Source organism: Dermacentor albipictus, chromosome 2 (genome assembly GCF_038994185.2).
Source record: "Dermacentor albipictus isolate Rhodes 1998 colony chromosome 2, USDA_Dalb.pri_finalv2, whole genome shotgun sequence".
NCBI lineage: Eukaryota > Metazoa > Arthropoda > Arachnida > Ixodida > Ixodidae > Dermacentor > Dermacentor albipictus.
In genome coordinates this window covers 95,558,081-95,627,444 of record NC_091822.1, presented here as the reverse complement: position 1 = coordinate 95,627,444, position 69,364 = coordinate 95,558,081, and the positions used below count along the sequence as shown (strand labels likewise).

The following is a 69,364-nucleotide window of genomic DNA, read 5'->3' as shown; positions in this document are numbered from 1 at the left end:
ACTGGAGCTCCAAGAAGTGCATTTTGATATGTGTCTCTGGCGCATGTTTTGTGACCTGTACAAAGGATGTGTCACTCCCAGGGCGGTACTAGCTTAGCTGGAGGCATTAGGCGTTGTTCGAGAACTGGGACATCCATTTCCCTGCTAAGTTCCCTTGCACGCAGTGAGAAAGGAAGTCTCATAGAGGGTCTGTTATGAAAAAGTGTTTCACATGTCAAGTCGTTAACGGTTGTGAAACACGGATGTTCCTTATTAGAGCGCACTTGCAGGAAATAGTTGAAGCTGATGTAAGTTCTCCGAACATGGAGTGACCACTCATCGGACTCAACATATAGACTTTCAATAGGGCTTGTTTTAAATGCGCCAGTGGCCAGACGGATTCCCAGATGGTGTACGGGGTCTAACATCTTTAGCGCGCTCGGGGCAGCAGAGTGATATACTGCGGCTCCATAGTCTATTCGTGACCGAACTAGGCTCCTGTAAAGATTCAACAGGCACTTCCTGCCGCTACCCCATGATGTGTGGGATAGGATTTTAAGTAGGTTCATTGTTATTAGACATTTTTCTTTAAGATGTTTTATGTGAGGAATGAAAGTGAGCCTAGAGTCAAGAATAACACCAAGGAATTTGTGTTCTTTGCTGACAGGAATTTGTTGTCCGCCCAGTTCTACACAAGGATCTGGGAGCAGGCCTCTCTTTCTTGTGAAGAGAACACAAGAACTTTTATGGGGGTTGACCTTAAATCCGTTTTCGTCTGCCCACTTGGAAACCTTGTTCAAGCCCTGCTGTACCTGTCTTTCGCATACTGTGAAGTTGCCGGATTTGAAGCCTATTTGTATATCGTCTACGTATACGGAGTAAAAAATGGCAGGTGGTAGTGAAGCACGTAGCGTGTTCATCTTGACGATAAAGAGAGTGCAGCTGAGCACGCCTCCCTGGGGTACACCAGTTTCCTGCGTAAAGGGACGTGAGAGTTCATTGCCGACTTTTACCCGGAAGGTACGGTTTGACAAATAGCTTTCAATTGTGTTCAGCATATTTCCACGGATGCCAATTTCCGACAGGTCTCGCAAGATCCCGTAACGCCATGCCGTGTCATATGCCTTCTCCATATCGAGGAATATTGATAGAAAAAACTGTTTATGTATATAGGCATCACGGATATTTCCTTCCATGCGCACAAGATGATCGGTTGTGGACCGCCCTTCTCGGTATCCACACTGATAAGGATCGAGTATATTGTTGAGCTCAAGGAAATGTATAAGTCTGCGATTAATCATTTTTTCAAAAAGCTTACACAGACAATTAGTTAGAGCTATCGGACGGTAACTTGCCGCCAAGGAAGGGTATTTTCCCTGCTTTAGAACAGGAACCGCAATCGCTTCTTTCCATGTGGATGGGAGGTATCCCGAAGCCCAAATAGTATTGTATAGTGTAAGAAGTGTAACTTGTGCGTCTGTATGTAGGTGTCTGATCAAGTCATACATGACTCTGTCTGGTCCCGGTGCAGTGCTTTTACATGTGTTCAAGGCAGCTCTCAACTCGGCAATACCGAAAGGCCGATTATACGGTTCATTCTGCCTAGACTCTCGTATGATTGGCTTACGCTCCACTATTTCTTTATGTTTAAGAAAGGATTGGGAATAGTGCGTTGAGCTCGACACTCGCTCAAAGTGCTCCCCAAGTGAGTCTGCCTGGTCTTTTAGTGTATCACCTTGTGTGTTTATTAGAGGTAGTGAATATGTTTGTCGCCCTCTTATCCTAATTACCTTGTTCCAGACTTTGGCCTCATCTGTATAGGAATTTATACTCGATAAAAACTTCTCCCAACTTTCTCTTCTAGCCTGTCGGCGGGTTCTCCTGCCCTGGGACTTTATTTTCTTAAAGTTAATAAGATTCTCCGCAGTGGGAGACGCTCGTAGCAACCCCCACGCTTTGTTCTGTTTTTTACGAGCGATCCTACAATCGTCGTTCCACCACGGGACGCGCCGTTTGTATGCCAAGCCATTTATTTCTGATATGCATTTAGATGCAATATCTATAATGAAGGCTGTGAGATACTGCACAGCAGCATCAATTCCTAAACAAGACATGTCATTCCATGAGATACTAGTTAAGTTTCGGAACTTCTCCCAGTCGGCTGTATCGATCTTCCACCTAGGAGCCTGTGGTAGACATTCTTTTTCTTTATGTGTTTTTAGCAGTATGGGGAAGTGGTCGCTTCCGTAAAGATTGTTGGTAACTTTCCATTCGAGTTCGAGTAGTAGAGACGCGGAAACTATACTAAGATCTATTGACGAAAAGGTTCTGTTTGCAAGAGAGTAATATGTGGGTTCTTTCTTATTTAGTAGGCACGCACCAGACGAAAAAAGGAACTGTTCAACGAGACGGCCTCGCGCATCGATACGAGAGTCTCCCCACAGGCTGCTGTGCGCATTGAGATCGCCAAGAACAACATAGGGCTCTGGCAATTGATCTATCAAGGACTGAAATTCATGTTTGTTTAGTTGGTAATGCGGGGGTATGTAAAGCGAGCAAATAGTGTTGAGTTTGTTTAGCAGGACAGCTCGAACCGCCACGGCTTCAAGGGGCGTTGGTAGCTGTAAAGGTTGACATGCAATACTTCTATGAGTAAGAATCGCAACACCACCCGATGATGCGACAGCATCATCGCGATCTTTGCGAAACGTAACATACGTACGGAGAAAGTTTGTGTGTTTAGATTTTAAGTGTGTTTCCTGTAAACACAGCACTTTTGGATTTTGTTTGTGGATGAGTTCCTGCAAATCATCAAGGTTTCTAAGGAGACCTCTGATGTTCCATTGAATGATTTGTGTATCCATGTTTAAGGTAAATTGGTGCTGTGTTTACGGAAACGGAAGTGATGTCTTAGGTTACAGAACTCTTGCGAGGTCCTGTAACCGGGGTTCTGCCTTTTTTGGAGCGTTCGAGGGAGCCTCGCCGCTCCTTAGGCGCTTGGAGCGCCGTGGGGGTAGGTGTTGTGTCCATTGCCTCATGTGAGGCGCCGGACACGCGCTCTTGAGAGCGAGAAGTTTTTCGAGAGAGTGTCACCTCGGAAGGCGAGACCCCTGCGCCCACCAGCCCGGAGGCCGACGGGGCTCCCTGGGGGATTTGGCTGCGCCGGCTATTGCAAGCGCTGGAAGGGGCCTGGGAGGTTGGGGCAGCCTCGGCTGCACCCACCTTCGGGGTCGATGGCCCCGTCTGCTGTGTTGGCGCAGCAGCGTCAGCTGCAGCCGCCGGGGGGGGCGGATGGCGTCACTGCCGCCTCACTGGGCGTGGGTCGGCCAGCCGCCGGAGACCTTTGTGGCGCTGCCCTCTGACGCGCCACTTCGGCAAAGGTGTGCTTTGGCAGGAAGGATACACGCCTGCGTGCTTCTTTGAAACTTATATTTTCTTTTACTTTGATCGTTACAATCTCTTTCTCTTTTTTCCAAGATGGGCACGACCGCGAGTACGCGGCGTGCTCCCCATCACAGTTCACACAGTGGAGAGTGTTTTCACACGATTCAGCGGAGTGCTCATGAGCACTACATTTTACACAGGTTTGGCGGCCGCGGCAGTTCGATGAGCTGTGGCCAAATCGCTGGCATTTAAAACATCTCAGAGGGTTTGGGACATATGGTCTGACCCGTAGCTTCACGTATCCTGTCTCAATACTCTCAGGGAGCACACTTGTACCAAAGGTGAGAATTAGATGTTTTGTTTTGATTTCTTTTCCATCGCGCCTTAGCAGAATTCTCCTAACATTGATTACGTTTTGATCATTCCAGCCTTCTAATAGTTCAGCGTCCGCAAGTTCCATCAGGTCATCATCCGAAACTACACCACGGGTGGTGTTCATCGTGCGGTGCGGGGTAACTGTGACTGGGACATCTCCAAATGATAGAAGGTTAGGCAGTTTCTCGTGTTGTTTTTTGTCACGGAGCTCCAAAAGGAGATCACCGCTAGCCATCTTTGATGCTTTATATCCTGGTCCAAACGCCTGAGTTAGAGTTCTTGAGACAACAAAAGGTGAGATTGTTCGCGCTTGTTTTCCTTGTTTTTCAGAATGGATTACATGGAATCGCGGGAAAGTTTCTTTTTGGCGTCCAAAAAATTCAAAGATATCTTCGGTGCGCCCCCTTTTCAGGGAGCGATCAGATAGTGGAGGGAAAGAACTAGCCATAAGTGGGAGTGTATTTTTCGGCACTAGCGCCAGCCACCCACCATGGAGCCCAACAAGGGGACGCTGCAGGGCCTGTAAAACAGGGCCTACAAGCGCCAACTGTACGTTTCCGCTATAACCAAATATGTACAACCAAGGTTGATTGCAGCACACATGGTTAACCCTTGCTGCCAGGAAGCTCGGAAGTAATAAGGAAATAAGAAGAAGACAGGAAAGGTGGAAAGTAAGGAAAAGACGAAGGTTGTAGGGAGAGAGAGACAGGAAAAGGCAACTACCGATTTCCCCCGGATGGGTCAGTCCGGGGGTGCCGTCTATGCGAAGCAGAGGCCAAAGGGGTGTGTTGCCTCCGCCGGGGGGCCATACAGGTCCAATCACCCAGCATCAGCTCAACCCCCAGGATCCCCCTTTCCCCAGACACGGCTAAGCCGCGCACGGCTACACGCGGGAGGGTCCAACCCTCGTGTGCTCGGGTCCGTGGTGTCGCAACACACCAAACGCCTGCTTGCGCAGACGCCCCTGCGGGGTCTGACACTTCTTCAATGTAGAGACTGTCGCATGTGATGTGTACATAATGAAGTGTATGTTGAAGGCTGAAATACAGAAAGGTACAGTTTTCCTCTAGTACTTTTATTTACACATCGCAACCACATTTCTAGTGCTAGCTTGCACTGTACAAATATTACTGTATAACATTGCTGAGTTCTGCTATATACAAGTAAGGTCACTTTCTTGACATCTATCAACTGCTCGTGCGTGGACACACTTCGCGGGAGCCACAGCCTTTGACATGTCGGATGACCAGTTGGACGGCATTTTCGTCACTCGAAAGGAACTTTGCCGTTGTTGCGAGACAAAATGGTGGAGGGCCTAGACGCTGCGCCTGCAACAGCAGGTTCCATGGAACGGAAGGTGTGACGTGCACTGGACATCTTGGCTTTTGTGAGATTCTCTGTGCTAGTAGAAAGTGAGGAGACAGCCACTTATGTCCATCAATGCGTAAGGGGATACGAGTCAGAAGAAAAATTCTGCAGGCTACATGCATCTAGATGACGACAGCAGCAACAAGCAAATTGTGGCAGAAATTTTGAAAATGCACTTATCTTTAGCTTGGTTTCAATCTCATATGTCACCATTAAAGATACTGTTTCACTTGCTATAAATGCAGGCTTTACATAACCCTTCACTACACAGCTTTTATGTACCCACCATGGTTGCTCAGTGGCTATGGTGTTACGCTGCTGAGCACGAGGTCGCGGGATCGAATCCCGGCCACGGCGGCCGCATTTTGATAGGGGCGAAATGCGAAAACACCCGTGTACTTAGATGTAGGTGCACGTCAAAGAACCCCAGGTGGTCGAAATTTCCGGAGCCCGCCACTACGGCGTGCCTCATAATCAGAAAGTGGTTTTGGCACGTAAAACCTCATAATTTTAACTCCTCAGATAACGCATGTGCTGCGCACGGGTTGTGCCAAACATGCCAATCACATTGTCGCGAACAGCCCGCCCTCTCAAGTAGTGCATTCTAGACCCCGCGTTTCGGGGCAGACTGTGTGGCATGGGGTCGCCGTTATTGTCAAGCTCACTACTACTGCCGCTGCTGCGGTCGTCATCGCTGTCATCGCCTGATTCTATGTCGCCTTCAGAAAGGCGAAGGCTGTGCAACACAGCACATGCCGCGACATTGTTGGCTGCACGTTCCGGCTCGTAGAGGAGGGTGCGATATCGCTGAAGACAGCGGAAACGGCTCTTTAAGAGCCCAATGCACCTCTCCACTACGGAACGCATGGCGGCATGTGCTGTATTGTACTGCCCCTCGGCTGTGCGCACTGGAGGACAGCCAGGAACAGGGGTCAGGAGCCACGGCTCCAAGGGGTAGCCACTGTCACCTGCACGAAGATGGAAGTAGTACATTGAGTACTCCGCTGACGAGAGGCAAGTTGTCAACTAAGGAAAGCAACAGCATCATTCAACAAAGGTACACTTCAGGGTTGCAAGTCCCAAGTAAAAGCATGAGTTGAGCATGTCGATACCTGACACAAACTCTTAACCAATATACAAGTGCACTCTTCGGTGCCTGCCACAAACAAGAAATCAACACTTATTGGTGCTATCAATGACAGAAGTAGCAGTAGCACTAATATGTGTTCATTTCTTCTACTTATGGCAGGCACTGGGTGCAGTCAGCACTAATACGTGTTGCTTTCGTCAGCTCCTCGCAAGACACATAACGATGATGTGTGGTGTTTTGTGGCGCAAGGGCCAGGTTTGGCCAAAGAGCGCCATGACACGTGGTAATGTTGATGAATTATGGAAGATGTGGCTTGGCTGTAAAGTAGCCTAAAATAGTCGCTGTAAAGTGCGTAAAATCTACGTGCTATAAAATTATGGCGATGACTAATGGCGAATACTATTAACATTAAAATCCGTCGTAGAAGAATGATGCGAAATATAAAATATATAAGATGGTAAAATTACTCGGAGCACTGCTCCCTCGCCAGAGCCCTTGAAACACAAGGGCCTAGAGGCGCGTGCTATACGAAAGAGCTATCATAGCGGCATCCTCTGAAGGTAGGACCCGCTACGAACATGTAGGCCTAAAAACATGGAGGACAACGTCTTTCAGGAAACTTAGGACTGCGTTGGTGTCAAGTAAAGGTTCTGGGCCGAGTAGCATTGCGGGATAAAGGGGGATCTGCTGCCGGTATGCTAAGGGAAAATGCTTCTTTCTCTCAGATTCGGCTGCCCGACACCCCAGGAGGACGTGGAGGACGGTCAGCCTCTCCCCGCATCTACCGCAGGTTGGAGGGTCACTTCCAGTGAGTAAGAAGTTGTGTGTGCCAAATGTGTGTCCTATTCTGAGGCGACAGAATAGGACATCTGTTCGCCGTAATTTTGTTACGGAGGGCCAAGAACCTAACTGCGGCTTTATCACGTGCAGTTTGTTATTTACTTCTGCGTCGCACTTACGTTGCCAGTGGTTTCGCAGTTTCCTTCTTAAAAAAGGCTTCAGGTCCGTGACAGGGACCGAAGCAGCAGGACTGACTGTATGCAATGAAATTGATGTGGCCATCTGGTCTGCTAGAACGTTACCCTCGATGCCCCTATGTCCAGGCACCCAGCATATAATGACATGCTGATTAGACATATACAATCTACAGAGGACGGAAAAGAGCTCAGTAATTACGGGGTTTCTGTGTTTACAGTGTGACTTCAAAGCTTTTACGACGCTTAAGGAGTCTGTAAATAAAATTGTTTTTTGAATATTTGGTTTTCTGATATGTTTCACAGCCGACAATAGTGCGGGGGCCTCAGCCGTAAATATGCTTGTTTCAGGGTGCAGTACACCGGATTCCGAGAAGGATGGGCCAATGGCTGCGTAGGACACCCCAGCATGCGACTCAGGCACAGAGTTTTATACAGACGCTTCTGAGTACTTGTGCTGGAGCTCCAAGAAGTGCATTTTGATATGTGTCTCTGGCGCATGTTTAGTGACCTGTACAAAGGATGTGTCACACTCTATCAGCTGCTACTCCCAGGGCGGTACTAGCTTAGCTGGAGGCATTAGGCGTTGTTCGAGAACTGGGACATCCATTTCCGTACTAAGTTCTCTTGCACGCAGTGAGAAAGGAAGTCTCATAGAGGGTCTGTTATGAAAAAGTGTTTCACATGTCAAGTCGTTAACGGTTGTGAAACACGGATGTTCCTTATTAGAGCGCACTTTCAGAAAATAGTTGAAGCTGATGTAAGTTCTCCGAAAATGGAGTGACCACTCATCGGACTACACATACAAACTTTCAACAGGGCTTGCTCTAAATGCGCCAGTGGCCAGACAGATTCCCAGATGGTGTACGGGGTCTAACATCTTTAGCGCACTCGGGGCGGCAGAGTGATATACTGCGGCTCCATAGTCTATTCGTGACCGAACAAGGCTCCTGTAAAGATTCAACAGGCACTTCCTGTCGCTACCCCATGTTGTGTGGGATAGGATTTTAAGTAGGTTCATTGTTTTTAGACATTCTTCTTTAAGATGTTTTATGTGAGGGATAAAAGTGAGCCTAGAGTCAAGAATAACACCAAGGAATTTGTGTTCTTTGCTGACAGGAATTTGGTGTCCGCCCAGTCCTACACAAGGATCTGGGCGTCCTACACAAGTCAGCACTAATACGTGTTGCTTTCGTCAGCTCCTCGCAAGACACATAACGTGCTTGTAACTTAACACTTCGAAAATTGCCAATGGTGGCAGTCAATGTCTTCATTTTCTTTTTTTTTACTCCGGACCTACTCATGTTCTTGTGGTTTGGTTGAAAGTTTGGGTTGGAGCGGACACGGCGTTCTACGCTGCTGAAGCGTGACTGCGCAAAAAAAAAATGTTTTTTCTCACCGAGGAGGTATTCCCCGGGATTCACGATGCGCCAAGCTTGGAACCGCCGCCGCAACCATGCACTGTAAGCAAAAATTAGCCGAGATGGAAGTTTTATCGGCTTATCAGCCCCAATACCTCCCATGCCCCAAGCATTTACTTCGTCATAGCGGAGTGAAGACGGCATATGTCTTCAAATATACTCCGATAGGATAGTATAAACGGACATGACCAGATTATACTCCGCACGGAGTTTCAGGTCACGTGGTTGGAAACTCCCCACGGAGTTAATAATAGCAACGGGCGTGCGTGTGTCAGCGCGCGTCCGTGTGAAGCTTCCGAAGCTCCAGTGCCTTCGCTGGTTATTTCATATGATAATTTACTGAGAGAACGAATCATCAGTGCACCGAGCAGCTGCAACGACCGATTAGTGTTTTGTGTGAACGTGTCAAGGTTATTTGCACTCACTGCTCAAACGCGCTGGACGTCTTCCCTGGGTTGTATATATATGCTTGAAAATCCGCGATAATATTTTCAATGTCCGAGAAAACGCCAATGCGACAAGATCTCGTGCGCCTGTGCAAGGCATGTTTTGGCTGTGTACAGCCGCTCAATCTACGAAATCGCGCCGTTTGTGCATTGGACGCAAAACAAGTCGTGATATGCAACTGTCGGCAGCAGTTCACAAACTCACGGGCAAATCGACGGTTTGCAAAAATACTGCTGCGCATGCGTGAACACGGCTGTCACTAGCGCCCTCTGCATGGTTAGATGCGAAAAGCAGACGAACATCCAGCTCTGTGGAGGTGCGAATGTGTTCGTGCTCTTTTTGTGACCATGCCGGCTAGTTGTGTCGCGTATGGGTGCTCAAATTGCTTCAGTGGCAAAGGGAGCATCAGTTTATTTCGCTTTCCGTCTGAGAAGACGTATCCGGCGAGGAGAGCAGCATGGATACGAGCCGTAAGGCGAGTAAACCTCGATGGCTCAGCTTGGCAACCGAGCGAGTACTCCAGAATCTGCGGAGCTTATTTTGTTACAGGTAGGTTAAGCGTTCTGTTTACACGAGGTATTTTGACAATATAGCTAACTTCATCTCACCACAGGCCACCCGTCGAACTTCAGCAAGCACCCCGACTGTGTGCCCAGCGTATTCACCTACGCACGGTCTGTCGGCGCAGCGGCAGTGCGGAGGCATAGACGTTGGCTGAACAGACAGGACATAGAATGTGAGTCACCGAATATACTTCAACGCTAGTACACTGAAGCAATTGTCGATGCGTAAAAAATAATATCGCCTTCAAGCGCTGTGCTTAATGATTGATAAATTGGCCGCTGTAGAAAGCCGGGCAATCTTCGCTCGTTCTCGCGTGCGGTATGTAACCGATACGCATTTCGTTTCTCGTCTCCATTGTCGTTTGTTGCTCGAAGCAGCGCGTTCGTCCCACAAAAACGACTGCGTGTACATTTTGGTTAGCTGTTTTGCTTCTTTTTGTCAAAACTCTACATCAGTTCACTGGTCTCGCGCAGTTTGCGCGCCCCTGTGATCTTTCTGCCAACATTTCACAGTATGGACCTGCTGCGTTCTCGGACTGGGATTATATAGTGCACAAAGTTCCTGAGACGCAAGGAGCTTCATATTTCTGCAGTGTGTCTGAAGTAGAAGCCATGCTTCTGCGGCGTTTTAAGCGCAGTGAATATCAACTCCAGTGACGGCGATTACAAAAATAATGCACTTATCGTTTTAGCGAAGAATGTATGGAGTTTAGTGCGAGGGCGTGAGGTCAATGTTTTCATGCTTGCAGCACCTCATGCGATATTTCATGTGACATCTTTACTGCCTTTTTTTAAATATCTATGGCATGTGCTACCAGCTGCACATCTAGTAAACAAATCAAGTCTGATTCTGCAGCTGCACAGTGCCCCCAAACAACTCCTTCCAGCTCAAATGAGAATGGTAAGTGCTTGCCAACATTACTTGTTTCAACAAATGTTTACAAACCTGTTCTGCTAGGTCTTTGTATCTAAGTGTACACAATGGTATAATTTAAAAAAATGTTTTAGCAAAGAATGTGAATATCTTGAACAGGAAAGTAGTAGTGCTGGTCAGGTGGTGGATTAAAATTTCTTTTTTTGCTTGACGAATGGCAGATATCCCAGCACTGTAAAACATTCCTGTGTCTTTAGTGGCTCAATACACTGGATTGTGGGAAAGTAAATAGTTAGATTTACCCTCCAGTCATCTGTTCAATGAAATCTGTTGCCAGCAGTAAAAGTTAGGCCATACGAGCAAAAACAATTGCTCAAGCACCACACAAAGTTTTGTGGGGCTAGAAACTAAAAAAAAATTCGTTAACTTAATCTCTAAAGACCTCTCACCAGTTTTTAGCCATTGCAAATGGACAAGCATAGCACATAGAACACGCAGTGGCAATAATGTCAGCATAGTGCCAAGCAACTGCGCAGAGTGAAAATATTTGAAATTTCTAATGGAAGCCCACGCACCCTGCTTCTCGAGGGAGCGACAGTGATAGAGTTAAGGCCCCATGCACAAATGCCTAATAGGGCACACTGACAGAAAGAAAAAGGAAGTGGTACTAGCCAGGTAAATGTAGCACGGTCCCTTGGCTCCGGTTTGGGAGAACGCAGAGAAGAGCACTTGCGAACTCTAGTTGAGGCAGTAGGAGAAAGCACCTATGCTGGCAGTGAAGCATGCCTTTTGGCAGCATGGCAACATGCTCCTCTTAAAATGAACCGGTTCCAAAAATGTTTGCTGTAAAACACTCCCAGGAGGTGCCCCAAGTATAAACCTAATTTGCAGTGATGCCTAGGGCTCTGTTAACAGGATTCCATTTTTAAGAAAGTGTGCAGGCACTTGCTCTTACCAGACTACTTCTGTTACTTTTGACTCATAAAATATCTGTTTGATTTGCCTGCACCATTGTGAACCAGTTCATAGTGGGGGCACGAGGAGTTCAGAAATTTTTCAGCTCACTTTAACTGGTGCGGGCATGACTTGTTGCTTGAAGCAAATGCCGAGGTGCAGACACGGTGCTGGCGTTTTTCTGCCTAGAATGCATCAAATGTCTTGCTTTGAGAGGTCCCGAAATGCAGGTACGGTCAGTCGCTGAGGTATGATTACTCTGCATTGCATAAACGCAGCAGACATTCATACGAAGGGTTTCAGTAACTGCGCTGCTGCTTCACACCCGCACGTCTGCACAAAGTCGGCAGTCAGTAGGCATAGTTACAGCAATATCATGAACCAGTCCTGCACCATTTGAAATGAAAGGCATGGCTTAGAGGGTGCCATTGCTGCACCACCTGAACAAATGGCAGGCTCAACACCTTTTGAACTGGTTCAGGTGGTGCAGGCAAATTGAACAGAAATAAAAATTAGCTCTGTTATGTGCAGTCATACAGGCAAAGTGTTGCTTCTTTCTTTGGTTCCTGATATATGAAGCTGAGGCTCATCAACCAGGAGCCACCTGTTTATTTTAACTGAAGTATATTGAACTTGCAGAAGAGATTGTCACATCCGCAAACATCGAGGAGGCACCACAGTTGGAGGGTCTGTCAAATGGTAAATATCACTATGCATTTTTCGTGCACTTGTGACAAGTTTCTCTCCACCAAGTTACAATACGCACATGCTCACATTCCCAAGGGCATCTTGAAGAACCACTGCTCTTTCATAAGTTTGCAATGGATGGTTTAATGATTGAACTACCATTCTTAAAGGTATTGTAATGCAGTAATGACAGCAGAATTGCCTCTATTTTTGTTTGTAGCTGTAGAAAAGTTGTGGAATATGTGGTAGTTATAATTAACGAATAATGTATATAATATTTAGTCTCTGGTGATTAGGAGGTTATTGCTAAAACATTTTCCTTCGATAATCACATAGATTACACGGCGCAGAAGCTATCTTGCACAATGGGTTGTATGCACCGCCATTGCTCTTCCTTTCTTGTGTCTATAAATGTTCCACTCTTACCACACTGTTCTTTTCACATTACATTACCGAGCGAGTATTCGCAAAGACAGCTGTGGTCTTGTGCTAGCACCAGCACCTTGCATATGGTGTAACGCGCTACCATTGCCCTTGCTTTCCTGTCTCTATAAACGTTCCACTCTTACCACACGGTGTTTTTCACATTACATTACTGAGCTAGTATTTGTAAACACAGTTACACCACTGTGGTCTCGTGCGTACATTAGCACCTTGCATAGGATGTCAACTTGTATGCAAATGTTGCATTCTGCTGTACGTCACCGGGAGCACGGGCTTCCTCAAGCCATTCATCATAATGACTTTTTTCTGTGCTCCTGGCATCATATAGGGAGGTTAAACTAACTTGATTTAGTTGTAAGGCTGGCCAATAAGAATATGTTCACTTCCCGAGATGCAACTTTGTTCATGTGCCATTCTTGCAGAGGAACTTGCTTCACCTTCTGGCTCATCTGCTTCATCTCAAGAAACACCATTTGTGGATACTTCATGTAATGGTAAATATTGTTAGCATGTGCAGTTTGAAGGCAGTTATTTATATTAACTGCCACTTCACGGTCATGCCCTTCTAGAAATGGAATATCAGCAAGTACTTCGACTTAGTGGGAAGGCAACAGTAATATTTACTTAGATTTTTTCGAACCTGCTGCACACTATGGACTTCAGCATGTGTTCAGATTTCTCCTCATGGTTGACTGATATGCTGAACTTCCCACAGCGCTTTCCTTAGGGGGGAAACTACAGAAAAAAATTACGGCAATCTAGATTGAAATAATAGGCTTTTGAATAACAAATTCATCATTCATAGCTAGATTAGAGGTTTCATAAGTAAGACAATGACAAAAATTGGAGTGGCACCACTCCTTGTGACGTATGTTGCCTCTTGTGTAATGTCTGCATTGGCCGATTCACAGAGAGCGTCACAGAGGGAGGTCATGTGGAATTTTCGTCTTTTGTGGTGTAGACGGTTCAAATTGAAGAGCAGCAGCGGGACCTTCCATGACAAAGTTCTGTGCAATACTGTCAAACGAAAAGCAATGATACACAATGGAAAAATCTGTTGATGTAGCTGAACCTAACATTTTCCTTTAGTGTCCCTTTAAGAGTAGGTGGGAAAATCACCTTATTCACAACAGTTAAATCTTCCTCCTATTATTTTACAGACCGCATAATCTTGCTGGTGGAGCATATATTCTAAAAATTTTTTTTGTAGGCAATGCTAGTCAATGCTGCATGTAAACAGTGCTGGGTGCAACTTGCACTTGCCAAGCTTGTGTAGAAAAAAATGAAAATGTGCTTGATTTGTCAATATTTTTAGTACTGACCAGTCATGAAATATGATCTAATATGTTTTCACCACTATTACAGATTTGGAACAACAATTGGAAAACGAACATTGGAAATCAATTGCTCAAAACATGGAAAAACGGCTTGGAATTTTACACCAAACTGTTGCAACATTAGAGAAGAAGAATGCGTCCCTCGAGAGACAGTTGATGAAGCTCGCTCGCAGATGCTAACACTGAGTGTAATTGAAGCGTCACCAAAAGCATGTATGTATTACACAGGCCTTCCCACCTATGAAGTTTTTCAGTCATTGTTTGAATACCTGGAGCCACGTGCAAGTAACATGTCTTACTGGGGATGGACAAAGAAGAATTACTGCGAAGCACGTGGTCGACCTAAAGAAAGTGGCCTTGTGACTGAATTCTTCATGGTTTAGTGCGCCTCAGGACTGGTATGCCGGGAAAAGATATTGCGCGCAACTTCACGATGTCGGAAAGCCAAGTGAGCCGGACATTTGCTACTTGGATTAACTTCCTTGAGCGTGAGCTTGCAGCCATCACCTCAATTCCATCACTTGATGAAATTGGGCCTTATGTTCCGAGATGCTTCCGCTTCTTTGAAAACACGAGGCTTAGTTTGGATGCAACAGAAGTTAGAATTCAGCGTCCTTCGTCAATAGGTGCACAGCGCCAGACCTTTTCCTCATATAAGCACTTCAATACATACAAAGTGCTTGTTGGCTGTAACCCTGATGGCTACATAGCATTTGTGTCTCGTCTCTGGGGCGGATCTGTATCGGACAAGACAATCCTTGGAAGTTGTGGGCTTTTAGATTGTTTGGAAGTAGGGGATGCCATTATGGTCGATAAAGGCTTTACTTTCCCCTACTTACCTGCTGATGTGAAAGTGTACCATCCCCCATTCCGAGAATGCCATGAAACACAAATGCCTGCGCAGGATGTGGAGCAAACACGTCGTATTGCCGCTGCAAGGGTGCATGTTGAGAGAGCAATATCCCGCATAAAAGCTTTTCACATTTTGGATAAGCCATTTCCTATCTGCATGACTGACATAGCAGAGCAGGTATTTAAAGTGTGCAGTTACCTAAGCAACTTCCGAAACCTGTTAATTAAAGGTGATGACGAAATCAATTGAGCTATTTGTGTTGTGATAGAATGACGTCAAGGCCACACCCCCTCTTCGTACCTAGATAAACAGCGCACATTTTGGGAATAAAGCCGTTCCTATTCCTGCTATCTGAGTAGCGTCTGTATGCATGCTACAAGTGGCAACGAAGATGGGATCCGAAGCCTAGGCCGAGATTGCGCAGTACAAGAAGAATGGCGAAGTTTTTGGATTTTTAGCCTTTCGTCCATGATGGCGAAAAAGATTTCATGTCTTATGTTGAAAGATTTGACCACTACTGAAAAGTGACCCAAAACAAAGATGACAGCCTGAAGAAATCTGCCTTTATAACGGTCATTGGTAAACGCTCCTAGAAAACGCTGAAGGACCTGTTGTTACCAGCGAAGCCACAAGACAAATCATTCGATGAAATCGTTGCTGTCCTGAAAGAACACTACTCTCCGGGAAGCAAAGTTATCGCCGAAAGGTTAGTTTAATCCCCGCTACCAGATGGAACGCAAGACAATATGCACCTTTGCAGTGGAACTACGCAAGATGCGACTTTGGACCGTTCCTGGACGATGCTCTTCGAGACAGGTTCATGGCTGGCCTCAGCGGCGGTTCAATTCAAGCTAGCTTTCTGAAGAAAAAGGAGCTAAGCTTCAAAACTGCATGACCTAGATAGAAGCGCGGAACTGGCTGCGAAAGAATCCAAAGGCTTCCGCCCAACGTCTGACAAGACTTTTCTCGATGAAGGCGTCCACGTCATTCAGAAGGGTCAGCAAAGACAAAAGGCAAGGACTTCGGTGGGTCTTGCAGCCGGTAGTTTGTTATCAATCTGCGAAGTAACACGATGCTGGAGACTGTCCATATTGAAAGGCAAGGTGTCAACACCAGCGGTCGTTGTCCCCAAGGCAGACAAGAAGGTGAGGCTGTGTGCAGACATCGAAATTACCCACATCCTTGCGTAATGACGGAGCATTATCCATTACCCTTAGTAGAAGACATCTTTGAAGTAATTGCGGAGGGTAAGGTCTTCACGGTCTTAGACCTGACCACTGCGTATCAGCAAATAGAAGTGCACCCCGACTCTCAGAAGCTGTTGACGCTTACCACGCACATCGGCTTATTTCAGTGCCTCCGCATGCCATATGGAAATTCCAGTGCCCCAGCCATATTCCAGTCTGTGATGGATCAAGTATTAGAAGACGTGAAGGGCGTTGCCTGCTACCTCGATGATGTCCTCATCACTGGAGTGTCCGAAAGGGACTGTTTCGAACGCATTGAAGCCGTCCTTACTCAGTTTCGGGAGCACGGCGTTCGGCTCAAGCAAGAAAAATACAAATTCTTCAAAGACTCTGTCACCTATCTGGGGCATATTAGGGCTATTGTAATTAAGTCGTGCACGGAAATGGTTGAAGCTGTTAGGAATGCGCCAGCTCCAAGGAATGAATCGGAACTAAGAGCGTACCTTGGCATGCTATCTTTTTGCTCCAAGTTCATCCCTATATCAATTACTGAAGGGAACTCGGCAGTGGCAGTGACCCAAAGACGCAGAAAAGTGCTTCCAGAGGAGCGTGCGTTGGTTGACGAGTGACAGTGTCCTAACCTTCTTCTGGAGAAGTACATAGGCCTTTTAGCAGACGTGTCTGCATACGGAGTGGGGGCGGTACTCTTCCACAAAATCAAAGGAAATGAAAAACCGATAGCGTACGGTTCGCGAAGCCTCAGTAAAGCAGAGACTGGGTACTCCCAAATAGGAAAAGAAGTGCTTGCCGTGGTGTTCGCTATCAAACGATTTCATAAATATATTGACGCAGTGCTTTGACGATTCGCGGCCGCTTGTGTCACTCATTCAGTCGGTCATTCGCCAAGAACTTGCCAATGTAGGTCTTCCGTCCATCTGCTCCGCCAGCCGTCCTGACTTTGCTTCGTCTGCTGCCACTGCCCCTGTTCACCGGAACTAATACGGTCCATATCCGAGCTATCACAAGCCGGCCGAATGGCGCACCCGTGACGATAGACCCATCTGCTTTTACTGTAGAAGTGTGGGCCACATCTCTCGCCACTGTCGAAGTTCCTGGCCAGCCCACTCTCGACCAAGCTTTCCCGCCTACCGCCGCCCGCCGCTGAATCCTCGCCCGCCATCCCTCCCCGCCGAGATTGAAGACGCACCTGACAACACTCGACACACCGCGACCAGCCGATCGCCATCACCACATAGTCGCCGCTCCCGTTCGCCACAGCTGCGTCGCTCTCCATCCCCAGCTTACCGTCGCCGCTCTCCGACGGGAAACTAACTGGGGCAGCTCCTGAAGGTGACGCTGCTCTAGAACACCGGCCTGAAAGTCCTCTGCTGACCCTGCCTACTAATCGGAACCTTCTGGACGTGGACGGTTTGCCCGTTACAGCACTCATCGACACTGGAGCGCAAATTTCCATCATGAGTGCGGAGCTTCGAACGCGCTTGAAAAAGGTACTTACTCCTGCTCCAACTCGACTGCTCCAGGTCGCCGATGGTAAAACTCCGGCTGTGCTTGGAATGTGTACTGCTCGTGTCAGTGTCGCCGGTCGCCACACGTCCGTTTTGTTTAGTGTGCTTGAACGTTGCCCTCACAATGTGATCCTCGGACTCGACTTTTTGTCCGCCCATTCTGCTCTGATTGACAGTTCCGCCGGTGTTGTACAACTTGACTTACCCCTACCTGTTCCCCTTGACCTTCCTGCTCAAGCTCCAGCTCAGCTTTGCTCCACGGATTTTATACGCCTGCCATCTCTTGCAGCAACCTTCATCCCTGTTTTAGCCAGCCCACCTGTACCTGATGGAGACTGTCCTTACTCCCGCGACGTAAGTCCTGCTTTCTCACAATGTCTCCTTCCCACACACCATCGTTTCTGTTGCGGACAATCAGACATGTCTTCCGATCTTAAATTTCGGACAGTGCCCGCAAGTAGTTCCTCGAGGCATATCTCTTGCCACGTTGTCACCAATGCACGAGTGCCACATTTCTGCCCTATCTGTTGCGCCGTCTTCGACCACTGCTCATTCTGCGCCTTCTGCATCAGCCCCGACCGAGGACTTTACAAAGATGATTGCACCGGACCTCTCCACCCAAGAAGCCGACCCTACATATAGGGACGACCTACTTCGATCATATGCTACTAAACATAAACTTACTACCGCTTACCATCCTGAAACTAACGGTCTTACCGAACGCCTGAACCACACATTAACGGACTTGCTCGCAATGTATGTTTCCTCGGATCATCGCGACTGGGACATTGCTCTACCATTTGTCACGTTCGCCTACAATTCCTCGCGCCACGACACAGCTGGCTATTCACCCTTCTATCTCCTCTTCGGCCGTGAGCCGACTTTGCCTTTCGAGACACTCCTCTCGACCACGCTCGACTCGCCGACAGAGTGCACTCGGGATGTAATAGCCACAGCGAACCAAGCGCGCCAGATTGCCCGCATTCGTCTGTCTGCTTCCCAGACACGCCAGAAGTGCCGTTACGACAAGCGCCATCACGACGTGAACTACGAACCAGGCGCTCTTGTGCTAGTATGGTATCCAGCTCGGCATATTGGTCTTTCCGAGAAATTCCTCTCGCAATACTATGGCCCTTACCGCATCCTTCGCCAGGTGACCCCTGTCCCATATGAAGTGTCTCCGCTGAATGCCACGGTGCCTTCACCCCTCTCTGACATCATCCACGTCAGCCGTCTCAAACCTTACCTTTCTCCGACCGATGAGCCGCACCAATCAGGTGCTTTTTCCGACGGGGGTGATGTCACAGTCGGTAATGTGGAAAGAAGACGACGCTAATGGTGGTCTGGGAGACGACGAAGAAGTGTTTAGCAATATCGATGCTCTACGCTTGTTGGCTCAGCCATTAAAAGCTACCTGTAAATAGACGAATGCTTCTTCCTTCCCGTAACAATATTTATGGATGAGAGTTCACTGTATACTCTGATCACCTGCCATTAGATGGCTTACTCGGACACAGGCCCATTCCAGCACTATCAGCTGCCCGAATGCAGCTCTGGATGCTGCTACTTGCGGCATACCGATACAAATGGGTATACAGGAAAGGGAAGGCTCTCGCTAATGCAGTCGCATTATCGCGGCTTCCGCTAAAGAAAGAAGCTGACGTCAGTGACTATGTGCAGTTTTTCTCGGCAACAGATGAAATGCCGTTATCAGCTGAAGCTATTCGGAAAGCAACAAAAAAGGACCCAGTCCTTTTGAAGGTCCACTTCTTCACATTAAATGGATGGCCAGCAAAAGTTGCTGATGAAAATGTAGCACCATACTTTACTAGACGCCACGAACTATCGTTGGATCGAGACTGCGTGACCTGGGGCAATCGCATAATTGTGCCACGTGCGCTTGTTTTAAAATTGCTGTACGAAGGACATCAACGTGCGACTAGAATGAAAATGCTTGCGAGGAGCCATGTGTGGTGGCCCCAGCAAACTTCGGACATAGAAGACACTGTCCAGAGCTGTGCAGTCTGTCAATTTAGGCAAAACACGCCGTCCCAGGTAGACTTCACTCCTTGGGCCTGTGCACGCAAACGATGGGAAAGAGTGCACTTGGACTTCGCTTTTGCAAATTCATGCTGGTTACTAGTCCTGATAGATGCTTATTCCAAATGGGCAGAAGTTGTCTGCATGAAAATAACTACAGCGGAAGCAACTGTGCAAGAGCTGCAAAGAATATTTGCCAGTTTCGGTCTACCGCAAATGGTCGTCACAGACAATGGACCACAGTTCACGTCTGCTCAGTTCTCAACATTCCTTGCCTCTAATGCCATACACAACCTCACTTCTCCGCCTTATCATCCTGCTTCGAATGGGGCGGCGGAACTACTTGTGCAAACCATCAAAAAAGCCTACTAAAGCAAATTGGAGAACATAAAAAGCGTGGCAAGTCTATGCAGCATTGCGTCGATCAGTTTTTGCTCCTGTACAGGAACACGCCCTGCGCATCAACAGGGATTACACCAGCTCAGTTGTTTTTGACATGGGCCCCAAGAACACGTCTTAGCCTCCTGCACCCGGAGCTGATTAACCAGTTGAGGACTGAATCGGGTCAGCCCACTTTTGCCCGCTCAAGGTCAACATGGCGCGAGTTCACAGCAGGTGGCGAGGTGTGAGTGAAAGGAACTCGTCCGGGCGACCCTCTTTGGTTAGCAGGCACCATCACGCACCGTATTAGTGCTGTCACGTATACAGTGAGGGTGAATAATGAAGAACGTTTTGTGCATGCCGACCATATTGTTTCAGCTGAGCGCCCGGATTACCAGCCAGCCAGAAGCTCGTATTCAGTCCTACAACTTACAGGACGGCTCGATCAAGCACACCCCATGGCGGCCCGAGAAATGGCAGCCCTTCCAGACCGTCCATAGGGCGACGATCAGACACTGCAAGACCAATCTTCGCATGAGCCCCCAGCATCGGGGCGCCTTGAAGATTACCAAGTGATATATCATGTCTGATAAAAGCACATGCGCTATCTACACGCACGATTGCCACGTGCATGTACCTGCCCCTCACCGTTACTAACCCTTTCCACCTTTGACTATAGATAATGACGCAGAATAAAGGAGGTGTGATTTGTTTCTTGACAACCCAGTTGTCCAGTCTGTTCGTTGCACACGCGAATGAAACAGGCGATATCCGGCCCCGAGAGCTCGGAGCAGGTTCCAGTGCGGTCTACTCCTGAAACCTTAAGGTGCAGTACATGAACACACAAGCAACCAGAAAGATGGGGTTACAATTAAAAAGAAAATTAAAGCTGGCAGATTTAAGACTAGATTTAAGAGAAGGCTTTAGCTCAGCCCAGCTGTAGTGGCTGAGTGTATATGGTGTTGCGCTGCTAGGCACAATGTCACAAGACTAAATCCCAGCTACAGTGGCCACGTTTCAACTGGGGTGAAATGCAAAAAACGCTCGTGTACCATTCGTTTGATGAATGTTAAATAACCCCAAGAGGTCAAAATTATTCTGCAGTCCCCCACCACAAGCATGCCTCATAATTCCACTAAAACCCCAGAATTTAGGCTTTTCTTTACCTCGAGATGAACATTGATGCTGCCTATGGAAATGCATGCAAAACACAGAAGTGCCTTCATGAAAAAACTTAAGCCGATTACTACGAAAAGTGTTGCATTGGACAAAAATTCTAGCAAGTGCAGGGAGCAGAATTTAAATTGCGGGCCCATATTCTTTTCAGAAAGTTCAACAATGCAATGCTTTCAACTGCAAGTGCAAACAGAATGTTAATGCTAGTGATAATTTATACATGGCCCTGCTTCAGGTTGATAGCAAATACTCCAAGCCAACGCATGTGCGTTCTCCGATGAAGTGATACCCTATTGAATTTATCGTGACAGTGGTTGTGCGAGCAGTCTCTTGAGAATATTGTTTTCACTTGCTCTCAGATATCAGTTATTGTGAACATGCAAGCAGCCTCTGCACTTTGTCTTCAATTTGTTGTACACGACTCTTGTTCCATATGCTACTCGTCATTGGAAATAAACTTCAAATGTCTAAACACAGCGGCTCGTAATTGTGTGTTATCCTGAAATTGTTGCACTATCAATGCACATGTGTACTCATGTTTGTGACGGGAGCTGACTCGCATATATTCAGTGAGCCTAACATTGTATTCCAGAATGAGTTCTCGGTGGCAATAAGCATACCTCTAGCAATAAATGTCAAGCACTAATGCAGGAATAAGTTCCTTATACAGGCGCAGAAGCCTGACTACATTCTACAAATGCATACCATAAATGCCTCTGGTAAGCAGTAGCCCTTAAAGACCAAATGACACAACCTTACACAGGAAAATGCACCACTCTGCAGGAAAGCAGGTTTGCATAAATGACCAGAGTAACAGGCAATGCACTTTCTTTATTACAAACACGAAACTGGCTCCCATGAATAGAAAACCAGATAAATACAAGATGCAATGTAGATCTAACAAAGATTACAGTAAAAGGAGTCTTCAACATGTCTGAACATTAGTAGTGGGCCAATATCACATTCTTCGAATAATCGTATTGAGCATAAAATAATCAAATATGGATGCATGTGTGTATAGCAGGAGTACTCGCACCATGCTTGTATGTTGACTATGTTAAGTACAAATTGCCTTGGAAACATCGGTGCTCGTAGCTTAAAAATAAAACTTCTACTACACTGACATAATACAAGCAAAAATCACAGATTGTCATGTAGGCTACTGCGACAAAACCTAAAACATGTATTGCATTATTTACTTTGTTTCTGCATTGCTACAAAAAAATTTTTCAGAACAGCAGCAACACTAACAGAAGGTTTGGTTAATTTTCAAGTACTTGAACAGGAATAGTTCGCATGAAATAGTCGTATTCCACAGCCCACCTCTTCGGTATATATTCCTGCCTAGTGGTACAAAAGCGAATCACCATGCCTTGCGAGTGAAAGTGCACTACTCTGCAGGCAAGCAGCATTGTATAGATGACCAGATGAAGAGGAAGTGAACACACAAAGCCATTAGTATCGCTAAATTGACACAAATACACACCAAGACTAGAAGCATAAAATAATAGAACAACTATCTATAGGTAGCATACTATGACACAGCAGTGTGCAAGGGGTGATTGTTATGAAGAAATGAAAGGACAGTATTGCAATTTCAAGGGCTGTTCTTAAGAAGCAAAGGTAAAGGAACAGTTACACATATTGCACATTATAGTTAAAAGAAGACGGCATGTTAAGGAGTACCAGTAATGGGCACACTTCATTCATGTACAGAGGATATATTGCACACTTATAGTAAATATGGCACAACAGAGGAACACACTAAATCTTAATGTTACATTAGATTAAATGACATGTAGCCATACCTTTTCATTCATATGCGAACCACTTTTTCGTCATGAATGCAAACAGTGAGAGAAGTCGCTCTAGCCTTTTTAGAGTTGCCTGCTATGTATGAAACAATGTGTGCACATTCAAAGCAATAAATAACTCTCGAATTAACATTTGAGATTACTTAGGCACATTTGCAACCTTCAGATGGAATGCTGCGGCACTGGTGTCATGTTGATGTGGTGGCATGCTACACAACCACCTGCCCCGCATACATTCCTTCCACCATGTTCCATTTGAATGCCATTGGCATAGCGCAAAAAAAGGTGAATAGGCACAGAAAAACATAACACATGCAGCACTAACTTTCAACAATAGATTTATTTCCAAGAGGAGCAGTACATATGTCGTCCACTGCGTGCGTCGCTGGGCACATGCTCCGGAAATGTCAGCAAACGAAAAAAGCACAAAACATGAGACTAGAGCAGGCTTGTGGTAAGCTATTATGACATGAGCAACAATTCTAATTGTTTTGTTGATAATATTATGAAAGGTTTGCTGATGCATGCGTCAGCACACATGGCCATGTATTATCAACAAAACATTTAGAACTTTGGCGCACATGATAATAGCCTACCATGCGCCTGCTGTTGTCGTGCATGTTTTGTGTTTTTTGCATTTGCTGACATTTCCGGAGTACGACATATGTACTGCTCATCTTGGAAATAAATCTATTGTTCAAAGTTAGCGCTGCATGTGTTATGTTTTTCTGCGCCTCTTATCCCCATCTTTTTTGCGCAATGCCAATGGCATTCAATATGATGCATGAACAAGCCAAACGTGCAACTTTATTCCCCTATGTCCTCCCCCCAAGAAGTTAAGCTAAACTATTTACATATCTGCCGTGGTTGCTTAGTGGCTACTGGCTATAGTTTTGGGCTGCTAAGCACATGGTCGCGGTATCTAATCCCGACCACAGTGGCCGCATTTCGATGGAAGCAAAATGTGAAAACACCCATGTAATTAGATTTAGGTGCACATTAACAAACCCCAGGTGGACCAAATTTCTGGTGTCCCCCACTACGGTGTGCCTCATAATCAGATTGTGGTTTTTGCACGTAAAACCCCATAATTTCAAACTACCACACATCCTGGCACTACAGCTTCATTCACTTCAGCCTCCGTAATGTCACTGCAAGACCATTTCCAGGCTTGCAAACATAAAAACCTTGTTGCAATTTCTTGTATGAAACATTCTGTCCATTTAAATAAAGGGTGCCCAGTCGTTTCACACGCTTTGTTATTAGCTCTGGCACAAATGCCCACTTAGCAAAATGCAGCAGGGCTGGCAGCATTTCACTTTCCCAAAATTTACTGTTAAAATATATTCTCTGTATGTGAATGCAGTTTGGCTCACCTGCTTGCTCATTTTCTGTCCAAATTACAAAGTCACACCCTGCATGGCCAGTGATGGCCATTTGCCCTTGCACTTGAAAGTAATACGGGTGATCTTTGTTGAGTACTACTTCATTATCTTCCTCAAGGACACAGCAAAACTTTCTGTCCTTACTTGCCTCTTCAATTGTAAGGCCCTTCTTCGAGAGGGGACACTTAACTTCCAAGAGACCTTCTTCTCCATCTAAAACAATAATTCTGTCAGGTGAAGCTGCCAGAAAAGGATACTGCGAATGAATGTGCAGCCCAGTTTCATGGTTTTGCACATTTGTGCCTCTCATTTACTGGAGCTGCACATACAAATCAACATCATCCTTTTCGTGCTTCCGTCCATATGCTATTGCCTCTGACATTGCTTTACCACTTGGATAGAATACTGTCCTTAGCAAGCCTTCAGGCTTGACACAGCGGCAAAACCGTTTAAACATGGATGCAGTTAGGCGACCACTGCGTGCAGCATGCCACAGTTTGTTATCTGCCTGTCCTAAAGTCTGAAGGCGTAAAGCTTCAGGCTCGGCACCATCTAAGGCTGGCAGAGATTGCAGACGAGCATTTATTACGCCCTGTACATGCGTGTCTGAGAGGTTATCTTCATCTGCAATCTTGGGCTTTGCTGTGTCCATTTCTCTCTTAGGAGCGCATTCTGCTGTGCCGAGGTAGCGCACTACCTGCAGAGTAGTGAAACAAGTGCGTAGCTTTTTTCCCAGAGCAGTCACATCGCCACATGGCAGCAAGTTGCTGGTGGGGCTATAATCCCTCCTTCGTTTCGTGCGAGCCGCTTGATTTACTAAGTGTTGCTGGAAGGGAATTCCTTTGAGGGACACCCTTGGAGCTGGCTTCTTGGCTGGAATAAAACATATGCAGTACATTACCAATGTAACTTTATGTACTCATTTCTATTATATGTGCTCAGTATTGTGTTGTGTCTCTGCAGGAAGGTACCTTGTAATTTCAGTGAGTTCAGCTGTCAGCATGGTGCATTATGAAACACGAGTTCAAGAAATGGTGCGTTATAACTGCAACACGACTTCACTGTTTGCCCTGTTGTAGTTTCCAGTGAAATAAATTGGTTTTTTAAGGCTGGAGAGCATGAGTGATTTGAAACACCCAGGTCTAAGCATACACTCAATGTTGAAGCGAGTTCAAACTACAAAACACCATGCTTGTTTGGAATAAAACAATACATTGCACACCTTCTGAAGGCACAATCCATCTGCAGGGTACGTCGGTGCAGGTTGTCTTGTGAGCTGCCTTCTCCGCAACTGCGAGCAACGCCGCAGCCACATGCTGGCAGGTTTCACTCAGGCTGCAAGCCAAACATAGATGAATATATGTGATAATGATAAAAGATACAGGCAAAGATATGATGTCTGATGTAAAGCATAAATACTATGATCACAAACACATATACAGGTATGGCCATTTCGTGTTGCGTTGAATATTTGGAGTGCATGCATTTGGAAGCCCTCTACAAATAGGTGCAAAGGTGGCATGCAACAGATGTCTGCCAAGGGTGCTCATGACACCTGCCACGCAGAGATGCCACGACGGCACACAAGCTGCGCTACCTCGCTGCTCTTGGTACAAACTCTCAACGTCCTACTTGCTGCTTGTTTCGATCTGCAAGTTTCGGGACACCCTTAAATGCAACCGCGTTTGCCGGAAAAGTGATAAACTCAATACAGACGAACACCGACAGAGCGTGCGACTGCGCACTGGTGTTGCTCGCGTTATTTCGCGATCTTCACACTACCGGACGAAATCAATCTGCCTGTCCAAGCGTTCACATTTGCGTATTTGCCCTCCGTACAGAACTGTCAATATTCTAAAATATATGGCACACTTTTTAAGCGTACGCCTGTAGCAGATACGTACACGTCCCAAAACCTACACGATTCTCGAAGCCGGCTACTCGTGGGGCAAGATGGCCTCCCGTACTCGTGTGGGCTGCGGCTGCTTCGACAGCTCGTTCAACGCTGTGCAAGAGCTTGCAGATCGACAAAGAACAGCACAGCACGCGGATGAAAGAATCAATTTTAATACAGAGCTTTAGATTAGGGGACGCAAGCCACACCGAAGCGTTGGGGAAGGCAAACTCTATTGTTGGCCTTTTGTGCTTTTTGGTACTCGCTTTGGGTTCTTTTATACGGCCGGAGGTTAGCGTCTCCGATAGGTTTCGTGCGGCTTACATCCCCTAATATTCAAGTCTGTAATGCCCCCCATGTCTTGCACAACAAACCGATATAGAAACAAGTGTGCTCACCCGGCGACACATTGACAGTGGGCTCCAACGACGTTGCCTGTTGCTATTTCAAACCACGCGGAAACTACGTAAAATCCACTCTTCATCGACGGAAGACACATCGCTCTGATCAGACCGATAGTGGTATCGCCAGTGTCTCAATTCACTCTGATATTCTTGACATATTTTTCTTCTTTCAGTGCCCAGCCTCGATACGCCTGACGAACGGTCGAAGTTTTTGAGTTTAGATAGCGCCACACACAGTCAGTTTGTTACACTTGGTCAAGTCGGAAGTCCATGCAGCGTCCGAAAACTGGCACGGAAAGACGTCGTCTTCAATCATTTTTTTTTACAGCAGCCGCTGGATGTAAGATCGCACGGAAAGTCACTGTCGCATGGGCGCAAGCCTACAAACGAAACACGCTGTCTAACCATCCACCCTCGCACCCAGAGCGCTGAAGCTTCGTTTGTTGTACGATAGACAACAAACCGTCCATTGCAGCAGAAAGTGCGACTTCTCCGTCACAGCGACGCTTACTAATCGAAACAGACGACGAAATGTATCACGCTGCCTCCTCGTTGCGTCGTCTGCAGCCGTCGCTGCCGCTTCCCTGGCAATCCTATTGCAAAACCCGGAACCCCGGCCCAGCGTCGCGCGCTGCATGCTGGGGCGTTGGTCAAGCGAGGCGTACCGGTGCGAAAAAGAGCTCTAGCGCGTTAAATACGTGGTGCCCGGAAACGTATATATGTTTTTGATTACAGAAAGAAATAGAAAGCGTATTAGTGAAAAAAAAGGGTGGGGGGGCACAAATTAGGATTCGATTGTCGGACCTAGCGAACCTGAGCCCGGTGGTTTACCACTACGCCACGCCTACAGATGGGGGGTGGGGCGTGGGGGCTTAGGCATAATTTAATATATTTTAGTTTAGCAGAGAAAGGTCTCGCACAGACAGTAGATGCGCTATCGCCCAGCAACTAAAACTCGCGCCTGTACCAGAGAAATAAAGTTATTGTCCTTATTGAGTAGTGTGCTTGGAAGTGTCACAACATCGATTTTCACTTGCGAGAGGTACTTTACTTCGAAAAAAGTCCTAAATTAACCGCCGACCCGGGACGCTGTATGGGCTGTTACTACCGATTTCGATAGCCGTTTCTTGTTCTTCAGACATGGGATATGCAACGTTTTCTTAGTTCAGTGATGCGATTCAATCGATACGTCCGTTTAGTCATATATCTTCGTCAGAGAAGCGCACGCTAGTGCTGGCAGCCTTCGGCGACAGCACGTATGCTTGTGTTTATGACGCGTCACATCGGCGCGCATCGCTTCTTGTACTGGCACCGTAGACACGAAAAAAAGCGGTTTATTTAAGAACACCGATGCGAAAGTTGAAATATGGAGTGATTTGTCCTTGTTTGGACATGATTACTGAGCCAGACACGCCGATAGCGCGCAGACGGACATGGCGGATACACCTGAGCTTCGGTGGGGACCGATCTCGGCGCGGGTAGCTGGCGAAAGCTTAAATGCGTGTATTTGAGCTCCAGAACCTTCCTTTAGTACAACATGGAAACTGGAAGCGCACGAATCACCTCAGAGTTGTCATCGGTGCGATAATATAAATCAGCCGCAGGCTTCGAACTCGGGGTCCGTTGAGCGCGTCTGAACAATTTCTGATGTCCACTCCACAACACGGCGACAACGGCGACAAATCCCAGTCATATGTTCGCGCAAACTACTAAAAAACGCGGCGTCCTCTGCGCCTGCGTGATTTCGTTCAAGAATTTAGCTATCCGCCCAGTCACAAGGGAAAATGCAAAAAAAAAACTAGAGTGATCTTCAGTGTGAAATGCGCATGTATAAACAAGGCAGCTTACGCACCTTTATTCCAAGGTGCGACACGATATAGAGTGTCATGACCCCAAGATGTAACGTTATTTAGGACAAGAGACTAGTATCAAGCGATGAAATTGTAAAAGCATTTAATATTCAGCAGCGATCGTCCTCGCGCACTGGAACCAGCGCGGCACAAACACAACCAGCGCAGCTTCCAGTGCGAACCAGCGAACTGCAGCGACAACCAGCGCCTGTACAGCACAAACCAGTGCGCCCCAGCGTCATGCCAGTGGAACCAGCGTCTCGTCCAGTGGGACCCAGCGTTCTCACTGGTGCCCCAGTCAGTCCCAGCGAGCGCCAGCGTCCCCAGTGCGATCCAGTGTCAAAAAAACCGCTGGTTTCACACTGGAAGACGCTGGTTTTTGCAATAGGGCAAACAACATGTAGACTTGTGCGGCGGTGCTCTCCATCGCGTTCGGGAAACACCTGCATTGCGCGCGATCCGCCGTGCAACGCGTCGGAGTGGTTTCCGCGGTGATTCGTGTGGTATACGAACAAGCCCCTGCAAGGACGACCAGAATACTTCGCAGCCAAGAACCTGCAAACAAACGTCTATGCTCAGCACTCCTTCGTTTTACACAAACGATGTTAATAAAAGTATATCAATGCGAGTGTCGCTGCAGCGGATTGCCGTCTATTTAGGCTCCCCTTGCAGCCGCTGATATCGCTGGGAGCCACTAGGCTTAGAACCTATATTCGTCAGGACAATAACGTCTCTACAATTTTGTCGTTTCTAATGAAAATGCAGCTGGCTGTCTTGACATTGTTGGCAGCGATGAGCAAACACATATGCAAGCCATGCAAACCATTGCGAGTCACGATCGCTGTGCTGCCAGCCTATATACGAGTCAACTTGTATCGCGGATCTCGAGTTGTGACTAAAATAATTAACGTTGTTCCTCAGGGACGGGCGGGCCACTTTTAAAACGCCGAGCCCTTTCAGAAATGGCTGCTTATAAAAGTCGAGGTGGTCTTTAGGCGCAGTAGCAGAATCAATGAACCAAGAAAAATTGCCGTCAACTGACATTGTCTGGCCATGACATAAATAAACTCTGCCAACATATTTAACCAGAACACGCATTCACGTAACTGTAACCGGAGATGAGGAATAGATTAACCTAGTACATCATGTTAACAAAGTTATATTTGCTATGCTGAAGGAAATCTCTATAAACCTATGCCAAGATAAACTGCCCTAATCTAACTAAACATAGAAGATTAAGGCTAAGCTTTAATAACATCAGCTTTACACGTGTGACAGGTGGGTCAGTACGTATTGATTCACCCTAGCTTATGGAACACGCTAACCTACCGAAACTCCTTCAAAATGTAAGCTGCTATACCATATCTAATACCCGTCACTCTGGCCATTTTAATGTCATTAGATGCAAATTACATTCAGTGCAATGAATGCCATTCGACCCGCGGTGGTGGTACACAGCAAAAATTGATGTCATTCGGTCATGATATTTATGGCAATCATTGCAAAAAAAAAGTTGAGGAAACAAGCGCAAAGTATATGTAGAATGTGTGAAAATCAATTTATTTTAATATAAATATTGGGTGTCACTTCACCAAAATGGCACGCATACAAAACGTCTAATTTCAGAATTTCTGGCCACTATAAGCAAAAACAAGGGTTGACCAGATTAGTAGCCATAGCCAATAAATTGAAGACAATACGACCGACATGGCAGTGCTGGACGACACTCGGTTGCAGTAGCTGAAGCAGTTGATATGTGCTTTGCATTGTGAACAAAGCATACTAATTAGAGGAATAGGCTAGACTTAGAATGTCAAATAGATGCATACAGGCACCCAATTGTCTGCAGTATGAGTGACTACTAAACCGACAGCCGCCAGACGCAATTGAGGTGAAGAGTAAAAACATTTTGTGAAAGACTGCCGTACAGCTTTTCTCTAGTAAAAATAACCGATGCCTTAAACCACCGAAAATTAATGACCTCTTTACGTCACTGCTTCTGATGTTATGAACACTTAATATCATATTTAGTCATTCGCCATGAGTGCAAAGCCGAATGATTTTCTCGAATTGATTTGATTGCAGAAGTCATTAGATTCTAATGGCATTAAATTTTGCTGTGTAGCAACTGAACAATGCTATTCAATCCTAATGCCATTCGATTAAAATGACATTAAAATGTCCAGGGTGACAGGGCTATAACACAACCACTTGTGAGCCACTGGCCATGTTACCACTATCCATTCATCTTTAGAAAACTGAATAATTATATTCCAGAATGATTTCATTAAATATGCCAGTCATATTCCCAAGCCTGTGCGAATCAGTCACTTGTGAAGAAACTTTCAATTTATCTGTGAAGTATGGGTGAGGTTACTGCATCAGCCCAGATAGCCCAATTGGAAAATCCTATTTAAATTCAAACTGGATTATACAGGTTTAAACTGGGTTTAACAGGGACCTGTTTAGCAACAAACAGGTATGAACAGGACCAGTTTACACAGGAACAGGTTTGAACGGGGTCCCGTTTGGCATGCAAACAGGTATAAACAGGACCAATTTACACACGAACAGGTCTGAACGGAGTCCCGTTTGGCATGCAAACAGGTATAAACAGGACCAGTTTACACACGAACAGGTCTGAACGGGGTCCCGTATGGCATGCAAAGTGGTATAAACAGGACCGGTTTACACACGAACAGGTCTGAGCAGGGTCCCGTTTGGCATGCAAGCAGGTTTAGGCACGAGCAGTTTACGCAGAAATAGGTCTTAACAGGGGCCGGCCCTGTTTGCAAATAAACTGGCTTATACTGGACGTACTGGCACCATACAGGGCGCCTATTTGGCACGAAAGCTGGTTTAATCTGGAGCTTTGTGGCAACCCTACTGGGTGGTATCATGTATACCAGTTTTGCATGCATAACAGGTTTAAACTTGACCCTCTGACATATATAAACAGGTCTAAACAGGTGCCCTGTTTGGTAAATAAACTGGTATGTACTGGACACTGGCAACAAACAGGTCTAAACAAGGACCCGTTTAGCCTGCAAACCAGTTTAAACAGGCCTCAGATCCGACACAGAAATGGGCCTAAACAGGGGTCCTGTTTGGTAATTAAACTGACTCATACTGTTCCCTCTGGCACCATACAGGTGCCTGTATGGCACAAAACCTTAATCAAACTTCACCTATGTAGCAGCCATACTGGATGAAATCATGCCATGCAATTTAATGCTCGAACAGGTTTAGAAACTTTTAAATTCTTTGGCTGTCCAGACAATTTTAGCACCTAGTAAATAAGGTATATGCACAGGGGCCATTTTTTTAGCTGTATAGAAATTGTGACCAATATCTAGCATTATGGCTTTTAATAAAGCTGCATGCGTGCTAGCTTTCACAGAGACATACACACAAAACACTTGCAAGCAATGACCTTTATTAACCTGTGTATATTTTATATACATCATCAATGCAGAAATGTTCCATTGCACTTATAAACAGTGGAACCTCGTCAAACCATATCCGATTAAGCTGTACAGCTCCATGCACAAACAGTAGCCGTGCAACCTGAAACTGTGACAGCAAATGCTACCATTGAACTTGATGCATTTTGTGACCACCTAAATCACGATTTATTTCGTACCTAGCTGTAGGTTACCATACACATTATAGTGTATGGTGTAGTATGGTATATAACCTTCTTATAGTGCAAGATTTTTCAGGATATACTGCAGATTCAACTAGAATTACCATTCTTCTTAAAAGCACGATGTAAAGCTAGCATCTAAAATGGCGACAACGAATTTGCAGACACGACCAGGGCCAGTTCCATCTTGGCTCAGTGCAGCTTTGGTATGCAATTTCGAAAGGTGTCGTTTATGGGGATCGATGTACTTGGATGTCGAAGAGGCATTATAGTGCTTGGACACAAAACGTTTCTGTCAGCAGACCCCTCGTGCTAGAATAAAGCTATTTGCCTTGCAGCTCACACACGATTCTTGTTTGTAGCAATGGGTGGCTGTCAAGAATTAAGGACCGCTACTGCATCAAGGTGAGAGTCATGTCCAGAGAAGGCGCAGCAGCAGACACACATGCTGTACAGGATTGGAAGCACTAGCAACTTCACGAGTTCTTGGAAATCTATCCCCCCAAGGACATATCTAATGTGGACAGATCTGCCCTGTAGCACAAGCTGCTGCCTGAAAGGACTATTGCGTTTAAAGGGGAAAGTTGTATAGGCTGCAAGCAAGCGAGACAGAATTTGTGTTGCTTTGGTTGCGAACATGACTGGAAGTGACCACACGCCTCTCTTGGTAATTGGAAAGGGTGGCAAGCCTAGATGCTCTAAGGGTAGCCGACTGCCATCGGCATGCTGCATTGCAAGAAGAAAGCATGGATGATGACCAAGCTATTTGAAGAATATGTGAGGAACCTGGATAGCATCAGTGCTGGGAAGAAACATCCTTTTCGTTTTAGGTAATTTGTCATCACACGTTGAAGTGCAAAGCCTCTCGGCGATAGACTCTCTGCCTTCCAACACAGCCACTGTTGCACTACCTTTGATCCAGGGTGTCATCCGCGGTGTGAAGAAAAACTACAAGAACCTGCTGTGTAGCATTCTGCTTGCGATGGAACAAGGGAAATTCTACTCCACTGCCTTTCTCGGAGCCCTGCATGCACTTGCTCACTTACTCGCGGTAGCAAGGAGGGCAACCAGCTGTGCAGCCCTACTTTAGCTATGCCAAGTTTGACTCATGAACGGGTGATACTTGCAAGGTGGGACACGAAGTGATATTGAGGACGATCAATGCTTGCGACAGCCTCCTAGTGGAGGTTTTGAAGCAGCAATGTGCAGCAAGTAGCATCCCATTCTGTACCTTCCGTGACATTGACAGCAATATTGCAACGCGTCCAGACTTAACTGACGACAGTGTTGGTATTGTTGCACCCCAACCATCGCTGGGAGCATGCGACAATGACGAGCAAGATGCAATGTCATATGTGCCATGCCCAGCAGTTGTGTATGTTGCAAAGGCATTGGATATTATGTGCCTCTTTGCGATTCAAAAAGAGCTGTTGAAGAAGCTGACACCAGTAATAAACAGATTTGAGGCTGCAGTTGTCTCGTTCAGGCTGCTGAAGTGTCACATTTTTTTCGCTGCACTTGAGAACAAAAGCATCTTCAGACGCTTTTTTCATTGAGCAATGTATCTGAACTTTTTTCTAGGTACGTGGCTGCAAATATTTTGTCACCTGTTAAGCTGTACAAACAGTTTGTGCATACTTTTCCTGCATCCCTGCCAGGTATGGTTTAACGAGGTTCCACTGTATAAGCTTGTATATATATATATATATATATATATATATATATATATATATATATATATATATATAAGCTCTGATAAACATGTACAGGGGCATCAGCTATCAAAGGCAACATGCGAGTGCCCGTACAATTACGGTGCGCCACATGTGGCCACTAGAACTAATTATGCAGGTGCATTGAGCCAGAGAGAGCACGTCTAGCGTGCCACCTGCTATTCTGCCAGCATGTGCACAGCCTCACCTGATACTGGCATCAAAGATTTTGCTTGCATTGCAGCACACAAACACCAGTCTTTCATATTGCCCTACATAAAGCACCAAGTGTTTTATGGAAAGTAGCACAACAAACTGCTAGAAATGGTGAACAAGTTGTGCCGGACTCATTTTTAATAGAAGTGTGCTGTCAAGCATCCAGGAAATCGCTTCAATGCTTCAGTTTTGCAGGTGCCAGAACAGTAGCAGATGACAAGCCACATGCCCCACCTTTGGCTCTCAACATGCATATGCAAGCAGCTTGTCCAATGGCCGCATCTGACGCTCCTTGGAGCACGGCTACTTGCGTTTTCTTTAAAGTAGATGACTGTGTGCATCATTTACAGTGAATCTTTCTCCCACATTGACAACACCTTACAATCCTGAAATGTTTATGCATTCTTAACTTCTTCCACAAAACAGTGCGTAACAATCTACAGTCACATCATACATATTTCATTATCTAGAAACTAAAGATCTTATAACCGCATTTACTTGTGATGCAAATTATGTGTACAAATCAAAACAGCAGAATGCACTGACTTTTCAGAAAAAGCATGAATGAACTCTTTCATTGCACACCTCTAGGTTGAACAATTTTACAAGAATCAGTATGTATTTTTAGCACAATTTGATCATGATTGAATCCATAGCCGTAAAGGCTAATAGGAATCTAGGATATAAACAAAACAATGTGATAAGTAGCAGTTTCATATTCCAACAAGAAAACAACACAAAAAAGAATGTTAAAATTGCAAACATTGATAAAGCGCCTGCGATACTGTTTTGCAAACAAAGTTTTTTTTGTGAATCTAACAAATGTATTAAAACAAAAATTTAAATTACTTCTAATGTTTAGAACGAGAAGGGGGTTAACCGAGGGGCCCGATTTTTATTAGTCATATCATGAGAAGCCAACAAACACTGAAACCAAGGACAAGGTAGGGGAAATTACTTGTGCTTAGTAAATAAAAATAAAGAAACGATGAATTAATGGAAATTAACGTGGATGAAAAAACAACTTGCCGCAGGTGGGAACCGAACCCACAACCTTCGCATTTCGCATACGATGCTCTACTAATTCAGCTACCGTGACGCCGGTTTTTCATCCACCTTCTTGGGTATTTATGTGTCGCAGTAGAACCCTGGGAGTGTTAGCCAGCGCCACCACTCACAGACCATGGCGGCGGACGTGGAATGTCCTTTTTGCCGCAGGCGTCACGAGAATGTGATCTTTTTAGGTGAAGGCTTTTAACTGATTTTTTTGGGTGAAACAAGCCTATGTCACAGATCACTCAACTCTGCAACTCAAGAATCAGTATTCTCAATTTACACAATAGACAACATGAGGAAAAATTGACACTTAACTATGCATTTATATAACTGGAAATGGCCAAGATTAATTGTATGGTTGCAGGAAATACAGAATGGGGCACATATTACACATCACATGACATAAATCTGCAAGCTTCAATGTTCATGACGGCTAAATTGCATTTGCAAAAAAGCAACGTACCAAACAAGAAAATTTGCATAGCATCTTGCATGGTACAAATATAATACAAAGAATATAGCAACATCTTTCTTTCCTGGTAGGAACAGAAGCACCCTGATGAACTTAAGCTATACTGCCTAAAAGTGAGGATAGCTTGCAACGGTCAAATGTCCTTGTAAATTTGCCTGTATTTCGAGCCAGTTTGAGACCTTGGGTCTAGAGCAGTAATGAATACAACATAGAAATACATGCATTCCCGAAGTTTTAGGACTTCCAAGATTTTAATGTCTCCTTCATGGTTTACTATTTCTGGCAATACAATATATTAGTATCCAAGCAAAATAACTCCCCCTGCATGGGTATTGGTTAAGCGATGGCGCACAGATTGGCTGCATTGTTTACCTATCGAGCAACACTCCATGTTATTTGTGCATCACATCCAGAGCCAAATTAAAGATTTATTATTCGTAGAATACAAGCATGCCAGTTTCCTTCAATGTAGCGCGCGATTCTGACCAAGGTCTCTTTTAGTGCTATTTACAGCTCTCCTCTATCACACTCTCATGTGAAACACTTGAGCTAGCTTTTCATTGCTTTGGAAAAACAAGTAGAAGACACTACAGATTTTAGGTAACATTTACTGCAGTGTTGCACGCTTTGTTTCTGACAGTGGACATGAAAGAAAACACAAATCTGCAATTGCTGGTTACTGTCTAATATTGCTTAGTGTGTACTTATGTCACATTGCTGCCTGGTAAGAAATACTACCAAGGTTCCACTGTGCAGGATGAATTTTTCTTCAAGTGTGAGGTTTTCTTTCTGAGAAACCTGTATGGGTTTCCTTTCTAGCTTTGTGTTACCATTAAGATGGATGACAATTTTTCTCGTTAATGTACTTTCCACCACCTTGCAGGCTGCGGAACTGATTTGCTATATTCTGTGTTTCAGTCCCATGAGTTGTAAATTCACCCTCGCGCTATGATCTGCTAGCCTCCTGGTTAGCTCAGATGGTACAGTGATTGCCCTGGAAAGGCACTGGTCTTGGGTTCATACCCTGGACAAGGACAAATTTTTCTTCAACTGTGAGGCTTTTTTTCTGGGAAAGCCATATGGGTTTCCATTGCAGATTCATGCTGTACATTTTAAGTGGATGACAATTTTTCTTTCACGTGCTTCTACATTCTTTATCATAGCAAATACAATAAACATTACATTTAATGGACATGTGCACTAAAGAGAAAGACAACGCGAGCTGTAGTAGTAAATTATCCTTCGACAATACAAAAAAAAACTCTTACTGCAAGAAGCTTGGCAAACCAGAAGGAGCAAAGACGAAAGACGGGTGGCAATGCCACCTCAAGTTTTTTGCATCAGCCAGCCATGATGTCAGGAATTTTGATGGTGCCTGCTCAGGCCTAGTTAAGTTTGTCAGTAAAGATTGACTGCATTGTACTTTGAAAGGATCAAAGACTGAACTTAGCAAGTTTAGAGCACTTGTACTCTGCCAAAATGGCTGAAACATACAAAATTCTTTAAAACTAGTGATGCCACAATTTAAAATTAGTATGTCATTTGTGCCGATGCTTGGATTTCTGCTCAAGTTCATGCCATGGCGCACTGACTTTCATTCGCTTTGAATATTCAACCTATTAGTGTGAAATTAAGTAAAATATTGCTTTGAACAAATGCGCTATCAGTTTAAACTTTTCAGCTCTTTCTCTTTAGTGTCCGTTTCATCGCGTTCTACCAGATTTGGGACAGCACAAACGTACTGCTTTTGTTCATCCCGGAAATCAATGAAAACAGAAGGCTTCACTATGTCTGACAAGGGTACCACAGTGATGGGAGTTTCTAATGAAATGAAGCATTCATTAATGTGGCAAGGGAAACTGACAGAGCTGTCTGTGGCAACTAGCTTTTTGCACAAAAGTAAAAGTGAGGGAGTGTCATGAAATCCCGAAATTTCTAAAATGCGGTCAATTATGTATGTCTTGCCATCCTTGCTCTCAAAAACACTGCAGTCTTTCTTTTTTCCTTTTGAATACTGACTACTCCAAAAAACAGTGCCAAGATGGGCAAAGCGAAAGTATTACACCACATCTTTCCACCCTGGGCAAAATGCATTAAGTGCAAGATTTTCAGCATTTGACAACAATACGGACAGCCTAGGATTGCCAATGATGCGTGCTCCGTCAATAACCCTTGATTTGATCATTTTCTTGTAGCCTAGCATACCCTGACACAGTTCCAAAATGCTTGGAGAAAGTGGATGTATGAATAGATGTTCAGTCAGTTGTTGCGACATGGCTATTCGCTCAATAATTTGACTTGGCACACCTTTCCCTGCTGTCACGTGCTTCAAAAGTGTACCATTCCCACTTTCAAAAACAAAAGCCGAATGGGACCATAAAGGTCCAAGATTCTTCACACTGCTTGTGATGTGTTGTAGGAGATAGACATTGAAGGTCAAGGACTTTACACCATATAACCCTGCTGTTCGGCCTACAAACCTTTGGAGCAGGTTTCCTGGAAGAAAAAGAATGAAAAGAAATGCAAGGTTGCCTTAACATTCACATAGCTGCGCAATAGCCATACAAGGATTAATTATAATTAGATGCTCCTCATATCAGCAAAGCTAAGCAACTTTTAACTCAATATACCATGTAGTTTAATGCAAGTATTACCGTATTACTCGAATCTAACGCACACATTTTTCCAATAAAATGGGTCCGAAAATTGCTGTGTGTTACAATCAAGTACGACCCTAAATCCACGTTATCATATCACCATCGGCATTCGAAAAATGGCCGCCTCGTATGCACTTCTAGCCTAGCTGCCGTAGCTTTTTCCATGTGCATACTTGTGTGTTGTACGTGAACCGAGACGCTAGTGTAACCTAGTCTACCACCTTTCTTCCCGTTTTCTGCGTTTATTCAATGGGGCTCTTGCATTGCCCAGGGGGCGCTGCGAAAAAGGTGCTAAAAAGCGCCCTCTGTGCAAAAATGGGTCGTACCAAGCTCGGTCGTCTGCTTCGGAAAGCACGTTTACAATATGGACCCGCCGCTTTCGGTTGTGTTGTTTCACGGCCTGCAGCGAATATCGGGCGCCGAAGATTTTTTCAGGGGTGGCACGCTGCGTAAAGGCAAGAAATTATGCAGTGCCGAATACGTGTACGCCGTTCAAGAATTAGGCGGCGAAGTTTTAGCACCGTGTCAATCGCAAGTGAAGCGAGTCGCGTACGAAGTGGAACTTCAGGTAAGGTTTGCACGCCAGCTGCTAGTTTCAGGCGCTCAAACGCGAGGAAATGCTTGTTATAAATGAATCCACAGCAGCGATAAGCAGGCATCATGTGTACAGAACTGCTCGAGCACACGACGGTACGTGCCGCGATGTACGAACTGCTCGAGCGCACGATCGTACGCGCCGCGACGGCAGTGGTCTTTCGACATGCCGCGAAACGGTGGGCCTCCTGCATTCTTTGTTGACTGCATGCCGCTAAAGAAGTAGTTATGCCTGCGTTGTAGTAGCGGCCATCTGTTCCTTTTAGTAACTGGTAATAACTGATGCAATGCATATGAGCTCGCACGTAGTACGTACGTGCGAATCGCGCTGCAGCGCGAGCTCGTACGCCGCTCGCTTGATGTAGGTTTTAATGACAGCGCTCGAACATCGATGTGCTGCAATCAATACTGCCTTGCTGCGTTGCCTCAACGTGCTGGCTTGAGATCAAGGATGAGCGCATTTAACTCTCTTAACCTGTGCTGTTCGTAGTGGAGTAGTGAATTGTCATCGAATGAGCCCGACCATTTGTGCTCATTTGCACACACCTGGTCACTTCACCACTTCGCATCGGTCGAATTGTTAATTGTCGCTGTGGCCGGGTCTCGAATCGTGAATTACCAGCCATGCCTGCTGCTATGTCGGTCTGCTGTCGGGACTGTAGGTGCAAAATACCGAACATTAGAACGCAGATAATCAAGCAAGCTTCAAGACAGGCGAAGCAGTCAGCATGGCGCGAAGTTTCGCTTACTCAGCGCGACGAACTGCAGCTATGCAGCGCGCCCGACGCTCCACTTCGTGAGGCCTTGAAGGAAAACGGCAGAATATGATGTTGGGATTCAGGCCTTCTTGTTCATGGCATCCCACGACGCAGAAGTAATGACGGTGACGCCTTCTCGAGGCTGGGCTAGGTCTCCGGATCGGCGCTACCGATTCCGTCTGCTCCCAGCATTGCGTCCCACGGCACACAGAGAGCCCGTTTTCGTTAAACTATAGGCTGCGGCGAGCTCGCAGCGTGGTTGACATGGTCTGCGAGAAGTGACGAGCCTTTTCGCACTCGCAACAGGGCAGAAATAAGTGCGAATCGACGCAAAACTCGGCCTAGAAACGTCCTTCGCCACAGCCAGGGCTCAATACAACCCAAGCTGGTACGACCCAGTAGCGCCGCCACCAGGCGCCGCTACTATACCTCAAACTCCAGCGCAAGACGCCCATCAGCATGGAAGCACCGACTGCAAAGACATGCCGAGGCCACCATGATGCCGCATTAGAAAGAAAATTATGTGCATGGAGACGGACGGAAATTGGTCCACATCACGGCCGTTCGGAGTTCCCGAAGCTTGTGTGCTGGACTGGCGCAAACAGAAAAATCATATTTTCGCCAGAAAAGCAACAAGGAAGGGTTTCAGTGGACCGAAGCAGGGCCACTTTGCCAAAACATAAGAGCTGCTCGCAGCATACATGCAAGAGCAGCGAGCGACACAGCGGCCTGTGACGACCAATCTGCTCAAAGTACGGGCGATGCAGTTAGCCCTACAGAAAGGGCTAATGCAGAGTGACTTCAAAGCGAGCAGGGGCTGGCTATCAAATTTTAGGAAAAGAAAAAACTTTTCTCTTCGAAGGCAGACAGGGATATGCCAAAAATTGCCCGGAGAATATGAGGAGAAATTGCACAGTTTTCAGCGGTACGCTTTCAAGTTGCACCATAGGAATGGCTACCACTTCGGAAAAATCGGAAATGCTGATCAGACGCCGCTGTACTTTGATGTGTCTGCTACCACAACCGTTGGAAAGAAGGGGGCGAAGCAAGAGCGTCTTTTGTCTTCCGGCCACGAAAAAAACTAGTCACCGCATTGCTTTGTTGCACTGCAGATGGGCACAAGCTGCCCCTGTATCTTATCTTCAGATGGAAGACGCTCTCGAAAGGAATCGTGTTTCCGAGTGGCGTGATTGTGCGTGCAAAAAGGAAACGGTTGGATGACCATGGACTTGGTCCCTGACTGGATTGATAACGTTTGGTGGAAGAGACCCGGCGGCAGTTTCGGTCCGCGTGGGATGCTTGTGCTTGACACATTCAGGTGCCACCTTGACCAGCGCATCAAGGACAAGCTGGCTGCATGCAACACCGACCTTGTAATACCTGGTGGCCTAACATCGCAGCTCCAGCCGCTCGATGTCTTATCAAGCCAGTGAAAGATAGAATTCAGGCGCTGTACACCAAATGGCTTGTCAGTGGCTGCGACGAATTCAAGCCCGCCAATAAAATGAAGCGTGCCTCGCTGCAGGACTTTGCTGGATGGGTATAAGATTCATGGTGCACGATCCCGTCTGCCATGGTTAACAGGGCCTTTAAAAAGTGCGGGATTTCGAATGCCATGGACGGCACCGAGGATGAAATGCTTTGGTCTGTTGATAGCAATAAGGAGTTGTCTGATAGCAATGACGAGCGATATCTATTGCCCCACGTGGCTCGTACCGGCGCAGTGAGAATCTTGGCGGCAAGGTAGGCCACTCCTATTTGTGTTTTCATTCATCGCAACTTTAGAGTATTGAGAATAAATATGTTCTTTCCTAATGAGAAAAAATAGTATTTCTGAATGAAAGCACGAGGTGCTTTTGTTTTTTGTACTCCTGTTTTTTTTTCGGTCATGGAAAATGGGTGTGCATTACAATCGAGGTTTAAATTTTTTTTTAATTTTTTGGTCAAGAAAAACGGGTGCGCGTTACAATCGAGGGCACGTTAGAATCAAGTAAATTCGTTAATTGATATTCTTGCTCCAATGTCTTGCACAAGAACACTGATCAAGTGTAGTCAATGATACCTTTGAAGCTTTTTTTAAAAAGTTATCCAGTGAGTCATTCATGCAACTGTTCAAATTGAAAGGAGAATCATACAATATACCTGATTGTGTAAATGAATTAAAGCGTCTGCAGCAGCTTTTTAGGCTGATTGCACTGAATTTTGTACTGTGTACCAACAGCAGTTTCCAAGCAACATTTCACATTTGAAATACAGTTGTATGAATCGTGAAAAGCTTACAAAAGTAAACTTTTTTGACACTGCAACTGAACGCATTGCCTAGAATACATGGCTGCTTTGTGTGACCAATTTAGGTACTACCTGCTGTGTGCTGAAAAATATTGGAGGCAATTTACTGTAATTTACATTCCTTCTGCTAACCACAAGCTATACGTGTCATTTCTTTAGGTGCTATTTAAAAGGTCCCGCACTGGTTTGGCCATTGAAAACACACATGTGTCATGTGCAGGTGACTTGGTGGCACTCTTGCGTGAAAAGTATCAAACTTCAGGTGCAAGAACAGCGCCATTCTTTTTGAGGGAGACCAGTGTGGAGATTAGGGCTTGTTGGTACATCGTCCTGGAGGCTTTTTGGTGTAGCGCAATTAATACCCAGACACACAGAACAACAAGATGCACTGTGTGTGTGTGTCCTGTTCCTTCTCTGTATCTATGCACCCAATGCACTACATGAAAACGTTTTCAAGATCTCGACGTAGCTTCACTTCGATTCAGAGTCATGGTCTCTACATAAAACCCACCGCTTGAATCATCGATTATCGCACGACTTTGGCAAGTCAGTACAGAACAGGCAATATCACCACTGAATATGTACCATGCATCAAAAAAAGAAAAATCAGAAAAAAAGTGGACGTATGGCAGTCAAATGTTGCATGGCCTTATCATTACATGAAACAAATGAACCATTGAAGTATGAGGATATAAAATAAGTGTGTCTTGTTCTAACTGCTGTTAAGCATCTTAAGTGATTATATAGCAAACAAAAACAAGTATATCACAACAAGGTAAACAGACCTACCAGCATGAGTAAGGTCTCCAGGAGACAGCTCCTCTGTCAGCAAAGTGAAGATGGCTTCAACTAAGAGGGTGAAATGACTCCAGTACCGGGAATGAAGAACACCAAGGCAGCATGGCAGGCTGTAGTATAAGAGCCAATTCCTCCACTCTGCTGCCTTCCAAAAAGCTCTTTCTCTAAGTGACCTTGCCAGCCGTGTGATCAAATCAGGTGGGTAGATTGTTGTTAACCGTGCGTCCACTTTTGCCACCAGGGAAGGACTACCTGCAGGCAGTTTGCAAAATTATGCATACATGAAATTATATTCTTTATATGTATAGCTAAATCATGTGTACTCCTCATACCTGTAGATGCTCAAATTTACTGCAAAGAATTCTCAGCAAAAAAAATACCTTGGGTTAATACAGTCGTACATGATAGCATCATTCATACCATTTGTAACCACAGGGAAATTCGTAAAGGGCAATTCATAGCAAAGAACTGAGAAAAGGACACAACAAAGCACCCTTTTGTACACCATAATATTCATCTCACTCATACAAGCATTCATGACACGTTGTTTGAGTCTCTCATGAGCCATTAAGGCAAAATGAATTATGACAGCAGACCCCCTGTAGATATCAGTGATGAACGCATCCCTTAGCCACGATGGCGAATCTTCCTAAGAAAGCGGAACATTTACGCAGCATTTAAAATGTTGAATCAAAAGAAGATTTGCTCAACCCTGTAGAAATTTACCAAAGCACAACAGTACATTGAGAGACGTGCAATGAACTTCAGCAACAAACACGGCCTGTAACTGCTACTTTCAGTGTTAGCTAGATGATGCACACACTCAGTTTATATAAGTTGTTCCTATGCAACATGGGTAACATGAAATGTGTCTCAAAGCACTGGCTAGCATGTCCGAAATTCTTAAGGATGTAATATCCCAACTTTTCCAGCGTGCGTTCTAATTGTGTCGGGCTTCTGTGCTGGAATTTCAGCAACACTTCATTTGGGCCTAGTTGGTACATACTTCTGAACTAAACGTAACAGCGCAAACATATAAGACGAGCCACAAAATGAAAGACACGACACACACTGGCGCTGACTAACAACTTCTTTTTTCCTTCCATCGTCGATGCATTTTTTATATACCTAGGCCACATAATCGCGCAGGCGCACAGAATGCATTACTGACGTCAGCCATCTTATCATATACGCAAACGTATGAAATCAAATTCTGATTGGTGCAGGGACAACGATGTGTCACTAATGCAGTTATTTCCTTGACTTTTTATGTGATAGGCCTCTAAGGCAAGCCGCGCGTGTTCATTCTTGCTTTTTCCAAGGATAATTGTCCGATCAAGTCGCGCCTCACAATTGCTGCAAGAGTTTATATGCGCAACCAGGTGCGCTCCTTTATCTACATTTTTGTTTACTTTTTGCGCATGTTCCCTGAGTCGCTCATTGACGCAACGCCCTGTCTGGCCAACGTATGTCTTACCACAAGAGAGTGGAATCCCATAGACCACGCCGACAGCGCACGACACGTATGAGGCATCATGCCGGATTTGGCATCCTCCTCTGTTCTCTCCGCAGGTGCGGGAACATAGCTTAGAAAGCTTGTTTGGCGCAGAAATTGCCAAAGGTACGCCATGCCTGCAAGCAACTTTCTTGAGTTGATGGGTCACCTTATGTATATAAGGGACCACCGCAGGCCTACGCGTTTCACGTTCGGCGGCCGGCCATCTTGTGGTTTCATTTCTCTGGATCAGAGTTTCAACCACTGCAGTCAAGAGCGACATAGGGAACCCAGCTGTCAAAAGTCGGCTGATCTGATTGTCAAAACTTTCTTGCATCTTGTGTAAGCACGACCTTTTAAGTGCCAATTCTATACTTGACGATGCAATACCTCTTTTCACAATTTTCGAGTGCGCAGACCTGAAGGACAACAGTTCCTTTTTCGCACGGGGTTGATAGGCCCAACACACATGGCGTTCACAGAATTCAAGCTTCAGTTCCAAGAACTGCAATACACTGTTTTGTGGGCTCTCGTGGGTAAACGTAAGACCTTGTCCATGTATCTTAAAATCTTCTAAAACATTATTGATCGTATCCTGGTAGGACGAGTCAAGCGATAAAAATACCAAAAAATCATCGACATATCTAAAAACTTTTAAAACTTTCTGCTCAATAAAAGCATGGTCTAAAGAATGATCGACACTAGACAAAAAAATATCCACAAGGACGGGAGCAACACATGATCCAATACAAATACCATTCCGTTGTAAATACGGTTGGTCATTAAAAACAATAAAAGTAGCTCTAAGGTAATATTCTAAAAGACTTAAAAAATTCCCCACTGAAAGTCCGACATGATTCTGGAACGAGATCGTACCATTATACTCAATACATTCTTGTACCGAAGACAGGAGTTGACGCTGTGGAACTGAATAAAATAAATCTTCAACATCAACAGAAAAACCATAACCTACATCCTTATTCCCAAGCAAGAACTGCACCACGTCATTCGAATTCTTTGTTCGGAAAGGGTCTTTCACTGTTAGAAACTTTAAGTTCTTTTGCAGGAATTGGCTCACATTCTTCTGATTTGACCTGATGACGTTAACCGTTTGCTAGTGAAAGGCCCTAAGTTCTGTGTTCCTTCTATTGTCCATGCTCATGAACTCATAGCTATTAATAGAAATGTTGCTTCCAAGGCGAATCAAGACGACCGCGATCGCTGCCTTCTTGAAGGTGTCGAGCGTTTGGAAAAGGTAGTACCTGAAGGACCTTCGCGCTGTTCCGATGTCTGTGTTCGACGAACGTTATCTTTCTTAAAAGATAACGAACTGAGGCTTTTGGAAGCAGACAAAAAAAGGTGGGTTTGTTGTTGTTGAGAAGGGCATCTTTAACGAGAAAGCGTTGCAGGCTGTGCTAAAAAACTTTGCTCCTATTAAGAAAAGTGCAGTTAGGATAAAAACAAAGTTTGTTGACTTTTGTAACAAACTGGAATTGATGCCGCTTGCAAAAAGCATAGAGAAAAGTAGAGGCCGGTGCCTATCGGTATTTTTCAAGGCTAAGACCCACAAGGCAGATTCACCATTTAGGACCATTATTAGTGAATCTGGTTGTTGGCAGAAGAAGGTGAGCCAATTCCTGCAAAAGAACTTAAAGTTTCTAACAGTGAAAGACCCTTTCCGAACAAAGAATTCGAATGACGTGGTGCAGTTCTTGCTTGGGAATAAGGATGTAGGTTATGGTTTTTCTGTTGATGTTGAAGATTTATTTTATTCAGTTCCACAGCGTCAACTCCTGTCTTCGGTACAAGAATGTATTGAGTATAATGGTACGATCTCGTTCCAGAATCATGTCGGACTTTCAGTGGGGAATTTTTTAAGTCTTTTAGAATATTACCTTAGAGCTACTTTTATTGTTTTTAATGACCAACCGTATTTACAACGGAATGGTATTTGTATTGGATCATGTGTTGCTCCCGTCCTTGTGGATATTTTTTTGTCTAGTGTCGATCATACTTTAGACCATGCTTTTGAACGACAGAAAGCTGAGCTAGTTGGTAAGGATTCATTATGCAAACTAGAAGTGAGGCGTGCAAACAGGACACAAGAGTAGAGAAGTGGACAACACGAACGCCGACTATCAACTGAAGGCAGCACTGAGGCGAAAAATGAAAGAAGACACAAAACTTATCTGCGCATGCTCAGGAATGGTAACACCACGTGTCAATCGGGTACACGTGCTGATCTACGTGAGAGATAACTGTTAAGACACTTAATCTCTTCCTTATGTAAAGTAATCGAAGGCTGACTCACGCACGCACTTCCACCATTATATCTATAATGGTGGAAGTGCGTGCGTGAGTCAGCCTTCGATTACTTTACATAAGGAAGAGATCAAGTGTCTTAACAGTTATCTCTCACGTAGATCAGCACGTGTACCCGATTGACACGTGGTGTTACCATTCCTGAGCATGCGCAGATAAGTTTTGTGTCTTCTTTCATTTTTCGCCTCAGTGCTCCCTTCAGTTGATAGTCGGCGTTCGTGTTGTCCACTTCTCTACTCTTGTGTCCTGTTTGCACGCCTCACTTCTAGTTTGCACCATGCTTTTATTGAGCGGAAAGTTTTAAAAGTTTTTAGATATGTCGATGATTTTTTGGTATTTTTATCGCTTGATTCGTCCTACCAGGATACGATCAATAATGTTTTAGAAGATTTTAAGATACATGGACAAGGTCTTACGTTTACCCATGAGAGCCCACAAAACAGTGTATTGCAGTTCTTGGAACTGAAGCTTGAATTCTGTGAACGCCATGTGTGTTGGGCCTATCAACCCCGTGCGAAAAAGGAACTGTTGTCCTTCAGGTCTGCGCACTCGAAAATTGTGAAAAGAGGTATTGCATCGTCAAGTATAGAATTGGCACTTAAAAGGTCGTGTGTACACAAGATGCAAGAAAGTTTTGACAATCAGATCAGCCGACTTTTGACAGCTGGGTTCCCTATGTCGCTCTTGACTGCAGTGGTTGAAACTCTGATCCAGAGAAATAAAACCACAAGAAGGCCGGCCGCCGAACGTGAAACGCGTAGGCCTGCGGTGGTCCCTTATATACATAAGGTGACCCATCAACTCAAGAAAGTTGCTTGCAGGCATGGCGTACCTTTGGCAATTTCTGCGCCAAACAAGCTTTCTAAGCTATGTTCCCGCACCTGCGGAGAGAACAGAGGAGGATGCCAAATCCGGCATGATGCCTCATACGTGTCGTGCGCTGTCGGCGTGGTCTATGGGATTCCACTCTCTTGTGGTAAGACATACGTTGGCCAGACAGGGCGTTGCGTCAATGAGCGACTCAGGGAACATGCGCAAAAAGTAAACAAAAATGTAGATAAAGGAGCGCACCTGGTTGCGCATATAAACTCTTGCAGCAATTGTGAGGCGCGACTTGATCGGACAATTATCCTTGGAAAAAGCAAGAATGAACACGCGCGGCTTGCCTTAGAGGCCTATCACATAAAAAGTCAAGGAAATAACTGCATTAGTGACACATCGTTGTCCCTGCACCAATCAGAATTTGATTTCATACGTTTGCGTATATGATAAGATGGCTGACGTCAGTAATGCATTCTGTGCGCCTGCGCGATTATGTGGCCTAGGTATATAAATGCATCGACGATGGAAGGAAAAAAGAAGTTGTTAGTCAGCGCCAGTGTGTGTCGTGTCTTTCATTTTGTGGCTCGTCTTATATGTTTGCGCTGTTACGTTTAGTTCAGAAGTTCTGTGCTGGAACTACTTGGTCCGAAACCAAGCATTGGACATATTTTAAATTTATTACCAGGTGCCAAGTTGAGGGATCTAGAGACGCGAACATTCACGTTGACGGTAGCTTACATTGTACTTGTATTTTGATAGTTCGAATTTTCTACAACTAATAACTTATCTTTGTGAGCATGAATTATTATAATTCCTCTCGCTCTGAGTTCTTCCGACATGCTGAGCATAGGTCTAGAGCAAAAAATTAAGAACTTAAAAATGGCGGCCCCATTAAGTTATGACACCGTTGCTTGGGCATCCTTAAAAAGTCCTTAAATTACAGCTGATCATAAACTTTGCCTGCACCCAAGCTTTTATACCAGTATTTTTACAGATGTAAATGTGTGGCCATTGGCAAGTCAGAAAGTGAAAGCAAGCATGTGACCCTTGAGGGCAACGTGCCTGACTACACACATAGAATATATATATATATATATATATATATATATATATATATATATATATATATATATATATATATATATATATATCGAGTAAAAACTTCTTGGTCTTGCACTTTGTGTATAATGCCATGAGTTCATATACCAGGTTATAGTATGCATTTCGCACAATACAGTAATTTAGTGAATTAGTCACGCGTAAGACCAACACATGCTGTTTTAGAAGGCTCAGAATTAATTTTCACCCCCAGGACCTTTTTACCAGCTGCACAAAGACTGGTACATTAGCATATTTTAGTTTATATGCCATAAAATGCTACTCTTGGTGCCATGCCAATGAAAATTCTTGAAAATGAGGTTTATGCATGCCAAAGCACATAGAAGCTTGAAAACAAAACCAGTTTCTCCAAACTATTGCCATGATATACTGCATGATGAAAACAGTTCCTACTTTCATCTCGTGTGTTCCTCCTGGAAGAATTGCATCAAGAAAGTACATACAAATGGGGAAGCCTATACTGAAAGCAATAAATGTACTCTTATGAGTAAACAGCCAGATCTTAGCAACACTCGTGGCTTACATTTGGCTCTCACAGAAGAATTACTGTAGCAAGTAAAGCACATGAAATGTTACCTTCATTAGAGTGCAGTATGTGGCTCACTATGTAAAATAAGCAAATGCTCAACACCTATTCTAAACAGTACAAGAAAATGGCACACACATTATGCAGACATTACCTAGGTAGAAAGCCTCTTGAGAATTTGAGGCATCAAACCAAAGGTCTGCAATCTGCCTCGTGACGCCCAGCAAGATGCAGTGCATGTATTCGACTGCTTGACCATGGACGAGATCGAACTCTGGAAGGTTTACAAGGGAAGAAAGTCCCTTGAGCGCATTCACAGGAATTTGAAGCTCCATGGCCCGTTTCATGTCCTTTAGGACACCTAATGGAACCCTCTCCTGGGCTGGCTCAGTGTCAACGTATCGGAATGCTCCTGAAAAAAAATACATAGTAGTAATTGCTATTAAAGCACTGTGTCCCAAAACATATTGCCAATTCAACAATGTCATGGTCATTTTCACTTCCTTATGTGTCAGAAGTTCATTTCTTTTTCTCACAAATTTTTCTTCCCTGCCATCACTCTGTTTAAACGTCAACAGTGTGGAACAATCACTCACTTTGCTTTATTTTGAAACGACCCACATTACTAAGGTTTGCTTAAGTCACTGCAACCATAAAATCAACAAACAATTGCTGTTCACATGCAAATCATGATGAAATAAACCAGACTTAACAAAGATTGCTGCTACAATTAATACGTTGAGTTAAGGTAAGCACATTGATGATGATGTATGTTGTTTTGTGGCGCAAGGGCCAGGTTTGGCCAAAGAGCGCCATGACTGGTGGTAGTGTTAAGGATGTATTATGGAAGATGTGACTTGGCTGTAAAGTGGCCTAAAATAGTCGCAGTAAAGTGCGTAAAATCTATGTACTATAAAATTATGGCGATGGCTAATGATGAATACTATGAACATTAAAATCCATCGTAGAAGAATGATGCACAATAAAAATATATAGGATGGTAAAATTACTTAAAGCACTGCTGCCTCGCCAGAGCCCTTGAAACACAAGGGCCTAGAGGCATGTGCTATACTAAAGAGCTATCGCGGCGATATCCTCTGAAGAGAGGACCCGCTACGAACATGTGGGCTAAAAACATGCAAGACAACATCTTTCAGAAAACTTAGGACTGCGTTGGTGTCAAATAAAGGTTCTGGGCCGAGTAACATAACGGGATGAAGGGGGATGCGCTGCCGGTATGCTAAGGGAAAATGTTTCTTTCTTTCGTATTCGGCTTCCCGACACTCCAAGAGGACGTGGAGGACGGTCAGCCTGTCCCCGCATCTACCGCAAGTTGGAGGATCATTTCCAGTGAGTAAAAAGTTATATGTGCCGAAAGTGTGTCCTATTCTTAGACGGCAGAATAGGACATCTGTCCGGCGGGATTTTGTTACGGGAGGCCAGAAACCTAATTGTGGCTTGATTACATGCAGTTTATTGTTTGTTTCCATGTCCCACGAGCGTTGCCAGTAGTTCCGCAGTTTTCTGCGCAAGTAGGGCCTCAGATCTGTGACAGGGACTGCTGCGGTAGGATTTACAGAATACGATGCAACTGATGTGGCCATCTTGTCCGCCAGAACATTGCCTTCAATGGCCCTATGACCGGGCACCCAGCATATGATGACATGCTGGTTACATATATACGTTTTACATAGGACGGAATAGAGTTCGTTGATGACTGGGTTTTTGTGCTTAGAAAATGACATCAAGGCCTTCACAACACTGAGGGAGTCCGTATATATAACTGATTTCTGGAGTTGTGATTTATTTATATGCTTTACGGCCGACAGCAGTGCGTATGCCTCAGCCGTAAAGATACTAGTTTCCGGATGCAGTACGTCGGATTCCGAGAAGGATAGACCAACGGCTGCATAGGACACCCCGTCGTGTGACTTCGATGCGTCTGTGTAGAACTCCGTGCAGGAGTGTTTGTGCTGGAGTTCCCGGAAATGCATTAGGATTTCAATCTCTGGGGCGTGTTTTGTAACTTGCATGAAAGATATATCACATTGTATGAGCTGCCACTCCCAAGGAGGTAGCAGCTTGGCTGGATGCATTAGGCGAAGCTCGAGGAGTGGAATGAGCATTTCTTCACTAAGCTCCCTCACACGCAGCGAGAAAGGCTGTCTTACGGAGGGACGATTGCGAAAGAGTGTAGCATATGCCATGTCATGAATGGTATTAAAACAGGGATGTTGAGGATTTGCGCGGACTTTCAGAAAATATGTGTGGCTGGTGTATGTTCTCTGGATATGAAGAGACCACTCATTCGATTCTGCATATAAACTTTGTATGGGACTCGCTCTGAATGCGCCAGTGGCCAGACGGATTCCTAGATGGTGGACTGGGTCTAGCATCCCTAGTGTGCTTGGGGCGGCAGAGTGGTAAATCACGGCGCCATAGTCTAGCCGTGATCGAATGAGGCTTTTATAGAGATTCATTAAGCACTTCCTGTCACTACTCCATGTAGTCCGGGATAGAAGTTTGATTATGTTCATTGTTTTTAGACACTTTTCTTTGAGATGTTTAATGTGGGGGACGAAGGTGAGTCTGTAGTCAAGTATGACACCTAGAAATTTGTGTTCTTTGTTTACAGGTATCTGTTGTCCACGCAGTTCTATGCAAGGATCTGGGATAAGTCCTCTCTTTCTTGTAAAAAGAACACAAGAGCTTTTGTTAGGATTGATCTTAAACCCATTCTTTTCTGCCCACATTGACACTTTGTTCAGGCCATGCTGTACCTGTCTCTCGCAGACTGCGAGGTTACAGGATTTGAAAGCTATTTGAATGTCGTCCACGTAGACAGAGTAAAAGATGGCGGGTGGTAGTGAAGCACGAAGCGTATTCATCTTCACGATAAATAGCGTGCAGCTGAGCACGCCTCCTTGGGGTACACCCGTTTCTTGCGTAAAAGGACGTGAGAGTGCATTGCCGACTTTTACCCGGAAGGTACGATTTGACAGATAGCTTTTTATTATATTAAACATATTACCGTGGATGCCCAATTCTGACAAGTCTCTTAAGATTCCGTAACGCCACGTCGTATCGTACGCCTTCTCCATATCAAGGAATATGGATAAGAAGAATTGTTTGTGTACAAATGCGTCCCGGATATTTGCTTCTACACGTACAAGGTGGTCAGTTGTGGAGCGTCCTTCTCGGAAGCCGCACTGATAAGGATCAAGAATTTTGCTCTGCTCAAGGAAAAAGATGAGTCGCCGATTTATCATTTTTTCGAACACCTTACAAAGGCAACTTGTGAGGGCTATCGGGCGGTAACTTGCCACTGAGGAAGGGTCTTTGCCTTGTTTCAAAACAGGGACTACAATGGCTTCCTTCCACGCGGTTGGAAGGTACCCTGCAACCCAGATGGTGTTGAAAAGTGTAAGTAGTGTAAGTTGCGTGCCATTGTGTAAGTTTTTGAGCATTTCATATAAGATTCTATCAGATCCTGGTGCGGAACTCTTGCATGCGCTCAAGGCCGCTTTCAACTCGGCAGCACTAAATGGACAATTATATGGTTCATTCTGTCGGCATTTATTGATGAGTGGCTTGCATTCTTCTATTTCTTTATATTTCAGAAAGGATTGCGAGTAATGGTTGGCACTTGACACGCTCTGAAAGTGCTCCCCAAGTGAGTCCGCCTGATCTTGTATGGTATCACCTTCTGTGTTTACCAAAGGGAGTGCATGTGCTTGTCGCCCTCTTATCCTATTGACCCTGTTCCAGGCTTTCGCCTCATCCCTGAACGAGTTAATACTTGATAGAAACTTCTGCCAACTTTCTCGTCTGGCCTGTCGGCGGGTTCGCCTGCCTTCGGATTTTACTTTTTTAAAGTTGACTAAATTTTCTGCAGTGGGACAAGCGCGTAGCAACCCCCACGCCCTGTTCTGTTTTTTACGAGCGATCCTACAATCGTCGTTTCACCATGGGACGCGCCGTTTGCAGGCCAAGCCTTTTACTTCTGAAATGCATTTATATGCGACATCTATTATGAATGCCGTAAAAAACTCGACTGCAGCGTCAATTTCTAATGAAGACAGGTCAGCCCATGAGATACTAGTTAGAGAGCGAAATTTCTCCCAATCAGCTGTCTCAATCTTCCACCTAGGAGCGTATGGTGGATATTCGTTTTCTTTATATGATCTTAGTAGTATAGGGAAGTGGTCGCTACCGTAAGGGTTGTCGGTAACTTCCCATTCAAGTTCAGGCAGTACAGACGGCGAGACTATACTGAGATCTATTGAAGAAAAGGATCGGTTTGCAAGAGAGTAATATGTGGGCTCTTTTTTATTGAGAAGGCACGCTCCAGAAGAGAAAAGGAACTGTTCAATGATGATTTGTAGAGTTTATTGGCACAAGGGCCAGATGTGGCCAAAGAGCGCCAAGTCGATGATCTGTGCTTGTCAATTATATGTGGGTGTTGATTGTGGGAAGTATATGATACATGGCTGCATAGTGGCCTAAAAATATTCGCTAAAAGGTGGAAAATATACATGTGATGCAGTGTGGCTGTAAAAGGGCCTAAAATTCATACGCTGTGGAGTGCGTAAAATACAAGTCTAAAAACATGACAGTGATTGATGGTGTCTGCGATGAAAATAGATGTTTCATGAGATATGCATGATCAGTAAAACAACAAATGGCTGTAGCACTAGTGCCTCAGCAAGGCCTTGAAAGCAAGGGCTGGGAGGCACGTGTTCTAGAAAATGGTTTCATTGCAGCTACGACCTCCAGGTGGAGGCCGTGCTACAAGTAGCCTGGCCAAATTACATTTAGGGTGTCAGTTTCAGTTAAAAAGTTTAATACTGTTCCAAAAGTAAAAAGGGGTTCGTTGCTCAGAAAGAATGCTGGGTGTAATGGTATGTGTTGGAGATAAGCGGAGGGGAAGTACTTTTTCCTTTCTGCCTCTATTTCAGTGCATTGAATAAGAACATGAATAACTGTAAGTCTGTTGCCACATTTGGGACATGTCGGAGGTTCGCTTCCCGTCAAAAGGTAAGAGTGAGTGGCGTACGTATGTCCTATTCTTAATCTACACAGAAGTACTTCCTTATGCCTTGCTGTTCTTTCAGTTATCCAGTTCCCTAATTTTGGTTTGATAACGTGTAGCTTATTCTGTACTGCATTATCCCATTGATGTTGCCAGTACTTCCTAAGTTTATGGCGTAAGAAGGGCGTAAGTTCTGTTGCTGCTATCGGTTTATCCACATCCGTTTTATTAAAGACGACTGACGTTGCACTTTCGTCAGCAGCTACATTACCTTTTATGCCCCTATGGCCAGGTACCCAACATAGGACGATGTTTTGGTTGCATACTAAGGCTAAGCATAGTTCTATGTACAGTTTATTTAAAACAGGATTCCTATGTTTTCGAAAACTGATTAAGGCCTTTATTACGCTTAATGAGTCGCTGAAAATGATGGCCTTATTGAGATTTGTTTGTCTGATATGTTTTACAGCAGAGAGTATAGCGTACGCCTCAGCCGTGAAAATACTTGTGTAGGGATTTAGAGAATCCGAGGTGGAAAAAGATGGCCCAAGAGCTGCATACGCGACACCAGCACATGATCTGGAAGCATCTGTATAATATTCGGGACAGCAGTACTTCGCTTGGAGCTCGAGGAAGTGTGACTGTATGTGTGCCTCAGGTGCATGTTTTGTTATTTCGATAAACGAGGTATCGCACTCTATGGTCTGCCAATCCCATGGCGGTGGAATGCGAGTGGGAGGCATTAGGATATTTTCTCGGAGATGTATGTCCGTTTTTTCTGTCGTTGCTTCCAACCGTAGGCTCAAAGGAGTTCTAATACGCGGGCGGTTACTATAAAGTCTGGCAGCACGCAGGTCGCTAACGATCGAATGGCATGGATGTTCGGTGTCTGATTTTACACTAATATAGTATGATAAACTTAAGAATATTCTTCGTAGATGTAAGGACCATTCGTTGGACTCAACGTAGAGACTTTCAACAGGGCTTGTTCTAAAGGCGCCTGTTGCCAGTCTTATACCGAGGTTGTGGACTGGGTCGAGAATCTTTAGCGCGCTGTCTGTAGCGGAATGCTACCCGACGGCTCCGTAGTCGAGGCGTGATTGTACGAGACTTTTATACAAGCTAAGCAGACACTTCCTGTCACTGCCCCAGGTTGTTCGAGAGAGCAGTTTGAGGAGGTTCATGGTCTTCAGGCACTTTTCTTTAAGATATTTTAGGTGGGGAATAAAGTTAAGTTTTGTGTCCAGGATGACACCTAAGAATTTGTGTTCAGGGCTGAAAGTTAGTGTTTCTCCATTAAGGTTAATATCGGGTTGTGGTAGTACACTTCTCTTGTTAGAAAACAGGACACATGTGCTCTTTTGGGGGTTCAATTTGAAACCATTCTCGTCCGCCCACCTTGAGAATCTATTCAAGCCAAGTTGTAGCTGCCTCTCGCAAATGCTAAGATTGCATGACCTGAACCCTATCTGTACGTCGTCCACATAGACGGAATAGAAAAGTGTGCGAGGCAATACGGTGTGGAGGGAGTTCATTTTACAATAAATAACGTACAGCTCAGTACTCCACCCTGCGGTACACCTGTCTCCTGCAAAAATGGTCGAGACTGTACGTTGCCAACTCTAACACGAAATGTCCTGTCAGAGAGATAGCTTTCAATTATTCTTAGGAGGTTGCCGCGAATGCCCATTGCAGAAAGATCCCGAAGGATCCCGAAGCGCCACGTAGTATCATACGCCTTCTCCATGTCAAGAACCACTGATAACACAAGCTGTTTGTGGACAAACGCTTCCCTGATGTACATTTCCATGCGTACAAGCTGATCTGTCGTCGATCTGCTTTCTCTAAAGCCACATTGATATGGATCTAATTTCTTGTTAATTTCTAGATAATGTACCAGGCGTCTGTTTACTATCTTCTCAAAAACTTTGCATAAGCAGCTCGTCAAAGCTATAGGCCTATAACTATTTGCCAAAGAAGGGTCCTTACCCGATTTCAATATAGGAATTATGATGGCCTCTTTCCAGGCAGAGGGAATTTGGCCGGACGACCATATAGAATTGTAAAGACAAAGAAGCGTTTTTTGTGTTTCAGGCGGCAGATGTTTTAGCATTTCATATAAGATGCGGTCAGAACCGGGGGCAGATTTGTTGCAGCTGTTTAGGGCTGCCTGAAGCTCTGCCATGCAAAAAGGTCTATTGTATGCCTCGCATTTTGTGCTTTTCCGGTCTAGTGGTTTTCCTTCTATTTGCTTTTTGTACCTTTGGAATGTTTCAGAATAGTGCGACGAGCTGGATATCTGTTCGAAATGTGCGCCAAGAAAGTTCGCCTGGTCTTCCATGCTGTCGCCTTGAGTATTCACCAAAGGCAACGAGTAAGGCTGTCGACCGTTTATTCTATTCACTCTGTTCCAAACCTTTGTTTCATCAGTGTATGAGTTAATTCCCGATATATACTTTCTCCAACTCTCTCTTCTAGCTTGTCGCCGCGTTCTCCGACCCTGGGATTTGACCTGCTTGAAATTAACTAGATTTTCCGCTGTCGGAGAATCCCGAAGTAAAGCCCATACCTTGTTTTGCTTCTTTCGCGCTTTTCGACACTCATCGTTCCACCACGGAAGACGGCGTTTTGTGGACAATCCACTTGTTACAGGGATACATTTGGAGGAGGTGTCAAGGAGAAAAGCCATAAAATATTCAACCGCAGCGTCTATGCTTAAAGCACACATGTCGTCCCAGGATAAAGTAGCAAGATTTTTGAACTTTTCCCAGTCAGCTGAGTCAGTTCTGCATCGAGGTAATTGTGGAAGGCATTCATTAGACATTGGTGTGCTTAGAACCACAGGGAAATGGTCACTCCCGTAAGGGTTTTTAATAATTTTCCATTTAAAGTGGGGTAGAAGAGTTGGAGATGCAATGCTAAGATCTATTGAGGAGTATGTTTTGTTTGCCAGATTGTAATACGTGGGCTCCTTCCCATTCAAAAGACATGCCCCTGAAGAAAAAAGGAATTGTTCAATCAGGCGACCTCTCGCGTCGCAGCGCGAGTCGCCCCATAGGTTGCTGTGTGCATTTAAATCTCCAAGCACAAGATATGGTTCGGGTAACTGATCTATTAATGTTTGGAATTCTTGTTTGTGAAGCTGAAAATGCGGCGGTATGTATAAAGAGCAAATGGTTATCAGTTTATTTAAAAGTACAGCACGAACGGCCACTGCCTCAAGGGGTGTTCGTAGCCGTAGGTGTTGACAGGCTATAGATTTGTCAGCTATGATGGCTACGCCGCCGGATGATGCGAGGGCATCATCGCGATCCTTCCGAAAAAGAACATACTGACGTAGGAAGTTTTTATGATTGGATTTCAAGTGAGTCTCTTGGACACACAGCACTTTTGGAGTTAGTTCTTTAAGGATTTCTTGGATATCATCGAGATTGCAAAGCAGGCCTCTGATATTCCACTGAATAATCAGTGTATCCATATTAAAATAAATGTAGTGCTATGTGTCAAAGAGGACTTGATTTAGCTTACAGCGCCCTTTTGAGGCCCTGTAATTGGAGTTTTGTCTTTCCTGGAGCGGTCGACAATGTCGCGCCGCTCCTTAGGCGTCAACTGCGCCTTCTGACTGGGTGTTGTGTCCATAGCCTCTTGAGAGGCAGTGGACACGCGCTCCTGCGAGCGGTGTGTTTTACGCGAAGGCCTTGTCTCTAAAGACAAGGCCTTGGAGCCCACCGTCCTGGTGGTTGGTGGGATTGTCTTGACCTCGGAGCTGGGCTGACTGGTGCCAGCACCAGCAGAGGCCTCCACTGTGGACAAATTCGGGAGAGGTAGGGCAGCCTTCGCTGCTCCCACCGTGGGGGCGGGTGGCGTTGCCGCACGCTCGCTATGCGTAGCGCTGGCGTCCGCCAAATGCCGTTGTGGTACTGCCCCCCGACGTACCACTTCGGCAAAAGATGTGCTCTGTGCAAATGTTGGTGAGATGCGTTGTCGTGCTTCTCTGAAAGTTATGTTTTGTTTTACCTTTATCGTAATTATTTCTTTTTCTTTTTTCCAGACAGAGCATGATCGAGAATATGCGGGGTGGCCACCATTGCAATTGCTACAACGGGGCTCAGCCTTACAGTCATCTGCAGAGTGATCATTGATGCCGCATTTTGCACATGTTAGCCGCCCTCGGCAGCTCTGGGAAGCGTGGCCAAACCTCTGGCATTTAAAACAGCGTCGCGGGTTAGGGATGTATGGTCGTACTCTGAGTTTGGTATATCCAGTTTCTAATGTCTCTGGTAGTGTGCTAGAGCCAAATGTAATAATCAGGTGCTTAGTTGGCAATTCCTTGTTGTCACGTCTAATTTTTATTCTTTGTACACTTATTACGTTTTCATCCTTCCATCCTTCCAGGAGTTCTTCATCGGTCAGGTCCATCAAGTCTATGTCAGAGATTACGCCTTTGGCTGTATTCATGGTTCGGTGTGCTGTCACACTGACAGGGATGTCTCCAAGTTGTACAAGGTTTGTTAGCTTGTCGTGTTGTGCTTTGTCTTTTAGTTCTAGTAACAGATCCCCACTGGCCAGCTTGGTGATCTTATAGCCGCCTCCAATGGTCTCTGCGAGATGCTTCGCGACAACGAATGGTGAAATAGTTCTTGCTTTCTTGTCGGGTTTGTCACTGTGGACAACGTGAAATTTAGGGAAAGTCTGAGTGCCTTTTAGAAAAAACTGAAACGTAGCATCGGTGCGCCCCCTTTTAGAGGGACGATCGGTACAGAAGGGGTTGGAAGTTCCCATGAAATGTGTTGTGTATTCAGCGACGATGCCAGTCACCCACCACCGAGCCCAACAAGGGGATACGGCAGGGTATGCGGTGAAGCAAACCCTACCATGCCAACTGTACATCGTCGCTATAACCACATATGTTATAACCAAGGTAGGTCATAGCACACCAGGTTAACCCTCGCCGCCAGGAAAGGTTGAAGTTATCAGAAGAAAAAGAGGACAGGAAAGACTAAAAGTGAGAGGGAAAGACGAAGGTGTGCGAAGAGAGAGACAGGAAAAGGCGACTGCCGATTTCCCCCGGGTGGGTCAGTCCGGGGGTGCCGTCTATGTGAAGCAGAGGCCAAAGGGGTGTGTTGCCTCTGCCGGGGGGCCTTAAAGGTCCAAACACCCAGCATCGGCTCAACCCCCAGGATCCCCTTTTCCCCAGACACGGCTAAGCCGCGCACGGCTACACGCGGGAGGGTCCAACCCCCATGTGCTCGGGTCCGTGGTGTCGCAACACACCAAACGCCTGCTTGCGCAGACGCCCCTGCGGGGTAGGAACTGTTCAACAAGGCGACCTCGCGCATCTATACGAGAGTCGCCCCACAGGGGGCTGTGCGCATTGAAATCGCCAAGAACAGCATAAGGTTCTGGCAATTGATCGATCAAGGAGTGAAATTGATGTTTGTTCAGTTGGTAATGCGGGGGTATGTAAAGGGAGCAAATGGTGATGAGTTTGTTTATTAGGACAACTCGAACCGCCACTGCTTCAAGGGGTGTTTGTAGCTGTAAAGGTTGACATGCAATACTTCTATGAGTAAGAATCGCAACACCACCCGATGATGCGACGGCATCATCGCGATCTTTGCGAAACGTAAGATACGTACGGAGAAAGTTTGTGTGTTTAGATTTTAAGTGAGTTTCCTGTAAACACAGCACTTTTGGATTATGTTTGTGGATGAGTTCTTGTAAATCATCAAGGTTTCTAAGGAGACCTCTGATGTTCCATTGGATGATTTGTGTATCCATGTTTAAGGTGAATTGGTGCTGTGTTTACGGAGACGGTGTGGATGCCTTATATTACAGAGCCCTTTCGAGGCCCTGTGATAGGTGTTTTGTTCTTTTTGAAGCGTTCGAGCGATTCTCGACGCTCCTTAGGCGTTTGGTGCGCCTTGGGGTCAGGTGTAGTGTCCATTGCCTCGTGTGAGGCGCCGGACAAGCGCTCTTGCGAGCGGGAGGTTTTCAGAGGGAGTCCCCCCTTGGAGGGCAAGACCCCTGCGCCCACCAGCCCGGAGGTCGATGGGGTTCCCTGAGGGATTTGGCTGCGCTGGACGTTGCCAGCGCTGGAAGGGGCCTCGGAGGTTGGGGCAGCCTCGGCTGCAGCCACCTTTGGGGTGGATGGTCCCTTCTCCTCGGTTCACGGAGCAGCGCTAGCTGCAACCGCCGCGGGGGCAGATGGCGTAACTGCCGACTCACTGCCTGTGGGTCGGACAGCCGCCGGAGGCCGTTGCGACGCTGCCCCCTTACGCGCCACATCGGCAAAGCTGCTCTTAGACAGGTATGACACCCGCCTACGTGCCTCCTTGAAAGATATATTTTCTTTGACTTTGATTGTCCCAATCTCTTTTTCTCTTTTCCAGGACGGGCAGGCGCGCGAGTATGCGGCGTGCTCGCCCTCACAGTTGACACAATGTCGAGTCTTCTGGCATGTTTCGGAGGAATGTTCAGTGTCACTACACTTGGCACATGTCAGCCGGCCTCGACAGTTCTGTGAACTGTGGCCGAACCTTTGGCACTTAAAGCATCTGAGAGGATTTGGCACGTATGGCCTAACACGAAGTTTGATATAACCGGCCTCGATGGACTCGGGGAGGACACTTGAACCGAAAGTGAGTATCAGGTGTTTCGTGTTGATCTCTTTACCGTCTCGCCTGATCTTAATTCGCTTAACATTTATTACATTCTGTTCACTAAAGCCGTCCAAGAGTTCAGCTTCAGTGAGCTCTAGCATGTCATCGTCCGAGACAACGCCGCGGGTGGTGTTCATGGTACGGTGCGGAGTTACTGTTATTTGGGTCTCGCCAAATGAGACAAGTTTCGGCAGTTTCTCGTACTGCTTCTTATCGTGGAGCTCCAAGAGAAGATCACCACTTGTCATTCTCGACGCCTTATATCCTGTTCCAAAAACTTCAGTTAAAGATCTCGAAACAAGGAACGGTGAGATGTTACGCACTAGTTTAGATGGGTTTTCTGAGTGGATCACGTGATATCTAGGAAAGTTCTGGACTTGTCGTCCGAAAAACTGAAAGAGATCTTCGGTGCGCCCTCGTTTGTGAGGGCGATCAGGGAGTTTAGGAAAAGCGTTTTCCATGAGTACAGTAGGGTTTTCGGCCGCGATGCCGACCACCCACCATGGAGCCCAACAGGGGGACGTGACAGGAGTTCCTGCTAGAGAAACCCTGCCAACGCCAGCCGTACATCGCTGCTATAACCAAATACAGCATAACCAAGGCTGGCTAGCTACACAAGGTTAACCCTTGCCGCCGGGAAACTAGGAAGTGATGATGATGATTGGAGTTTAATGGCGCAAGGGCATCTAAGGCCAAAGAGCGCCAGGACATGTGTTTTTGTGTAGTAAAATTGTGGGTTTGGTGCTGTGACTTAAAATAGAGGCTGTATAGAGGCCTACACGTAAAAGAAATCTATAAATACTGGTGGATGAATTCTAAAATTATAGGTTATAGGGACACATGGTAAATTTTTGCGGATTGCCCGAGTCCCTTGCTGTACAATTCTTGCCTACGCAAGAAGTGCAAGAGCTCGGACATTCTTATGTGCATCAGACTGTACTTCACCTGTGAGGCACAGTGTGATGGTTAGCATGGAATGAGATGATATCTAGAAAGTTAGCTTGAGCAAAATGATTAAGCACTCTTTTAAAGTTAAAAAGTGCATCTTCTGATAAGAACATCGAGGGATGGGGTGGTATATGGTGTGTGTAGAGTTCCTTAAAATGAGCTAATCGCTCTTGGTGAAGTTCGGGACATTGAATGAGGATATGTAGGATGGTTAAGTTCTCACCGCAGCGTGTGCACGTCGGGGGGTCAGTAGCAGTTAATAGGTGTTTGTGTGTGCCATACGTGTGTCCTATTCTGAGTCGTGCTAGGACGACTTCGGTGTGCCTATCAAGCTTCAGTGGGAAAGGTTTGCTTAATCGCGGTTTAAGCAGGTGCAGCTTATTTTCCACTTGCTTGTCCCACTCAGCTTGCCAATGGTTATGAAGCACCTTTCGTACAGCAGGTTTCATATCTACACCAGGTACCCAGCTTACATCAATAATATCCCGATGAGCCGCTTGTCCAGCATTCTTGTCTGCCATTTCATTGCCTGCAATCCCAGAGTGTCCTGGCACCCAGCATACAACAAGAGCTAGGTTTTGTTTATATGCTAGGTGAATGTGTTTAAGGAGCATGTTTAATACAGCGTTTCGACTTGTTTTGCCACAGGACAGGGCTGTGACAACACCTAAGGAATCTGTGTATATTATGGACTTTTGTATATTGTGCTGCACTATGTATTCAACAGTGATCAGGATACCATACGCTTCGGCTGTAAAAATGCTGCTATGGTTATGTAAGGTTTTAGCGTTGGAGAAGTTTGGGCCATGCGCTGCACATGATACCGAAGTTGCCGACTTCGAAGCATCAGTGAAAAATGCCGTTGACCTATACTTGTCTTCAAGGGCCAAGAAATGTTGCTGGATGAGGGCACTTGGACAACTCTTTTTGTTCAGTTCTCTTATAGTGCCTAGAATATACTGGCTAGTGTGCCGTCCGCGGCCTTTTGGGTGGCACCAAATGCAATGAATGCCGGCGGCTGCCACTAGGGGCGCTGCAGTGCAGGTGGGTGCCGCGGCACCATCCGGTCTTCGTAGCCCGCCGTGTTTGCACAGCATCGGCAACCGGGCTGCTGCGCTTTTTGTTTTTATTAAGCTGTAGCAGCAGCACAGTTCAAATGTGGGCAGCTGATTTATAAATCAGGGTTTGTTTCGACTACAACAGGCTTCTCTAGCGCTTGTCGCTTGCGTGAAAAGCGTGTGCTAGCTCAGCTGGGCTTCGAGCGGGAAACCTGATGTGTTTCTATGCTGGCGAAGTGAAAACGTAATTTCTAAGGCAAATGCCTTGATCTCCATCTTCCGAGGCCGTGTTGCGAGATACAGAACATATCACACGACCCAAGGAAGGCCAGAAACGAACCAAAGCATGTCCAGCCGTGTATAGGAGATGCTAAATGATTAGCAAATTTAATTATTCATTATAGTGATTGGATTAAGGGGATAAGGCTGAATTAGAGGGGTTAAGGTGTATTAATTAAGGATTAGAGTGAATTAGAGTAGGCTTTACAAGGCTTTCGCCTTCGTACGTGTATATCTTCGGCGATAGCTAAGGACACTTGTTTTTTTATTCTAGCGATGATCGCAGCGTAATTTTTTAAGGGTACGTTTCAGGTTACATTTTTCATTCTAATAAAGTAAAGGAATTCTAAGGTTACGTTACTGTTCTATTGATGTTATATTAATGCATAACCATTCAAAACCGCTGTAACCAATTATCTTTTGAAATGACTTGAATTTCTGTGTTCTTTCTTTTTATTTTATTTGCTGCTATTTCTGCCTACTATCTTATTGTTGTCCTCATAGGTTTGAATGTTTTTGATGGTTTGTAAACCATGTACCCATCTCCTCATAATTCCCATTGGGCCCCGAGGATAGGATAATAAGCAAAAAAAAAAGCCTGTAAAATGGACTGCACGTGGTGTTCCGTGTACTATACATTTTTTTTTATACCTGGTAAATACGTGCACATTTCTTTTTATGTCTGGTATACGTGAACAAAAATAGGAAACAGATATTTCATTTAGGCGTAACAAAGATTTTATTCATGCATAACAACAGTCAATCGCAGGCATATAAGACAGCCCCAGATGAGATAATGCACACATACATGAATAGATCGCGCAGTGACGCAGTTTCAGGAGCTTCTGCCGTTGCCTTTGCGCTTCCCTCTCTTTGTTGATGCCTTTTACAAAAAAAAAAAACGAAACCTCAAGAAAACAAAGAACTTTGCAACTGCTGTCAAAAGCTGGTTTTTCATGCTCTGGGCACCCTGGTTGAGGAAAGGCCAGCTGTCTGCAGCTGACCTGAAAAATTAGCTATACTCGCTGCATGTAACTTGTTTTTGCTGAAGAACACAGTAAAAGCATCTTCCCCGGCCTTCACAGCGGTTGACGTCTGGCTAAGATAGACAAGCAAGGCCTCCATTGTCAAAATGGGAAGTGCAATAATGAAGCAGCGTCTGTACTAGCTTCAGCTTTACTTACGCAAAGGAAGCCTGCACAATGTGGTCAAGAATTTTGGGCAGTAATCTATCGTGCAACATAACCTGCAGTATAGTAGATCAAAGCACTACTGCTCGTTTTTTCTTTCTTTTTTCCCTGGTACTCAGGAAAAGTAAGCTGAATGCTTAGCAAACTCAGTAAATATCGTGGGTATAGCTTAGGCTTTCAGGCGTGGTCACGATGGAAAAATACTTCCACCGTGGGCGTGTTTTATCGCGGGGAATCTCGTGGACAACGTCATTCACGGTGATAGAGAACGCGCGCTCGACTAAGCTGTTTTCGAACTGTTTTTCACAAACCGCAGCAGTTGGTGCCAGCCTTCTGTCCGTTCTCCTGATCATTCTTGCCCATTCAGCTGCCGCTTCGTATCAGATGGTAGAGTGAACAAGGATACACGCCCTTTGTTCGAGCGGTAACCACTTCCACACAACGGCACAAAGCAGGTCCTCACCTTGCACTGTCTCAGCTTCGGCATTTTTTCACCGCCGCCGCATAGTTCTCGCAATGACAGGCACACGAACATAACAGCCACGCACTCACTCTTTGACAACACCAAGCACAAACACGCAACGCTGTAATAACACTGAAAAGCAAACACAGAAACCGACGCAACAACTGCGAAACTGATATGCGAAGCAGACGACACGCGCAGTCTGCACCCACCCGTGTGGCAGCGACCTCTGCCGGCCATCGTGGGCATTCATTGCAGGCGGCGCCACGCTCGTCCATTGAAAAGAGCTGGTGCATGGCACACTAGCCAGTATATTCTAGGCACTATAGTTCTCTAAAGGACAAGTCACAGGTAACCGTACATTGTTCCCAGGGTGGAATAGGTTCAGCATTGTCACTTTCCTGTAGATCTGTGAAAAGGACTCCGAGTTTTTCCGCAACAGATATTATTGCCAACGGGAACGGTGGGGCGTGTGAAGGCCTGTTTAAGTACAACTGGTTTGTGGACTGATCACTTATGAGTGCTTTGCATGGGTGGTGTTTTAGTGACATGATTCTTATTGCATAGGTGACTCCCAGATATGTACGTTGATAATTCAGCGGCCACTGGTCCGATTCTGCGTATAGACTTTGGACGGGGCTCGTCCTAAAGGCACCAAGCGCTAGACGGATACCTAAGTGATAGACAGGATCGAGTTGCTTAAGTGTTTTCTTTGAAGCAGACTGGTAAACAATACATCCGTAGTCTATGCGTGACAACACAAGGCTTTTAAAAAGAGATAGGAGGCAATACCTATCTGTTCCCCACGACTGATGGGATAAAATCTTTAAAAGGTTCATGGTTTTAAGACATTTCAGCTTCAACTGTTTTATATGCTGCGTGAAGGTTAGCTTACTATCGAATGTTATACCAAGAAATTTTTGTTCTTTTCTATTTACCAGGTTTCTCCCATGCATGGTAATGCAAGGGTCAGGACATACACCTCTTCGTCTGGAAAACAGCACACAGGAAGTCTTTTCTACATTGAATCGAAACCCGTTTTCGTCTGCCCATTTCGTGAGCCGATTAACACTCAACTGTATCTGGCGTTCACATATGGACAGGTTGCAAGATTTAAAGCTGATTTGGATGTCGTCCACATAGACGGAATACGATACCATTGAAGGTATAACAGAGTGGAGAGAGTTCATTTTGATTATGAAAAGTGTGCAACTTAGCACTCCTCCCTGTGGTACACCGTTTTCTTGAATAAAAGTACGCGATAGTACATTGCCAATTCTAACGCGGAACTTCCTTTCAGATAAGTAATTTTGCAAAATATTCAGCATACTACCACAAATTCCATAGGAAGACAGGTCTTGCAAAATACCGTATCGCCAGGCGGTATCATATGCCTTCTCAAGATCAAAAAATATAGATAGACAGTATTGGCTATGTACAAATGCATCACGTATATATGATTCAAGGAGAACTAGATTATCGGTAGTAGACCTCCCTCTTCGGAAGCCAGATTGGCGAGGGTCCAATATACCATTATATTCCAAAAAGAAGACAAGGCGTCGGTTAATCATCTTTTCAAATACTTTAAGTAAGCAGCTAGTGAGTGCAATAGGTCTGTAACTGTTAACTAAGGAAGGGTCTTTGCCGTGTTTGAGTATTGGTAGGACTATTGCTTCTTTCCAAGATGAAGGTATTTGACCAGTAGCAAATATCTTATTGTAAAGGCTTAACAGGCAGTTTAGGGTCTCATGAGGCAGATTGTTGATTATTTCATAAGTTATTGCGTCAGAACCTGGAGCCGAGCTACCACAAGAGCCTAGGGCAAGCTTGAGTTCATGGAATGTTAACGGTCTATTGTACCCTTCTGATGGCTTGTTTGGACGCAGAGGAATATTTTCAGCTATTTTTTTATGGTTTAAGAAAGTTTCTGAATAGTTTTCTGAACTTGATACTCTCTCAAAGTGCTCGCCAAGAGTGTTTGCTTGAACTTCTATTGACTCACCAGAGCTATTGACGAGAGGAAAAGGGTTTGGACGTTGTCCTTTTAATTTACGTACCCTATTATATACTTTGCTAGCGTCCGTGTATGAGTTTATTGAGGATATGTAGCGTGTCCAGCTTTCTCTTTTGGATATTCGGCGGATACGGCGTCCATTTGCTTTGCAGCGCTTAAATTCTATTAGGTTTTCTGTGGTTGGATAGCGTGAAAATCTACTCCATGCTTTGTTCTGGCGTTTCTTTGCAGTTTCGCAGTCTTTGTTCCACCACGGCTTCGGATTGGGTTTATCTGTGCAGGACTGAGGTATACAGTTTTTAGCAGAACAGAGGATATGTTCAGTGATGTAGCTGGCCAGTTCCTCTACACCTAGGTGATCCACATCTTCCAGGCACAGTTTACATATGTTTCTGAACTTTGACCAGTCTGCACTATGAATTTTCCACTTTTTGGGGTAAGCTGGTCCATCGTGCCACTTCGTTGTTTCTAGGAGTGTAGGAAAATGATCGCTCCCATATGGATTACTGATAACTCTCCATTCCAGGTATGGAAGAAGTGACGCTGACCCTATTGCTAAATCTATACATGAAAACGTGTTGTGTGTGGAACTGTAAAAGGTTGGCTCTGCCTTGTTAAATAGGCAGGCTCCAGAAGAAAGAAGGAAGTTCTCTACTGCCCGTCCTCTCGCATCACATCTTGAGTCACCCCAGAATGTGCTGTGAGCATTGAAGTCTCCGATTATTATATAAGGTTCGGGAAGCTGGTCAATCAGCTTTTCAAATTCAGCAATATCAAACCTTTGATCAGGCGGTAAATATATAGAGCAAATAGTTATAAGTTGGTTAAACAATATAGCCCGAACAGCCACTGCTTCAAATGAACTTTGGAGTGATACATGCTGGCATGCAACTGACTTTTGGACTATGATTGCCACACCGCCAGAAGAATTACCATTATTTCTATCTTTACGGAAAACTATGTACTGTTTTAAGAAGTTCTGGTGTGTAGAGTTTAAATGTGTTTCTTGAACACAGAACAGACGTGGCTGATATTCCGCTAGTAGATCTTTGATATCATCTAGATTGCGAAATAGGCCCCTGGCATTCCATTGAATTATTTGTGTAGCCATATCGAGGAAGATTTTGGTTGTCTGTGTTCAAGAGCACGTAGTAAAGATAGATGGATATTTATACTAGGGCGGTAACCGTTTAGGTTACCGGACCCTTTCTTTGAGTAGTTAAAGGAATTTTATCTCTCCTAGCGCGCTCCTGAGAGCGCTGATCTTTCGGCGTCGATGACGCCGGCGATTTTTGATCGACCTCCATAACCTTTTCCGAGGTGCTGGAGGATCGTGAACTAGGCGCTGAAACTCGCGTTCCAGGCCGTCGAGTTCGGATTAACTTTGGGGCCTGCGGGACTGGAGTCGGCAGGTCCACTTTCGATGTTGATGGAGCAGCACTTGCTGCAGCCACCAGGGGGGCAGGTGGAGTGATTACCGGGCCACTGTCAGTGACCGCGGTAGACTCCCGAGGGATTTGTGACGCTGCCCCCCGTCGCGCCACCTCGGAAAAGCTCGTGTGATTCAGGTATGACAGACGTTTTCTTGCTTCGTGAAATGTTATATTTTCTTTGACCTTTAATGTAATGATTTCTTTTTCTTTCTTCCACTTAGGGCACGTTCTAGAGTAAGCTGGATGGCTTCCGTCACAGTTCACGCAATGTGGAGATGAGTCGCAAATGTCTGATGCATGATCGTTCGAGCTGCATTTCGCGCAAGTTTGCCGTCCTCGGCATGTCTGGGAACCGTGCCCATACCTCTGGCACTTAAAGCACCGTCGAGGATTTGGAATGTACGGCCTTACACGTACTTTGATATAGCCTGCGTCCACTGTACTAGGCAACACACTGGTGCCAAAGGTTAGTACAATGTGCTTTGTTCGAAGTTGTTCGTTATTTCTGCGGATTAGAATTCGTTCTACTTTGATGACATTTTGATCCTGAAAACCTTCAAGCAGCTCTTCATTACTAAGGTCCATGAAGTCGTCTTCAGAGATTACTCCACGGCTCGTGTTCATGGTTCGATGTGCGGACACAGTGACCGCTACATCGCCTATGCATTTCAGGTCATTCATTTTCTCATATTGGATTTTATCTTTTAATTCAAGGAGTAGGTCTCCATTAGACATCTTTGTGGCTTTATATCCAGGTCCTATCGTGCTTGCAAGGCATTTCGCCACCAAGAAGGGGGAGAATTTGCGCACGCTTGTGTTGCTTTCACTGTGTATGACATGGTACTTAGGGAAATGTTCCTCATTGCTCTTCAAAAAGAATTGGAAGCTTGCATCGGTGCGCCCTCTTTTCAGAGGGCGATCAAGGGATAGTGGTTTACTTGAAGCCATATAGGGGTCTTGAGTTCGGCAGCAGCGCCAACCGCCCACCACCGAGCCCAACATGGGGACGGAGCAGATCCTATGTATAAGACAAGCCCTCGCCAGTTGTACGGTGCTGCTATAACCCAATCTGGAGTACCCAAGGTTGGCCATCCACACAAGGTTAACCCTCGCTGCCAGGAAATTCGGAAGTAAACAGAAGAGACGAGAAGACAGGAAAGATTGAAAGGAAGAGAAAGAGACGCAGAATGGAGAGGGGGATAGGAAAAGGCAACTGCCGGTTTCCCCCGGGTGGGTCAGTCCGGGGGTGCCGTCTATGTGAAGCCGAGGCCAAAGGGGTGTGTTGCCTCCGCCGGGGGGCCTTAAAGGTCCAAACACCCAGCTTCGGCTCAACCCCCAGGATCCCCTTTTCCCCAGACACGGCTAAGCCGCGCACGGCTACACGCGGGAGGGGCCA

General features: G+C 45.4%; 1 protein-coding gene and 1 pseudogene across 1 annotated transcript; one reads left to right on the top strand and one right to left on the bottom strand.

Moving 5' to 3' along the window:
• Positions 1 to 14,187: 14,187 nt before the first annotated feature.
• LOC139055747 (uncharacterized) lies at positions 14,188 to 14,999 on the top strand (annotated as a pseudogene).
• Positions 15,000 to 26,196: 11,197 nt separating this feature from the next.
• On the bottom strand, positions 26,197 to 49,156 carry LOC139055746 (uncharacterized). The gene is made up of 4 exons (XM_070533280.1): positions 49,044 to 49,156; positions 42,597 to 42,857; positions 37,817 to 38,005; positions 26,197 to 26,264 (listed from the first exon to the last, which is right to left on the bottom strand). Exons 1-4 carry the CDS (start codon positions 49,126 to 49,128, stop codon positions 26,197 to 26,199), a joined length of 603 nt encoding a protein of 200 aa, XP_070389381.1. The 5' UTR covers positions 49,129 to 49,156.
• Between the last annotated feature and the right edge of the window lie 20,208 nt (positions 49,157 to 69,364).

Excerpts from the sequence above, each read along its gene's own strand:
- LOC139055746 (XM_070533280.1), bottom strand. The coding sequence starts at position 49,128 with ATGCACTGCATCTTGCTGGGCGTCACGAGGCAGATTGCAGACCTTTGG. Across the intron at positions 38,006-42,596 it reads TGGAGACCTTACTCATGCTG|GAAACCTGCTCCAAAGGTTT; the intron begins GTAGGTCTGTTT and ends TTTTTCTTCCAG. Across the intron at positions 26,265-37,816 it reads GCACGTGACAGCAGGGAAAG|CGTTGAACGAGCTGTCGAAG; the intron begins GTGTGCCAAGTC and ends GCTCTTGCACAG.